A 72,089-nucleotide genomic window follows, 5' to 3' on the forward strand; every position below is an offset into this window, starting at 1 on the left:
ATCTATAATAATAACCTATATGTTTCCTGCAGCCGATTTTGATGATATACATAGTTATAAACAAATGAAGATAAAAAAACCGTAAATTTTCGCTGTTATCGTCTATAACCAAAAAGTTTAGTATTTTAAACAAATTTGAGAGTGATAAACTCATACATGGTATAAAAAACTTCAACATGGCGTTCATTGAATATGTCTATCCTTATTGCTTGCTTAGAAAATTGCAAAATAAATCATAAATTTTGAGTTTTTATAAATATTCATAACTTATGTAAAAATTAACTTAGAACGTTCTTGTTACACGAATTGCTGAGACTTGTGGTGCTTAAACTCTATTTTAAATTTCAAAGCAATCGGTCAAATAGTTTAAAAGTTATTTAATTTGTTTATCCCAAATTAATTTTTTTGCAACGCTATAAGTCAGAAAATGGTGAAATTACACTAATACTTTGGACAGTTTATGGAAGAAGAATATTTATACTATTTAAAAGAAAGTGACAATAAATAATTCTAAATACTGCAAAATTATTTTGCAAAAATATGTGCATTAAAAAAAGGGGCGGCTAATTTCGTCCCTAATTTTCCTAGGACAATTATTTTTCTTTCTAAATGTGTATAAAAATTCAGTCTTTCCAAATCTGAAAAAATAATTTTTCTACGGGTAACGGTTAAAAAGTTATTCTAATTGTTTTTAAGTAAGCAAAAAATCGACGTGTTCTTGCAAAATAATTTTACACTGTTTAAAATTAATTTTTGTCATTTTTTTTTAAATTAATTCAATAGTATAAATTTTCTTCTTCCATAAACTGTTCGAAGTCTTACTGTAATCTCATAATATTCTGACTTATAGTGTTGCAAAAAAAATGAATTTGGGATAAACAAATTAAATAACTTTTAAACTATTTGACCAATTCCTTTGAAATTTAAAATATAATTTGAGCATCACAAGTCTCAGCAATTCGTGTAATAAGAAGGTTCTAAGTTAATTTTTACATAAGTTATGAATATTTATAAAAACTCAAAATTTATGATTTATTTTGCAATTTTCTAAGCAACCAATAGGATAGACATATTCAGCGAATGCCATATTGAATTTTTTTAGACGATTTGTGAGTTTCTTACTCTCGAATTTGTTTAAAATGCTTAACTTTTTGGTTATAGACGAAAAAAGCGAAAATTTACCGTTTTTTGATTTTTATTTGTTTATAACTACGTATATCATCAAAATCGGCTGCAGGAGACATAATGGTTGTTAATATAGATGTTCATACTACTCAAAAAATTTGGTTTCAGCCTGGAGGTGGATGTGTCATGAGCAAAATTTTACTTCTCTGGACTATAAGCAAGCAAAAGTTCAACTACACCTCTAAGAACAGCTAATTTCCATATAACACCGAACTATGACATGGGTTGAAACATAAAATGTCACACTTTAGTTCATATATTACTAACTTAACTATATACTATATTTTCAGTTATAGTGGTATAAGTGCTGTTCTTGAGCCCTACTTTTAGCAAGGATGGTAAATCTTAGTTATATTGTATAAAAACAGCAAATTTAATTAGCTTTAAATATTCTACATTTTTTTGCAAAGTGTTCTTTAAGTACTGGTTTTCCTTTTCTTCTTTGTACGATAAGTCCATGATCTGTTTTTAGTGTTATGTTTAATAATATATGTTCTATTCCTATTTTCGGTTGGTTGTCTTTTTGGTCTCGTTCTTGCTGGACTTGCGTTTCTGCTAAACTTAAATATTCTGTCAGTCTGAATTCTAATTAGGTGATAGTTCGGGTTAGTCCACAGTTCTTTGTTAGAATACTCATGAACTCATAATTTTTCAAAATTATAAGTGACTGCTTTTACTAAAATGCTACGTGTTCTTCCATATGGAGTGAAGTTATGGACTTGAAACATCACTGAAGATACTGGAAACATTTGAAATGTTATGCTATAGACACATTTTGGTATTTTCTGAATAGACAAAATTATCAACAACAAAGTTAGACATATAATTGGTAAATAAGGCGCAGTAGTCATAACCAGAAAACGTCACAAACTGGAATACCTGGACCAAACATTATACGTACATTATACTTTGGACCATATTTGGAGGTGAAATGCACATAAAAGAGTTCCTGGAAGGAAAATTCACTTGAACATTACTGGACCTTTTAGGGTAGCAGTTAACAAAGTCGAAATATCGATGTAAGTGTCAAATATCCGTAACGGATTGGCACCATAACGTATGACAACGAACGGATAGGTACGATCCGTGACAATGGATTGAGTCCGAAGCCAAATCTATCTCTACACACACAGGCACCATAAAAAGAAGATTCGTATTAATCTTCCAAACTTATTTATTAACTTATTAATGACTCACATCTACAATACTGTTTGTTCAAAATTTATCTTGAACTACTTTGTATATACTGTTTTAGAATTGTTTTAGTTTACATTATGTACTTTTATTCTTCTTCTTATGTCCCTTCGAAACGTCCGAATAAGCATGTCCCTGATGCCTATAACATTGTGATACATTGATCAGGATTGTCGAAACGTATTATACATTTCGGGTATCGACGATTTACCTATATTAGTTATAAAAATATAATTTGAGTATTTTAACCGATTTATGCTTGACTGGAGATTCGAATATGTGTAAGTTTAACTCTACTATAAATTAAAATAAAACCTTATAGTCCATGGTGTGAGACCGCTCTAGTCTGAAAAAATTTCTGATTCGGTTTCTTTGTGGATTCATCTTCAAAAATATCTCCTTTAAATAAATCTGAAGGGTACCGGGCGGAATTTTTGGACAGAAATTGTTTAAACAAATTTTTTTAACAAATACAATACATCACCTTTTTTAACCCGAGGAATATTTTTTTAGGTTTTTTTTTTTGTAATTCTAAACAAGAAAGGTATCTTGTGATTTTTCTAAGAAAATTGATAGTTTTCGAGTTACAGGTGATTTAAAATCTGAAAAATGCGTAAATACGCATTTTCAAGGCTTAAAAACTCATATTTAAATTAGTATTTTTGAGGTTGTGAGGTACTTGAATTGTAGTTTAAATATTCAGTTTCAAGATTCTGCAGACTGATCTGGTTTAGCTTAAATTTACACCGTTGTTATTTAATTGTTAATTATGCGTGTCCATTCGATTTTTTTGCCGGTGCGGCGCGCACTATTTCCAAAATGCTCCTATTTTTTAGATTTTTCGGGACATTCTAAATAAAATAGGTTTTTTATTATTTTTGTCAAAAGTTAATAGTTTTAAAGTTATAAGCGATTTAAAGCGCATTTTTGGATTTTAAATCGCTTATAACTTTAAAATTATTAACTTTTAAGAAAAATGACAAGAATCCTATTTTATTTAAAATGTCCCAAAAAATCTAAAAAATATATTTTTCGGAGGAAGATAGGAGATTTTTGAAAAAAGTGCGCGTCGCACCGGCAAAAAAACGGATGGACACGCATAATTAACAATTAAATAACAACAGTGTAAATTGAAGTTAGACCCGATCAGTCTACAGAATCTTGAAAATGAATGCTTATACTACAATTCAAGTACTTGGCAACCTCAAAAATACTAATTTAAATACGAGTTTTTAAGCCTTAAAAATGAAGCCTTAAAAATGCGTATTTTCACATTTTTCAGATTTTAAATCGCTATAACTCGAGAACTATCAACTTTTGAGAAAAATCACAAGATACTTTTATTGTTTAGAATAACCCAAAAAACCTTATTATATTACAAAATATTCTTCGGGCCAAAAAATGTGATCTTTTGTATTTGTTTAAAAATACTGTTTAAACAATTTCTGCGCAAATATTACGCCCGGCACCCTTCAGATTTGGTAAAAGGAAACATTTTTGTATAGGAATCCACAAAGAAACCCAATCAGAAATTTTTTCAGACGGGAGCGGTCTCACCACATGGACTACTATACTACCGTTACATTTTCCATTATATTGTTTTTTATAAATTAGTAAAAAAAGTTATTTATTATGTATAAGGAGACACTGCATTTTATTTCACGGATAATAGTAAATTAAAACCAAATATTTGTATACTTAATATCAATATATATGTGTTGCAGGTGACATTGACTACATCGACTGACTGGATTTATCTGTTACAGGGACTGACCGCAGCGCCAACTCGCTGGCGATTAAGGCCGGTCCTGTCCTGCTCCCAAATGGTGGTTTTGTGGTACGTCGGCCTGGGCCCATCCCTGGGCCACTCCGCAACTCACTGTTTTCCTTTCTTCTGTTCTTCCCTTTTCTTTTACCTTTGTTTTAGGCCAGTCGTCAGAAATGTTCTGATTTTTATTAAACTTTAAATAATACTAATATATATGTATATGTTTCATACGATTTAAAATTCATAGAACAGTACAGAACATGGTAATTTTAATGGTAATGCGAAACATATGGTCTACTGGACCCGAAAAAAGAAAACTTAAATAAAACAAAAATAAACATAACTAAAGTATGTATTAAAAAAGGCAAAACATTGTAATATTTATAAGACATAAACAAGCAAAGAACAATGCATACTAATATATAACGAAAAATATATAATGAAACAAACAGAACATAGCATTGCTAATGATTAAGCATGAACATGCAGAGAAACTATAACTGTTAGTAGTAGAATAATAATTATTGAAGATACATAAAATCCAAGCAAAGTCATTATTTTAACTATAATTTGTGCTTCTCTAATTGGAGGTATTAGTCAAATCAAACATTTTTTCTTTCATTATAATAATTTTTGGATTTGTCTGATCATTTCCGTATTAATCAACAAAGAAATGTCTTAATAGTTAGGATAGAGTTAGGATGAGAGTTGCAACAACTCCTAAATTTTGAAGTTCGAAGAAAGAATTGTAATACATCATTCGATCCATCTTTTTGTTACCTTTTAAGAACGATGTTGTTCTTAAGCTATTTCATTGTGGCATTTTTGTAATCAACTATTCTAAATGTGAAATAAACCACAACAAGACTTTTAAAAGAGGCGCTCAGAGCAACAGTGGCCTAACCCCAAAAACGAAGTTTTGAGATAAACGCAATCTTTGTATTCGTATTTCCATCGTGCTTATGAGATGGCGTTATAAAATAGGTAGCGCCATTTAGCCAAATAAAGAGATAGGTTGTGTAGACCCTTGTTAACCAGAAGAGTTAATATTGCTGCTTTTATTGCCATATTAATCTAAATATGCCCAATTTTTAACCCACAAATTTCATCTAAAAATGCTAATTAATCTAAAGATGCTCAATTTGTGGGTTACAAATTGAGCATAATTAGATTAATATATCATTAAAAGCAGCAGCATTAAATCTTCGGATTAACAAGGGTCTACACAACCTAACTCTATATTTGGCTAAATGGCGCTACGTAATCTGTAGCGCCATCCCATAAGCACTCATTTTAAAGTCTTTTACTTTAAAATGTATAATATGTATGTCTAAATTGCCGATACAAATGAGCCAGATTAAGTTAAATTATTTGAAGAATTGTTTACTAAGCAACGACAATTTTGTTTAATTTATTAATATTTTATATTTTGACAGCGACTTCCGATGTGGACATCGAAACGGTAATAAAATCATTTTCTTAGTTAAATTGTGGTTTATTTCCCATTTAGAATAGTTGATTTTAAGAATGATGTTTTTTCAAATGTAGAAAAAAGCTAAGAGTAAAAAGAATACAAAAAATCTGTTTGACGAAATTGTTCGTAGTTCTGGGATATAAAACTGTAAGTAAGTCTTGGCTGTCTTTACTATTGTCCTCCACTATTGCCTGGCTTGTGCAGCAATCTCATACTTTTGGCCCACCATATTACGTAGATCACTCATTACTGCATCCTTTCGTCTTTTTCTTGTGCCGAGAACTGACCTTCTGTCATCGGGGCTTTCCCAGAAGCTTGTATTAGTAGTTTTTTATCATTAACTCTCAGTATATAGGTCAGTTCTAACCAACAGTCAAACTAGCCAGAAATCGTCAGCAAAGAGTTGACCAGTGCGAGAACATAATATAGTTATCAGTTCTATCCCCTCTACTCGTGCTGGTCGACTATCTTTACGAAGTATTTAAAAAACTCGACCCTCTCGACTATATTTTCACCTATTTTTGTTTCTGTAAGTCCGTTTATATCATCTTCTGCACTTATGAGAATTTTGTTTTATTAGGATTGATTATTACTTCTGTTCTTTTCATCTTTTGTCAACGCTAGAAGTCCCTCTAGCTTTTGAATTTGTCAAATTTTGATTAATTGTCTCTTTTAGCCCTGTGTGTGCGATTAGTCCTTTTAATATGATACTAAATTCTGGACTGAGACAGGGAGATTCGTTGTCCCCATTGTTGTTTAACCTGGTCTTAGAATATGTCATGCGAAAAATGTATCCAAAAATCAAACCAGACATAGTTGCCCGGGGAACAAAAATCGAGATGACGTAGACGCAGTGGCACAATAAATGTTAGAAATTAAGGATATTTTCTCGATCTTTGAAGAAGCTGCATTAAACATCGATATGAAATAAATGAAGAGAAAACAAAATACATGGTCGCCTTAAAACAACAGCGAGGGTGAGTAAGGCAAAACATTACTATAAACGATCATAACTTCGAAAAGGTTAAAGAATTTAAATATATAGGAGCAACAATCACAAATGACAACAAAATTGAGCGAGAAGTTGAAACGCGAGTAATGGCAGGAAACAGATCTTTCTTTTCAATGCAACATCTAATGAAGTCAAAACTTCTTTCACGAGGTGCAAAAATCCAGATATATAAGACCATAATACGACCAGCAGTCGCGTATGGAAGCGAAACATGGAAGCTAAAAAAAGAGAAGTAAATAAATTGCTGGTGTGGAAACGTAAAATCCTTTGAATGATATATGGCCCTTGCAGAGACAGCGTGACAAACGAATGGAGACGTAAATACAATAACGAGTTAGAGTCTCTATTCGGAAAGTAAAATCTAGTCCGATATATAAAGGCCAATAGACTGAGATTGACAAGGCATGTAATACGCAGTAACGACAATCGCCTTATAAACAATGTGTTCTGGGAAAGGCCAGATAAAAGAAGATCTGTAGGACGGCCTAGAAAAAGGTGGAAAGATGCAGTCAAACAAGATCTAGAGAAAATGGGAGTGCTACAATCGGAATTAGTCGCGGCAAAGACTCACGAAGAGTTGTAACGCCATTGATGATGATGATGATGATGTATGATATTAAATAGTGCCCTTGACATACTATGTCCTTGTCTTAAGCCACAGTCTATGTTGATGTCTTTTTATCTCATTCGGTTGTTTCAACTCTTGCTCATGAGTCTTTCATTGTCATTCTATTATTTCATTGTCAGTATTATTAACTTTGCTGATAGTTCCATCCTTTCCATTTCTTTTAATTGTTGTAAGTATATATTGTCTAAGGCCTGCTGGAAGTCGACTAACAACATATATGTATTCTATGTTATGTCCGTAGCTTTTTTCTATGGTTTGGATTAGTACGTGTTTTATATCTAGTCTTAATCTCCCTTTTATAAACTTCTATCTCTTTGTGACTATATCTCTAAAAATTGGTGGAATGTGTCCGTTTTCTATATTACAGGAACGTTTTCGTCCATCTAAATCATGACCATTGGTTGGTACATTCATTTCAGCACCTCCTTTCCCTCGTTATTGATAAGTTCGTTGTTAATTTCAACTGGCTCTAAGTTTTGTTCAGTTTTAGTTGCAGTTCGACATCTATGAATTTGAGATAGGTAATTGCATCTTCCTTTGCACCTCTGTTATCTATTACTTCTTTTGCATTTATCTCTTGGCTTATTTAACCTTCGGATGACCAAGCGGGGGAAATTTGGACCCCAGCGTATGTTTTTCTTTAATAAATTCAAAAGATTTTCAATTTTTAACTCATTATTTTTTTATTTGATTTTAATATCATTCTAGATATCCTCATATTTTGAAATAAAAAAAATTTCCTATATTTTACGAATAAAAAATATATTCTGAAGTTGATGTTTAGTAAAATACCGTCTATTATGTGTAATTTCAAGTAGTTTTACGCTAATGACGTCGACTTTACAAAGTAACAAAACACTTTCTTAACATACACACTACACTAATACTCATGTTGTAACTGGCTGAGTGAGATAAAGTCCATGCTATAAAAAAAAACTTTATTTTTTTGTTAATTGTCATTTTTGACATTTTTGACCTGGGGTCATTTTTTACCCCCCTTGGTCATCCATGTAACAAAAAAAGGTTGATCATCGGAAGGTTAATCCAGATCCGTAAAATGTTTTTCCAACCTGTTTTGTTTATTTTTATGGGTACCAGCAAATTATTGATTATAAAGGAATTTGATGATAGAAGGTTTTGTTTTACTATAGTCTCTTTCCATGGTTCAAGGTCAATTGCTCGAATGCAATTGCTCGAAAATCAATTGCTCGACATGAAAATTGCTCGAAATACAAATTGCTCGACTAAAATAAAATAAAATAAAATAAAATAAAATAAAAAAGATAAGTATATATCTAAAATATTTATTCACAATAATCCACAAAATATCCACAAAAATCCAATACATACCCAATAAAGGAACATTGGTAATGGGTAAGCATGTTAATGGGTATTTGATAATTTTAATCTTTCCCTAATACCTGGAAGTTATTATAATACCTAATTATCATAATGAGAGAAAATCAAAACCGTTATTTTTCTTATTTTAAAAGTTCAAAGATAGTTTAGATTTGTAATAAATACTTTTTCAGCATAAATTAATATACTATTATACAGGGTGTAACAAAAATACAGGTCATAAATTAAACCACATATTCTGGGACCAAAAATAGTTCGAATGAACCTAACTTACCTTAGTACAAATATGCACACAAAAGAAGTTACAGCCCTTTGAAGTTACAAAATGAAAATAAATTTTTTTGAATATATCGAAAACTGTTAAAGATTTTTTGTTGAAAATGGACACGTAGCTTTCTTATGGAAAGAACATCTTAAAGAAAAATTATAGTGAAATTTGTGCACCGCATAAAAATTTTATGGGGGTTTTGTTCTCTTAGACCCCCCCAAACTTTTGCGTACGTTTCAAATATATTATTATTGTGATGCCATTAGTTAAATTAAATATTTCTAAAACTTTTTTTGCCTCTTAGTATTTTTTCGATAAGGCAGTTTTTATCGAGTTGCGGCTTCTTTTTTAATATGTTTACATAAAAATTGTATGGGGGTTTTGTTCCTTTAAACCCCCAAATGTTTGTGTACGTTCCAATTAAACTATTACTGCGGTACCATTAGTTAAACACAGTGTTTTTAAAACTTTTTTGCCTTTTTGTATTTTTTTGATAAAGCATCTTTTATCGAGATGTGGCTTCTTTTTTAATATGGTTCAAAATATACTTAAAAATGTAAGTCATAAATAAATTTTCATTTTATTACTAAGTCTCCATAATCGTGCTTTACCATATACAAATATGTGGCGGATTTGACAAATATTGAACTATCTCGATAAAAACTGACTTTTGGAAAAAGTACTAAGAGACAGAAAAGTTTTTAAAAACTTGTGTTTAACTAACGGCGCTAAAATAATATTTAAATTGGAACGTACACAAAAGTTTGGGGGGGTTTAAAGAACCAAACCCCCATAAAATTTGTATGGGGTGTTCAAATTTCATTATAATTTTTTCTTAAAATACTACTGCCATAAGAATACCACATGTCCATTTTCAATAAAGAATCTCTAATAGTTTTCTATATATTGGAAAAATTCGATTTTCATTTTGTAACTTCAAAGGGCTGTAACTTTTTTTCCGTGCACATTTGTACTAAGGTAAGTTAGGTTCAATCGACCTATTTTTGGTCCCAAAATATGCGATTAAATTTATGACCTGTATTTTTGTTACACCCTGTATATGTGACATATCACATAATTTGTCCTAATTCAAGAATCTTTCTTATGTCTATATTTTGTATTATTTTGAATAAATATTTTAGTTATATAATTTTCTTTTTATTCGAGCAATTTGTATTTCAAGCAATTTTCATGTCGAGCAATTGATGTTCGAGCAATTGCATTCGAGCAATTGCATTCGAGCAATTGACCGGTTACCTCTTTCCGTACCTACAGAACAAAAAAATCTAATACTCATGCGTAGCAATTATTAGTAAACATATTGATTATAGGGCGCTTAACATTTTGAGGCTCTATTTCTTACCAAAAAATATTTTTAGAAAACAAATATCATACATATTGTAATTTAAATGACACCTAGGATATAAAAAATGTCAAAACAACGTAATTGACTACTTATTTTACTACTAATGTATTTAATTTTAACCCAATAAATGTTTCTTATTAAACTAAAGTCGTTAACTACAAACATAAAAGACATAAAGCCATTTATTGCAGAACAAAATAAAAAAAAAATCACTTTTATTTCAATCATGATTTCTGGGACTGGCCTATTTCTTGTTTAATTTTTTTTCATTATTTTCCTTGGTTCGTTTTTGGGTTTTACTTGTTTTTCTTTGATGTTCCACTAGCAATTAGTGTCCGTGAGTGATGTAGATTGATTTCCTGCCGATAAATCGACCACCGATATGTATTTAGTGAGGCAGAAACGACAAGTGCTAATAAAGAAACCATTGCAATTTAGTAAGCCTGTCAAAAGGCACAAAAAAGAAATATTGACGAGAAATTAATATGAAGCACAAATATTTGTTTACTTAGTCCAGTACTATTTTATCATTAAGAAAATAGGAACAAAATCTTGGTCCAATGCTATTTAAATGCATTCAATTTTTTCGAATCCTGAGAAAACTAAGGTATTTTTGAAAATTTTAAACGCAGAATGAAAGATTACATTATTGTCGAGGCGAGGGCCGAAAAATTGAAGTACGAGTTCCTGAAAACTTCTATAATGTTTATTTTAATAAGTTACAGGGGTAAAAAAAGAAAATTTAGTCTGATTTTTAATTTCAAATATTACAGGGGTAAAAAAAGAAAATTTAGTCTGATTTTTAATTTCAAATATTTCATTAAAAAAAAGGATTTTTGTTTATTCCAAGGAACTTTCGACCGTCGGTAATAATATAATCTGTCATTTTGCGTTTAAATTTTTGAAAAATATTTATTAGCTATCTAAGAAATCGAAAAAAATTAATGCATCTAAATAGCATTGGACCAATATTTTCGCCTACCTTCGTAAGTTAATTTGTAGGATTTCACTTAAAATACAGAGTTGTCAAATTTTGGGACAATATTTGTTATATCTGTCATTAAAAGAAAATACCAAAAAAGTTATTTACGAAAAGAAGGCGTAGCTGTCAGCTTTACTTTTTAATTGTAGTTACAAATATACAGAGTCTAATAGTATTTCTTATTCCTAACAGTTTGGGGTGTATCATTGCGTGTTGTTTTGTCTTTGGTTCTTTTGATTTATTTATTATTTTTGTTCAACACTTCTTTAGGAGGATACATCTTCCGTTTTATCAACCAATTTCTCAAGGGTTACTGCTTATCTTTTCTTTACTTTGATGGAAATGACAAATTAGTTTTACTGGCCAGTTTCTAATGGTGTCATTTGTAGGGCCGTTTACTTCTATTAAATTCCTTCTATGAATTTGTTCATTATTTATATAAAGGTTTTCATGTGTATTCTGATTGTTTCATCTGTTTTATCCGTTAGACTTGTTTTCTTTTTATTTTGGGAGGTTGGCCCATGTAACGTGTTTAGTTTATAATACAGGTAGTTTGCTGAAGGCTTTGTCCATCTTCGCAATTTGCACACTTTGCTTGTTTGGTCTTATCTGGACTCGGGAAGTTGTGCATTTTGTTGCTCTGTGGTTGACAGCGATTTTACGAAGTGAATGCATAACGTCTTCTACTCGTGTATGTTAAAGTGACTGGCAATTATTTAATTATTATAAATCTGAATATGTTTAGTTGGGCTTTTAAGGTTTTCAACTAACACCTGAGGGTGAAATAGTTTGTTCATTCATCTTATTGCGTCTTTTTTTTTAGCAATTATATAGTATGGATAGGGAAAGGCCGTTTGGCGTATATTTGTTTTTTCATATACAGGGTGTAACAAAAATGCAGGTCATAAATTAAACATATTTAGGGACCAAAAATCGTTCGATTAAACCTAACTTACCTCAGTACAAATGTGCATATAAAAAAGTTCCAGCCCTTTGAAGTTACAAAATAAAAATCCATTTTTTCCAATATATCAAAAAATATTAGAGATTTTTTATTTAAAATGGACATGTGGTATTCTTATGGTAGGAACATCTGAAAAAAATAATAACAGTGAAATTTGTACACCTCATTAAAATTTTATGGGGGTTTTGTTCCCTTAAACCCCCCCCCCCCAACTTTTGTGTACGTCCCAATTAAATTATTACTGCAGTACCATTAGTTAAACAAAATGTTTTTAAAACTTTTTTGCCTCTTAGTATTTCTTCGATAAGCCAGTTTTTATCGAGATTTGGCTTCTTTTTTGATATGTTTACATACAAATTTTATGGGGGTTTCGGTCCCTTAAACGCCCCAAATGTTTGTGTACGTTCCAATTAAATTATTATTGTGGTACCATTAGTTAAACACAATGTTTCTAAAACTTTTTTACCTCCTAGTATTTTTTCGATAAACGATTTTTTATCGAGATATTAATATATTTCAAAATATACCTAAAAAATGTAAATTCACAATAAATTTTCATATTATTAGCAGGTCTCTATAATCTTACTTATCATGTAAAAGTTTGTGTTGTATTTTACAACTCTTCAAAATATCTCGATAAAAACTGACTTATCGAAAAATTACAAAGAGACAAAAGAGTTTTAAAAATATTTTGTGTAACTAATGGTACCACAATGATAATTTAATTGGAACGTACACAAATATTTGGGGGCGTTTAAGGGAACAAAACCCCCATAAAATTTTTATGGGGCGTACAAATTTCAGTTTTATTTTTATTTAAAGATGCTATTGCTCTAATAATGCTACAGGTCCATTTTCAATAAAAAAATATAACTTTATATAACTTTTTTTATGTGCACATTTGTACTAAGGTAATAGATCTGGATCCCGCGTATGAAAAAAAAGTTGATTAATAGCAAACTGAAAATTTGTTAATAGCTTAAGGGTGTCTAGTCGGACAAACTTTGATATATGGGAACACTGGAAGAGGGGAAGTTTTAATTGTGGAACAGGTTAAAAATTTGGAACGGTCAGACCACGAAAACGGCACATGTATTTTGTCCGACAGAACAGACTTAAACTCTCCGAACAGAGATTAAACTCTCATGCAAAAATCAGACTGCTGTTTATTACCAAATGGGCGTTTTAATGAGTGGAACATGTAGAATATGTCAAATGACAGGAATTATGACAGGTAATAAATTGCAGTCTGATTTTTGCATGAGAGTTTAATCTCTGTTCAGAGAGTTTAAGTCTATTCTGTCGGACAAAATAAATGTGCCGTTTTCGTGGTCTGACCGTTCCAAATTTTTAACCTGTTCCACACTTAAAACTGCCTCTGTTCCAGTGTTCCCATATATTAAAGTTTGTCCGACTAGACACCCTTAAGCTATTAACAAATTTTCAGCTTGCTATTAATCAACTTTTTTTTCATACGCGGGATCCAGACCTATAAGTTAGGTTTAATCGAACTGTTTTTGTTACAAGCTGTATACTTGAACTGGTGGAATATCAAGGTTTTCTAGTACCGTCTTTTTTTTTTTTTTTTCTTTTATGGCTGAATGTCTGTTTTTTGCTAAGCAATATTTTATTACGACTTTTCCAAAGATTTTTAAATTTTCTTTTATTTTTATGTGGTTTGACTCTACTTTCACCTGGTCTTTTCACCAGTTTTTCCATGGCTTTGATGCTATACGAGCTGATCATATTTTGCAGCTTTTTTCCTTTTTCTGCATATATGAAGAATTTATGTAAATCGATGTGACAGGACTGAATGTTTCTGATATCTGTGGTGGTCTACGACGGAAGTTTGTGGAGTTCTGTCCTGGCTATATGTTTTTGACGTATTTGCATCTCTTTGTTTTGTGTATTCCTGTTGCAGTTAAGTTATGCAATCTTTTCCTTCATAATTATTATCATGACACGTAAGCTGACTATTGTCGTATGTTTTCTGAATGTATGTATACCGGTTAATTTTTCATTCCCTGCTAAAAAATGTTGCTGTCGTCTATGCTTTTGTTTTATTCTTATTTTCCTAATACAGTGTGGGCCAAAGAAAAAAGTCCACCTCGATATTTGGCAATATTTATTATAATTTAAGGAAATGAAGGAACAGGTCGATTTTTTATCTAAGGGGGACACATTTTTACGGTACATACATCTGTCATTTGTCAATCTCCTCCTCACCACTTCCCCCAACCCTTATTTTTAATTAGGGAATAGGGGTCCTCTGCTAGTTCATTTGAAAGGTTATTCAATTCTCTATTCAGTATTATTACCATTGATTTAAATATTTATACAGGGTGTCCAAGAAAAATTATTTTGAATTAAATTAATTGACACAAAAAAAAGAATATATGTAATTTATTTAACTCAAAATACATTCTATTACTGACAAATAACACAAAAAAATGTTTATTTTATGAATAAACATTGTTTGTTGCTTAAATTCAATATTCAACCTACCAAGAGGCAGATGGGTGGCACCTTGAATATTTAAATTAAGCGAAAAGCAATGTTTATTTATCCATTTTTTTCTGTTTTGTAACAACAGCGGAGTGTATTTTAAATTATATAAATTACATACATTCCCTCTTTTTGTGTCAATTAACTCAATTTAAAAAAAAATTGGACACCCTGTATAAATAATTATTTAAACGTTTATACTACTGAATATAGAATTCAATAACCTTTCAAGTGAGCTAGCACACGACCCCTATTCCCTATTTACAAAAGAGGAGTGGGGGAAGTGGAAGGGAGGGGGTTGACAAATGACAGATGCATGTACCGTAAAATTGTGTCCCCCTTAGATCAAAAATCGACCTGTTTCGTTATTTCCTTAAAATCTAATAAATACTGTCAAATATCGAGGTGGACTGTTTTCTTTGGCCCACCCTGTATTTTGTTTGCAATGGAGTAGACTTGAAATCATTTTTCTTATCTCTCAGTTTTTTTATCCGCTTTCTCTAAGGCCTCGTTCTCATGACAAGCACTTAACGCGTGTTTTGATAACGCGAGATTACAACTACATACATTTTACTTGAGACTGTTCACATAGCAACACGCGTTTTAATGACCTAAAACGCGCGATATCATGTGAACGGTTTCAAGTAAAATGTATGTAGTTATAATCGCCCGTTATCAAAACGCGCGTTAAGCGCCTGTCTACATACATTTTACTTGAGACCGTTCACATGCTAACGCGCGTTCTAGGTCATTAAAACGCGCGTTGGCATATGAACGGTCTTAAGTAAAATGTATATAGTTGTGATCGCGCGTTATGCGCCTGACTTGTGAACGGGGTATAAGAGTACATTATGAAGGTGTTCTTTACCTAATTTGATTTTTTACTTCCTTAATTTGTGCTCGTTCGTTTTTTCGTCACCTCTTTAGTATTTAATTCTGTTGTGTTCATAGTTTAGAAAATTTTTTTTTGTATTTTCCATGATATTTTTTCTAGAGTTGGTTGTAGTAGACCTTTTGCTGACTATTGTTTCCTATTTTTGTTTTCATCTTCAGCTAAACACTGCAAGACTGTCTTATTTATAAAATTTATTTCTTTAGCTCGGAAACGGTCTTGTCTATGCGAAAGTTCACATTACATATAAGAATTTCGACCGTGCCATGGTTAAAATCTACATAGTGGCTCGAGCAGGCATATGGAATCTTTCTCCCTTCACCGAATGATTCAAGCGGTGAAGGGAGAAAGATTCCAGATGATAGCTCGAGCCACTATGTAGATTTTAACCATCGCACGGTCGAAATTCTTATAATGTGAAACAACGCTTTATGTATTAGTTGTAAAAAGTCGATATTGCACATTTTGTGGTAATCAGGACCACGTTCTATTTACAATAAATATTGAGGTATTTTTATGTTTCGATTGTCCCTGAACATCCGTAGATGACTTATGGATGTACTGTACATGTCATATTTTTTAAAGAAATGTCATCTATATCAGCTTGAATAAATTAGTAGGTTTTATATACTTTCGTAGTTAATTTTAGTGTAAAAAAATAAATAAAGCTTGCCAAAGAAAGTTAAAAAACTCATACAGAAGTAAAAAGTTCAAGTTGTATACTGGTATAAAATTCAGAACAGAACATCTTCAGTACCTAGAATCAAGTATTTCCACGTTAGATTAAGGCAAAAAGGATAAAATTGTGACTGTTAATAAGAAAAACATGTGGAGAATACTTACATTCTGCTAAGTAATTTTAACTAGCACACTATTTAAAGTGGTAACTTCATAATATATGGTTTACATGTTATTACAAGATTAAATTAAGTACATGCTTAAAGGGCAACAAGCTTCCCTGCTCGAAAAAACTAGGTACTTGCCAGTTCAATGGGCACAGACCAACTGATAAAATAGGAAATCGACTTTCAATATGACAAATATTTTTTGTTGGTCTGTGCCCATTGAATTGGCAAGTACCTAGTTTTTTCGAGCAGGAAAGCATGTTGCCCTTTAAGCATGTACTTAATTTAATCTTGTAATAACATGTAAACGATATGTTATGAAGTTACCACTTTAAATCTAGTTACAATTACTTAGCAGAATGTAAGTATTCTCCACACGTTTTTCTTATTAACAGTCACAATTTTAACCTTTTTGCCTTCAACTAACGTGGAAATACTTCATTCGAGGCACTGAAGATGTTCTGAATTAGAACAAAAACGTTTTGCAAGACATTTTATGAAGTTTTTTAATAAAAAATTTTATACCAGTATACAACTTGAAGTTTTTACTTCTGTATGAGTTTTTTAAACTATGGTATACAGCCAATATTGGGATTTTCCCATTGATTTTAAAGTTAAAAAAGTTTAGCAACATACAGTAAACATTTTATTAAAAGTCCTAAATAATTGTTTAACGATACAAAAATATAAAATGCAGCATACTCACTCACGGTCGCTATACAGTTAATCCCTTTGTTGTTGTGGTTGTTGATTTTTTTTCTGTTTTTTTTTTGTTTGGTAAATTCACTGGTCACATTGATGTTGTCACTTCGATGTTGTCTGCATCACAGCACTATGTTGTTACTGCTATTTGTTTAACGGAATCGAAATTATGCTCTCTGATAATGATTAAAATGATTTTGACATATACCATATTAAAATAAATAAAGTAGTAGCAAAATGAAACTACTCTTTCGTATATTGCCGCTGTTTTTTTATTAAGGAAGAGTTAGCTGGAGGTTTAGATCGGATATATCGCTTTTTGATTATTGTTTGTTTACAATTAACTAACCTAGATAAATATTTTACATTTAGTTCAGAATTTATTTGCTGAAAAATTTAGTCTTTCACGTAACTGATAAGCACATAAACAGGTTGACATTTGAGAAATGAGAACTCTCCACTACAATTTCCAAGGCTTGCTATATAACTAATAATAATTTAACGTATAATACGAACATTTAATATACAGGGTGATTCATTTAGAAGCTCCAATCTCAGAGTTGTAGATTCTAGACCTCAAAATGTTATGATTTAACCCAAATCACTTAAATAAAATGTGGCTTGTTACTGAGTTACAGGTTGTTTTATTTAAAAATGTAATAACTATTTTTACCCAGTACTTAAAAATATTTGACAAATCCTTGTAATACTTTTCAAGTGTAGTTACCGTACACCCTATTAAATTATGTTAAATAATCGTTTCTGGCTACTACCAAAGGCGTACGACAGGGAAAAGTCACTGGTTGACCCTTCCCAAATTCTACGCCACTGATGTAATTGCTATTTTAGCATAATTTTTAGATTTTCCAATACTTTCTATGTAAATAATATACTTTACATTCGTAACGATAAAATCATTAGTTGTCGAGATATTTGAAGTTAAAATAAAAGAGCGCAATACATTAATCAAAATAGCTGTGTCGTTTCATATTTCAACTTCAAATATCTCGAAAACGAATGACTTAATCGTTACGAATAAAGAGCATATTATTTACATATAAAGTATTGGAGAATCGAAATATTGTACTAAAATAGCAATTTCCCCAGTGGCGTAGAATTTCGGAAGGGTAAACCATTCACTGTCCCTTGTCGTACGGCTCTGGTAGTAGCCAGAAACATTTATTTATCATAATTTCGTAGGGTGTGTGGTAACTACACTTTCTGCAAAGTATGACAATGATATGTCAAATAGTTTTAAAGTATTGGGTAAAAACAGTTATTACATTTTTAAATAAAACACCCTGCAACTCAGTAACTAGGCATATTTTATTTAAGTGATTTGGGTTAAATCTTAATATTTTGAGGTCTAGAATCAACAACGCAGAGATTGGACATTCTTAATGAATCACCCTGTATAAAGCTCAATATCTGGGTAACTGTGAAATATAGGTGGAGGAAGTAGTTAATGAAATTAAAGGCCAATTAAAGTTTGTTTCTAAAATCGTCATAGATAGAGTGATCTATTTAAGAGTGTTAGGAGATTTTTAAGTACGCCCTTTTAATCACCATGTACATTAAATAATATTTTATCTACAAAAGTTTCATCAAAATAGAAGGCACTAAAGAAAATTTGTTTAAATTTTTGCTATTATTTTTTATAAACATAGAGAGCGTAAAAACGGATACTGTATCAACATAAAATGGGTCATATCATATAAAACACTTGGTGTAAAGGAGCATAATCAGAAGTAGTATGCTGCTATAAATATTTTAAATCAATGAAGAATCTCTGAAAACCACCCATTCTAAATTTTCAACTAATTTTATTCTAACCGGAACTCTCAAAATATCACCCTATATGATTTGAAAACATGGAAAGAAAATAAGTAGCAATTTGGATGTAGTATGCAAGAAGGACTATAAATAATAATGATAGAGAAGGAGCTGGAAAAGTAGCATAATAATACCTCAAAAATTAAGGTGTTTGAGAGATATACGATGATTCCCAAATTAAAAAAATCTTGGAGCTTTTACCACGCTGAGCAGATGAGTTGTGAATTATTTAAAATTCTCTCATCTTAATTTCCGCGGCATCCTGTATAATTTATAAATTTTGAAAATCTCAGGAGGTGTAACCAAAAAAAAATATTCCACCTATTGTCAATCTGGTGGTATGGAGACGATATTTATTGTCGTTTTCTGTGCTACTTCGATTGATAACTTACTTTGTTTTTCGGTAGATGGCCCTAGTTCATCCGTGACATTCCTTTTTTTGCAATTCGGAAGGGCCCAAAGTGTGGTACGTGGAAGAATCTGAGAGAGGAGGATATGGGACTACTGATGAGGGGGAAGCAACCCCCGAAACCGGTATAGATTCTTCCTGCACTCTCAGATTTAACCATAGTATTATGCAGCTGCTGCATTTTCGTGTTGCAAAGAAATTGAGAATGTTTATACATTTTTAATTCATTTACTCTTTTGTTTGAGTATTAAGGAATCTTTATTGTTGGAGCTTTTACCACGCTGAGCAGATGAGTTGTGAATTATTTAAAATTCTCTCATCTTAATTTCCTCGGCATCCTGTATGATTTTTAAATTTTGAAAATCTCAGGAGGTGTAACCAAAGAAAGTATTCCACCTGTTGTCAATCTGGTGGTACGGAGGCGATATTTATTGTCGTTTTCTGCACTACTCCGATTGATAACTTAGTTTGTTAAAAAAATCTTATCTCTAACTCATATCAATACGAGAACTCAGCATTGCAAACTGAAAAAACACACAACAAACAAGAACGAATTCGACATGCAATGGAAATAATATATAATAACTGCTCAGTCCCACTTGACTAGTTTATTTGTAGGAGATTCTGACCAATAGAAAGCAACAGAAATAAAAATTAGAGCGATAATTTTTGATAAAATCCCGTCGTCAAACATTACGTCAGTTGCCCTTCGTTACTACGCAAAAATGAAGGTTCAGTGACATTAATGACAATTTTCAGGGGAAATTTCAGCAAATTTTCAGGCGAAATCAATAAATTATTAGTTAAAATGTTTTAAAAAGACAGTTTTATTTATAAAATAATAATCTCAGCGAATTACACTCGATCTCTAAAATTAGTAATGTGACACTTTGACATAATTTCACTCCCCTTCGGGTCGTGAAATTGTAACTGTCAAAGTGTCACTCGGGAAAAAATCGATAATTTTATAGCTCTCGTACAATTACTACTGAAAATATACTTGGCACCAAGAGATGAAATACTGCAGTAAGCTACTTTGAAAGTTTATAGTAAAGTAACGATATTATTAATTAAAGAGTTACAGCAGATCAAGGAAAAAAGAGGTACAATTATTATTTTGTTGTCTACAATAAAGTAAACAAATTCTAATAAGTAATGATATAATATAAAATTTAAATTTCAGATTATCTTCGTTGTTATCAGATCACCATCAGTGAAAAGGTCTTAATAGTAATTAAATCTAGCCACAGAGGAAGCTAACATACTGAGCCCTATTCGGAACAAGAACTTTAGTGTCCTGACGAAGATATCAGCCAAATCACTTCACCAAGTGCATTTTCCTATTAGTATAGAATATCTACTAAGTGGTCATAAAATGGAAATATTTAAATTACTTATAAACTACTTGTAAGAAACAAATATAGTCATTTAAGTGAAATAGGTATAAACATAACAAAACTAATAAATTGAGGTAAAAATAGAATAAAAATCTGTGGCTAACAAGCCATTTTTTCACACACACATATAAGGGTATTTTAAAACGTTTTTGGGTAACCGTTTCCCTAAGCTCAATAGTTTGAGTTGTGAGACTTCCCTTTTTGATATTAAAAAAAACTTGTCAACATTACTGCTTGTAAATAATTCTTATACTTAAACTTAAATTAGTAAGTTATTTTTATATGGAATTAAATCTTACAGCTAACTCTAACTCTGCGATGTATCGTATTCAATGTTGTGAAACAAAACTTGTGTTTTAGGCTACCTGTGAACTTGCGACGAAAATGGAGTTCTTTTAGTTTTTATCGTTAGCCTGCATGAGCAAGTATTCTGTGCATTTTTAAATTAGACTAGCAAACGTATTCCCATGTAAATTAGTGGAGTCACTGAAGGTTTTCACCTCCGATTTCGTTGCACCTTCATTGACTTTCATGAAAATTGGTGAGTAGTTAGAAGATACTTCAGGGAACAAAGGTAACATGATGCCAACTTGCGCTTTTACCCTGGGGGTGGATGCCACTCCTTCCCAGGGGTGAAATTTTTTTTAATAAAAATAATACGAGAAATCGATAGAGGGTCAACTTCTAAGCAAAATTTGTTATATAAAGTTATTAACATAAATCAATACTTTTTGAGATGTGAAATATCAAAGATTTTATTTTTTCTTAAAAACCATGCATGTTTTAAAGCTGTTTTTCACGTATTACTTAAAAACTATAAGCTTTTTTTCAAAAGTTATTATTACTAAAATTAAAGATAATAGAAAATTTAATACAATCCCCACTTAAAGAACTAAACTAAGTTATTAAATTAGTTAACTATATATTAAACTAAGAATTAAACTAAGTTATTTCAAAGTGAGTTATGGGTAATTGAATGTATATTTTTTTCGACGAGTACTCAAATCTAAGTATCCAAGCTTACATAACGGGAAAACGATGCATTATATAGAATATACTTCTTACGCACTTGTCAAAATACTTCAAAATGCCTATCAAATGAGCTCCAGTAGAAGTTAATAGCATCACAATTAAGCAAGTTATGATGAAAATAAGAGAACTCTTTCGATTTTTTTAGGAACGCGTGAAAAATAAAACATACGCCATTTCCACAAAAATTAAAATTTGTAGTAATCCTTAAAAGAATTTCTTTAGGTTAACACAGCTAATGATTTCAACAATTTTGACCGGTTTAGAATGCATATTTTTGAAAAAAAAAAGACAATTTAAAAAAATCAGAATTTTTAAAATTATCGTACTTTTCATTTTCTTTTGATAATAATTCCAAAAATACTCAATATACGTAAAAAATGATATATGACTAAATTTTAGTTTATTCTGTTCCAAACACTCTACCCATTTTACTATTTCCGTAGAGTAAAAAATAACCGAGATAGAAACGTTTAAAATTTTAATTTTGCTGCAAGAACCATGTAACCGGGGCCATTTAACGTATTATTTTTTAAAAAGTAAGAGGTATAAAAGACTAAATTTTCGTTTTTGAATATCTCTTGGAATCAACTTTCAACTAGTTTTTAGGTGAAACTGATATCTTTAAAATTAACGGAGTTATTTACAAGAAAAACAATATCATTTTTTGGAAAAAGTTTTAAAAGATAAATTAAAAAAAAATTTGGTGCATAAATTTTAATGCTATCAACTTGTTCGGGGGCTTATTTGATAGATATTTCTAAGAACTTTGACAAATGTTTAATAAGTTTATTTAATAAAATGCATCATTTTCCCGGTATTTAAGCTTGAATACTTAGATTTGGGTACTCGACGAAAGAAATATACATTCAATTACTTATAACTCACTTTTAGTTAACATTAAAAGGTTTTTCTAGCAAGGAGTTTATTTGATTTATTATTATCCTCAATTTTGATAATAATAACTTTTTTGTAAAAACTTATAGTTTTTGAGTTATTTATGAAAAATCGGTTGAAAACATGCATTTTTCTCACGAAAAATTAAAATTTTTGATCTTTAATAACTCAAAAAGTTTTGATTTATTTTAATAACTTTATACAACAAATTTTGCTTATAATTTGTCGCTCTATCGAATTGTGGGTTATTTTTAATAAAATAATTTTCACCCCGAGGAGGGGTGGCATCCACCCCCAGGGTAAAAGCGCAGGTTGGCACCATGTCATCTTTGTTCCTTGAGATATCCTCTAACCACTCACACCCATTTTCATGCAAATCGATGGATGTTCAACGAAATCGGAGGTAATAGCTCATATCCTCCTTAAGTGACTGCACTAAATGTAAAAATACATTTCTGCAGTTTTTTATATTTACAAAAAATAAATATTTTAAAAGAAATAAATAATATTATTATAAAGTGGTTTATATTTTGAATTTGTGTATTAAGCGATATAGATAATTGGGGTTATACAGGGTGTCCCAAAATGATTGGTCGTAAATTTTACCACAGATTCTGAGGTCAGAAATATGTTGATTGAACATCACTTACGTATATACAATAAAGCACACAAAAAAAGTTACAGCTCTTTGAAGATACAAAACGAAAATCGATTTTTTTTCATGTATCGAAAACTGTTAAAAATTTTTATTGAAAATGGACATGTAAAGTTCATTATGGCATGCACATCTTAAAAAAAATAACAGTGAAATTTGTACACCCCATAAAAATGTTATGGGGTTTTGTTCCCTTAAACTACCTCAAACTTTTGTGTACGTTCCAATTAAATTATTTGTGGTACCATTGGTTAAACACATTATTTCTTAAACTTTTTTGCCTCTTAGTATTTTTTCGATAAGACATTTTTTATCGAGATGCGGCTTCTTTTTTAATAAGTTTATATAAAACTTTTATGACGGTTTCGTTCCTTTAAACCCCCCAAATATTTGTGTACGTTCCAATTAAAGTATTATTGAGTTACCATTAGTTAAACACAGTGTTCTTAAAACTTTTTTGCCTCTTAAAATTTTTTCGAGATGAGACCTTTTATCGAGATGTGGCTTCTTTTTTAATATGTTTCAAAATATACCTAAGAATGTAAATTATAAATAAATGTTCACATTATTAAGAGGTCTCTATAATCATACTTACCCATATACAAATATGTGGTGGATTCGACAAAATATTCAAAATACTTCGATAAACACTGACTTATCGAAAAAGTACTAAGAGGCAAAAAGTTTTAAAAACATTAACTTAAAAAGGGGTAGTTCCCTGGGTTGGCTGTATACCTTATAGTTAAACAAACTGGAACATGAAGTAAAAACCACTTCTATGTAAAAGGTATATTTACTAAAAATTTTTTTAAAATCCCAATGGATTCAATAAAATGAGTTCATCAGAACGTTTTCAAACCTATCGGTCCATCATCAGTGAATCTAAAATCAAATAAGTAATCCCACTATTAAAATTGAAAAGATGGTTGAAATTGTGAACGTTAAAAAATGTGGTTATGATTACTTACTTGAATACTTGCAAAATAGCCCAAGAACCAAACAATGGTTGTGATTATAAATAGATCTACATTATGTTAAAATAAATTTAAAATGGCTAAACGCCGATGTTCAGGGATTAAACCTCTGGGAACAGAGGTTTTAAAAACATTGTGTTAGCTTTTTTTAAGATGCTCCTGCCATACGAATGCCACGTGTCCGTTTTCAATAAAAAATTTCTAATAGTTTTCGATATATTAGAAAAAATAGATTTTCATTTTGTAAATTCAAATAGCTGTAACTTTTTTTATGTGCACATTTGTACTAAGGTAAGTTAGGTTCCATCGACCTATTTTTGACCCCAGAATCTGTGGTATAATTTATGACCCATCTTTTCGGGACACCCTGTATATTGTATAGTTCTCAGCAACACAGTTTCGCAGTTACATTTTTTGTTATCTGGTCAAATTCTAAAAAACTTCGAAGTCAAGTAAATCAGGAACTAAAATTCGAAATTATTTCGCCACTGTGTTGTTCTGTATTTTTACAACTTTAAAAGCTCAAATAATAATTAATTTGGAATTTTGTTTCCTGACTCATTTGACTTTCGATTCATAGATGGCGCTAATAGCATCTTTGGTAATTATTTTTATAACTATACCGGAAAGATGAAAGGACTTTATTTCAATTCAGTGCCTCTACCCAGGTGCTCCGGTGAGGAAACGGTTATTCCGAAATACGTATAAGCACATAGTAAAGGCTCCGTAATGTAATTAAATCTGAACCGTATTTTCTTGTAGTCTATAAAACTTCGTGGATAAACCACATAAACACTTACACGTTGTTATATTGAAGGTATACAGCCAACTACAGGGTTTTCCCCCGTTTAAAAGTTCCATAAAACTTGTTCTGGGTATTTATCGAAAAAACGTTTCACAACTTTGGAGCCCCGTTCTGGCTAGTATAGGTCTAGTGATAGACCATACGTTTTTGGATTCAGTAATTTTCCAAAAAAAATTTTTGTCTGCAATCTAGTGCCTCACAGTTATCCAAGATATGACTAACTGTTTCAGGTTCTCTGCTACAGATTTTAGCAGAGAAAGCTACAATTTGCATCCACAAAACAGCAACATTATACGTTTAATAAAAGATACAATAGTACTTCTTTAGCAAAATTGTTAACTTTATCGTAACCAAAACATTGTTTATCATATCAAATGTCTGTTGATTGTTTAGGGTGAGTGGGTGTATCTTTATAACATTGAAATTGTCCAAGCGAATGAAACATTTTAAGACGTTACGGTATTTTTTATAATTTTTCATCATCAGTGAAACCATCATTACTATTTTGAAACTTGCCACATAATAAGATCTAACAACCCTTAGGTTACATATTAATTTTACAATATTAAAATTGCTATGACATAAGGTCAATGTTAAAAGATGTTACTTTAAGAAAACAAACATACTAGAAACAAGAACGTGTGTGTCCTGATAATGATACCAGCCAGCTCTTGACCTGTTCCGTTTGCTGCCTTCGTCTAGGTCTTAACAGCTCCAATAATTTTCTACAGCTTCCCGCTCTCTCCCGCTCTCTCCCGCCTAGATATTCCACACCACGTTTGCCAAACATCCATAGCAGTAAGTTGTCATATTCTGTCCATCTCGTAGTTTTGTTATATTTTGCCCATATCCAGGTTTCTGCATCATAAGATGCGTTATTTTTAATGAATTTATTTATTTAATCTTTTTTATTTTATTGATCTCTGTGATAGTGTGCCACTACCCACATAACAATTACGTTCGCATCATGTTCTAAGCATAGCCTACCAACATTCGTCGAAGTATATCCTTTTAAGTATATGTGTGGTACAAGCATAGCATGTACCATAAAAAACATTCTAAATTTCATGTTCTTTGCATGTGCTTCAAAGAATATTCTTGCACCGAATATACTGAGCACATTCGTGTACGTAGTATCTCGGAATGTTCGTAAAAGTTTATTCTTAGAATATACCTTAATCGAATATTCTTAGTATATGCGTAATTATATGCAAAAGTATATGCTTAACACATACTTGTAGATACTTTTAAAATATCTTAAAAAGAATATACTGTATGTACCTATAGGAAGAAGAATAATGTTAGCCTATAGATTATCAACTTCGCGTTAAGAATAATTAATAAAATTTAGGTATTTTGGTAGGTACTACTGAACTATCTAATTCATTTTTTTAAACCGTTTTAATTGTATGGTAAAAAAGTTAAAACTTAATTCTATTGAAGAAAAATGAGAAATTCTCGTTTCGTTTTCAATTGAAATGAATATACATACCATTTTGATTTGAGTTTATACCATAAGTATTTTTACCTACTTATAATTTTCGGGAATCCGGAAACGGCCATTCATTGTCATTCTGACCCTTGCATTGCATATTTTATACCTGCACAAGGGAAGGGGGTAGGTAACAAAAGGGCAAAATATGAAAATAGTTTCCAGTACAGTTAGGCATTTATGTCTACGCTGTTAGGACGAAGCGAAGACGAAGTATTTCTAGCTACAACGACTAAAACATTTTTAAGAACATAAAAAGCAGCTTGAAAATAATAAATTCATATTGGTACTTCAATATTTCCTAAATACCTAGTAAGTAAAAGTATATATAAAAGTACGTAAAGTGTATATAGATACCTATAAATTTTAGTAATTTACATACATATTATATATATTTGGCTATTATATAATTATATAAGCAGCATTTTTATTTTGATGTACACATAATAACTAAATATATTACTTATATTTTATATATAGGCTACTTACCAATATTTAGTATACATAGGTACCTATATAACTAACTAAAGTTTATATATTTTATACTTACTTTTTACGTAATATTGTAGAATGTAATAAATACATTCTCATATGCATTAGAATATGTAAATATAATATATTAGTAGAACCGTTGATTTAAATACCTCAATCAACGGTAGAACCTAGGATGAGATTGGGTGATGTTGAAAACATACTTCTGAGAAATACAGCACATCCTTGGAATATTCTTCCCATATACTAAAAATATGTGCGATAGTATATTCTAAGTATATGCATAGAAGGTATATAACACTTCCTTGGAATATTCTTCCCATATACTAAAAATGTGTGCGATAGTACATTCTAAGTATATAACTAGAAGGTATATAGCACTTCCTTGGAATATTCTTCCCATGTACTAAAAATATGTGCGAGAGTACATTCTAAGTATATAAATAGAAGGTTTATAGCACCTCCTTAGAATCTTCTAAAAAGTATGTTCTTGGTATATACTGAAATGAAGTGCGGTAGTACATTCTAAGTATATACATAGAACGTTTAAGTACTGTAATGTAGTATATACTCAGTATATGCTCTGCACATTCTCAATGGTAATTACGCATATTCTAAGTATATACTTTTTCTGAAAAGTATGTTCTATGAATCTACTAAGAACATGAAATTGTTATGTGGGTATTTACTATTTATTCTATTTACTACTTGTTTGCGCTACTCTTCCTTAATAAAGTGCCTGTCTTCGCAATCGGTAATTTGCTCATTCAAATCTTCGCCTAAAATTAGTATGTTTTTTCTTCGTCCGTTTACAAATATCTTGCCTTACTCATACTTATAGTTAGTTCTGCATTTTATTACTTCCTTTCCTCTTAATTTCCTTGGCATACCTATATTCTAAGTCACTTTTGTCCTGTGCCAGGATAATCTGATCGTCTGTAAATTGCAACGTATAAGTATATTTTTCTGTTACTGAGTGGAACCTGCATCCCATGACATTTTTTCTTTCAGTTTATTAGTGAATATTCCACATGTTCTAGTGATATAATATCCATAGTGAAATATTATTTTAAGAAAGAACTTAAAGTCCAGCCAGGGTAATAAGGATTTTCTCGGGACACTCAAAGATCCAGGTAGCTGACTACTTTTTTAGTTATTGTAGACCTATAGGAAGAAAACCTACCTGTTTCCTGCCTAGAGTTTGCGTCCGTTTTTAATTATTAACAATTTAGTGCAAAAATCGCGATTTTTTCGATTCTTTGCACTCCATTCAAAAACTAAATAGTTAACATAAAATTACAAAATTCAGTTTTATAGAACATTAAAAAAACTTCAAAATGCCGATTTTTGATAGTTAAAAAGTTAATTTGTGGCTACCCAAGCGGCAAAATAAGTGAAAATCGTTATTTCTTAATAACTTTTACTAAAACTACCTTAGAACTTTAGTGTTTCTCCCAAAGTTGGATAACTAGAGTACTCAACAAACCCTCGAAATTTGAGACTGATCCATTAATAAGTTTAAGAGTTATTCTATTTGTTTATCCCACAGACCTTTATTTTGCAATAAGATAAGACAGAAAATAATGAAGATAGAGCAATTCTGAGTATGCCAAATGAAAGTAGAAGAGTGATAGTATCAAAATGTATTAAAAAAAGATAAGAAAAATGAATAACATAGTCAAAAATCCTAATGCCAAATTTTTAAAATTTTGTAGTTTATAAACATTTAGAATAACTTAAAAAATGTCCGTAGAAACAATATTTTTATATATTCGAAAAGATAGTATTTTAACACGAATTTTCAAATAAAAAAATTTAGCCTGGGCTCGTTTGGGACAAAGTTAGCCATATGTTTTTTTTTTTAATTCACAGCTAATTTGTTTATACTAATTGAGGAATCTCATTAATGCTATTTTAAAGAAGGGGACTTGTATTTTTTCTTAAAAATTTAATCACAAACATTATTTCCTCAGAGCACCCTCTACGATTTTTCAAAAATGTGGTGCAAACGATTACTAGGGGGAACCTACAAATCCAGCGAGTTAAAATACCGAAAAAGCAATTTCAAACGAATATAATTTGCTTTATCTCCGGATCAACTCAATGGATTTTGATCTTTCTTTTTTTAGTTGGTATGTAATTTTTACGTACATTACAAATATGCAATTTGTTTATAAATTTATTAATTAATAAACAGTCTAATTTGTTTAAACAATTCTTGAAAAAATATTTTTTTACAAAATAGTTATTTTTCTACAACCACTATTCAAAGTGCACTTTTCTGCACGGTTTTATGTTAGCAAACTTGATATTTTCTCACAGTATAAGATATTTGACATTAGTGTGCAGAAAAGTGACGTTTCTGTGCCGCAAAGTGACGTTTCTGTGCCGCAAAGTTCTTTTCTGCACAGTTGACTACCTCATTCTGAGTAACGTTATATTCTGTTTACATCCGTAGACTACCGCATTCTGAGTAACGTTATATTCTGTTTACATCCGTGGTTAAACTTTAGACAAATATATAACCTATAAGACAATTATTATATTTAACTATAGCATAGAAACTAAATTATGGATGTTACAACTGTTTTATTTTACAATTTTATTCTTATTAAACATTTTATAATTATCAAATAACCAATAAGGATTTAGCAACCTGTGCAAGAGACGTCGAATGAAGTAGGTTTTGTGTAAATCCGTGACTGCGGATACAAATATAATGTGTAATAATTGTTTAAATTTAAACAAATTAAGGCAGTGCATTAATTTTTTAACTGATTTCTGTGCAATTTATTTAGGTATAAGGAATTTAAATTGATTAGTAGGTATTAATTAAATACAGTTTAAAATTTATCACATAGGTACCTATTATAATTAATCGTCGTTTGGAAATTGTGATTTTTATTTTTAGGAAAAACTGTGCTTGTAGAAAAAGTATAGTGTGAAACACGTGCAGAAAGGTAATTTCGCACTCGTTTGAATTGCGGCACTCGCTTGCGCTCGTACCGCAACTTTTCAAACTCGTGAGAAATTAGTACCTTTCTGCACTTGTTGCACAATATACTATTTCCACCTACCTCTACCGAAAGTATACTTTTCCGGACCTAATTGTAGGGAGCAAAGTTGTACTTTTCCTCCCTAGGGAGGAAAATATTTTTCCTCCCTAGGGAGGAAAAGTAAAAGTGACGTCATAATATTTCATTCATGAAATATAACTTATTGACGCCCTGTATAATATCTATTTTCTATTACGGAGTATCTATACATTTTAACGTTTATTTATAAAACATCCTGTATTTTGCAGAATGGTAAAAAACAGTAAATTGTTATTTTTATTTAACAATGTTTACATTAATAATTTGACTTATATTTGACAGCTGACAGTTATATTGTACCTACTTGTTGTTTTAGTTCTAATAAATTTTGTTGGTTAGTTACATAAATAAATTAAGTAAAAATGACAAAATGACTTGTTATTTGAGGAAGGTGGAAAAACCATATGTATAACATGGGAGTAAAGTGCCTTTTCCTCCCTTGAATGATTACTGCCCTCCGCTACGCGTCGGGCAGTAAACTTCATTCTCGGGAGGAAAAGTTACACTTTCCTCCCTTGTTATACAAATAGCTATTTCCTAACAAGTGCAGAAAGTTATTCTTTTCCGCACGCGACTGCAGTTTGCCGAACGACGCGAAGCGGGAGTTCGGCAAGCAGTCGAGTGCGGAAAAGAGACTTTCTGCAAGAGTTAGGAACAATATTTTTTCTAAGAGTCTTTAAAAAATTACCAAATGTTAATCAATTAATTTAATTAATATGAAAATACATACACAAATTAATTCTTTGACAAGGTTGTCAAAACCGAACTTTCAATATAATTAGTTAGCATGACGACGAACTTGGTTTTCATGACGATGATTCAAAACGACTGTTATTGTCTACCGATTTGACTTTCGAATATTATGTCAAAATAATTTTATTTCATCGAATTGTCGCATTAGTTTCATTAAAACAGGGACACAATAAGATATATTTGAAATAAATTAGTAAATAATATCTAAATATTAAATTCTTGCAAGTATTATAATTACTTTAAGGCCATATTAACATATCTAAATTAACACGCGCGCGGAAAAGTAAAAACCGCGTGCGGAAAAGTAACACGCGTGCGGAAAAGTAACACGCGTACGGAAAAGTGAAACTTTCTAAACTAAAATGCGTGCGTGAAAGTAGGCATTTTTGCACGCTCGTAGAAAAATCTATTTTTTAATCATAGTATCATCAATGATCACAGAGAAAGTTAAAGTACACTTTAATAAATAAATGATTTTTATTAGATAATTATTTATTGAAGATAATTTTATTTATTAAAGTATACTTTAAATTTTTTTATGATTAATAGGGATAGTATGATTAACCCTTATCCGGGCAACACATTTTACTTACGTAACCGGGCAACTCGGGTCTGTTGGGCCCACCACTGTTCTTGAATGTACTATTCATATTTACCCATATATTTCTGATATTTTTTTTAATTTTCTATTAAAGTTTAAATGCTCTATATTTAAAAAAATGTTACTACAGTATGCAGTCTACCTCGAGGGTGCGATCTACCTGAAGGATCTGCACAAAATAATTAAGTGCAAGAAAACTTTTGTAGGAAAAATATTTATTCACATAATAGTAAATAGTATTTCTGAAAGTTTTGGTTGACTTGATCCCACACTTCACGTATTACTGCTAATTTGTCGTTCCTTCTTCGTTCAGACCCCGTGTTCTTATCGTCAAATCGAACAAATTTCAGCAAACTTTTTAATCGTTTTAATCCCACGGTAGCTTTAAATATAGTAGGTCCATAAAACTTACTCCAAATTATATCTACATTATGGACGTTGGCACTCAGGTGCCCTGCAGTGAGTAGTAGTCCAATATAAAGGCATATAGCTCTGTAGAGTCGCAATATTTCCATTTCTCTATCCCCAGGACTTTTTCGGCTTTTTGGTTTGTACACTTCACTATTTTGTTCACAATTTTTTGGTCCACAAACAAACAAAATGAATCAACAGGATCATCTATACTTTGAACAGGGGCTAACATTACTTTGCGCACCTTGCTTTTTATTATGTCGCAGGATCGCATACGTCCTGTCGGTTGTGGTTAATTCTTCCAGTTAATTCCATCCTTAGTTTCAACAATTATACACTCTGAAATCTTGGAATTTGTAGCTGGGAATTCTTCTTCATTATCACTCAATACTACTTGCTGATCATCCTCTTCACTTGTTTCCGAAAGATGATCTTCAATTTCAGAGTCACTTTCAATTTCACCTACTTCAGGAGATCCTTCATCATCGGAATCCCATAAATTATTAGCAATATCTTGCAGTTCTGCAGCTGATAATGATTTTCGGGACATTTTATTCGCACTATCTACTTTCACTATAATTCAATATAATTTTAGGAGCTTAGTTGTCGACACTAACATCGATATCAAACGACTGATAGCAGATGCATTGTTTATTTCAAAATATGTATAGGTACCTACCTAACAATATTATTGCATATCAACAATGATTATCAGTTTTAAAATTCTTTTAGAATAGAGATATAACACCAATTGTAAGCATATCTTTAATGTTCATATCAAAGAGAGGTTTACATTGTTACACGTTTAGATTTTATTATTAGATTTCCGGAATCATAAAAGTCGTTTAGAGAATCCACAAAAACATTATCTGACTGCCAGATTAACTTCTGTAACAGAGATTCAGACTTAAGGTATAAATACAAATAGGGTCCGACGGACGCGTGTTGCCCCTTTACGTGACAACATTATTCGACGCAATAATTTCAAAAATGATAATGAATATTTTGAATAGCTCATGACTATGTTGAAGGAAACATACGTCGAAACAAATTCAGTGATGCATATAATTTAATAAATTTTTTTTATCAGTTTATGATAAAAGAATTGGCGTCTCGGGCCCGTTGGACCCACCTTGCCCGGATAAGGGTTAAAATCATGGATTTTTGGGAAAAAATTATTTTTTCAAAAATTGTTTAAACAAATTAGACTGTTTATTAATTAATTAATGTCTAGACAAACTACACATTTGTAATGTACAGAAAAATTACATACAAATTAAAAAAAGAACGATCAAAATATATTCAGTAGATCCCGAGATATAGAAAATGATAGTAGTTTTAAGTTGCTTTTTTAGTGTTTGAACTCGTGCATTTGTCGGCTCCGAGCTCCCCCTTCACTTACCACGACTAGTCACCAGTTAAACTTCGTTTTTAAAAATTCGTGTAAAATACCAGCTTTTGTAATATGTAAAATTACTTTTTTTACAGACAATATTTTTAAAGTTATTCTAAATGGTCTTAAACTACAAAATTTCACAAATTTGGCATTAGGATTTTTGAATATATTAGATAATCTTTTTATCGTTTTTTAGTACATTTTGATAGTATTAGTTTTCTACTTTCATTTGGCATACTCACAATTGCCCTATCTTCATTATTTTCTGTCTTATGTTATTGCAAAATAAAGGTCTCTGGGATAAACAATTAGAATAACTCTTAATCTAATTAATGGATCGTTCTTAAATTTTGAGAGTTTGTTAAATACCCCAATACCAAACTTTGGGTGAAACACTAAAGTTCTAAGGTAGTTTTAGTAAAAGTTATTAACAAGTAACGATTGTCACTTATTTTACAGTTTGCGTAGCAATAAATTAACTTGTTAACTTTCAAAAATCGGCATTTTGAAGGTTTTTTAATGTTCTAAAAAATTACATTTTGAAATTTTATATCAACTATTTAGCTTGTGAAAAGAGTGCAAAAAATCGAAAAAATCGCGATTTTTGCACTAAATTGTTAATAATTAAAAACGGACGCGAACTCTAGGCAGGAAACAGGTAGGTTTTCATCCTATAAGTATACAATAACTAAAAAAGTAGTCAGCTACCTGGATTTTTGAGTGTACCGAACATGGTCTATTTCTAGCTTATTACCCTGGTCTATTATAGCGATATTTCCATTGCTTTCCAGTTTTGTTACTCGCACACTATCATGCTTTTATTAGATCTATTAAGATTGGCTGGAGGCTGTACCTACTATGTTTTTTATATAATATTTGCTTTAAGGTGATACAGTAGCGATCAACAGGTGGCAACAAACGCGGTCCAATATTGCGAAAGTTCTGCGAACTTTCAAAAGTGGGGCAACAGTGCGTCGGTAATTCGACACTGACAGTGACGTTTATACTATCAAAATCAATCATTTTTATACACATAGGCGCGAAATGTTGCCAAGTCAGTGACGTTCGATTTCTTGTTATAAAAAAATCGATTTTTAGTAGTTCCAAGATTACACAAAACCTAGGCATTGGATAAAAAAGTTTATTTGAAGAAAGTGTATTTTTTTGTCTTTCTTAATGGCGGTGCAGGCTCCTTTTTTTAATATTTTATTTAGTTGTACAGTAATTTCCACATACTAAGATATTTCTGAAATTGGGCTCTGTACCGCCATTCTTTATTATATTACGAATATGTGTGCCAAATATCTCGACAAAATATTCAAAATTTGAGCCGCAATCTTGGAACGCGTTTGTTGCTACCTGTTGATCGCTACTGTTTCCTCTTAACGCAAATAAGCGATTTACACATAAACGTCCTGTTCGCAACCCACATTATTTCTCGGCTTTTTGTTGGTTGTTTTCAATCAAGTATTTGATATTTTTTGCATATAATCTGTTAAACGTTGATATAATTCCCCTGTTGTTATCGCAGACTGTTCGATCTTCCTTCTTATAAATAGATGTTAGAAAAATCCTTTTTTATGCTCATCTGGTATCTCTTTCTTCTTAATGCATTATGAAAGTGGTGTGCTATCATCCTCATCAACTTTTCAAATATTATTCTAACGAAAAATAAAGTGTGTGTTTTCCTTACAACCGAAACACATCGACGCTACTGCGAGAGTTTTAAACATCAAAGGACTTTTTGTTTGTATTAACTCGTTTAGAATCATGTTTGGGGGAAAAATACATTTTCTATGTTTCCTTTGATCTGCGCGTCCACAAAAATACGAAACCGAATTTACTTTAATTCAGCCCAATCGCATATGGAGTATCTGCAATTGTTTTTTTATGTGCTTCCCGTACGAAATCTATTTTTCTAATACAACAAACGTATTGGAATTCTTTTGGCAGCCAAAGCCTATTTTCTTTTCATTTACCTTTTCACCTTTTACACTTTGTATTCAAAAACCCGTTTTTTATATGGTCGGTTGATATTGGATTGTTAATACTTTTTTGGTTTATAAGAAAAAATATATAAATGTATATTTTTCAACGTAACAAAAGTAAAAGAAAAATCAGATATTACATGCAGATGTATAAACTACATACAGTGGAACCCCGATAAGTCGTCCCCCGATAACCCGGAAGTACGGACAACCCGGACCGATTTTCATCAGATAAATGTTTTGATTTTCAGTAATTTGTGTTTTGACAACGACACCCGATTTGGTTGTCGAAACGTTAATAAAATTATTTTTTAATTTAATTGTGGCTTATTTCCCATCAAAATAGTTAATTATCAGACAAACATTTCAACAATAAAAATGTATGTAATATAATATTTGAGAGATAATATGTATTTGTGTAATTTGAACTATACGATAGTAAAAATGACTCATGGCACACGCCGGCAGAAATAACAGGCACCTGTCTGTAGTATTCCTTTATTTATTTCAAACAGCATTGTTTAAAAAAACTAAAAGACTATTTAAATAATTCTTTTTTAAACAATGGTCTTTAGTTTTCACTGTTCTTTAATAACATAACATCGCTCCGATTGTGACTGTTGTGTGTAGTACAATCTTGTATTGGTCGCTTCCGTTTGCTTACGTTTGTGTTTGCGTGTTTTTAGTAATTTATATGTGTAGGTACTGCGAATATTTATACATTTCATGTTATTTCAATTCTAACGGAGTTTATCTGTAAGTATACCGTATTTTATTAATTTTTACCATATTCTCCGGCTGACGCGGATTTTCGATAACCCGGATCGCCGCGGTCCCGATTAATCCGAGTTATCGAGGTTCCACTGTACTTGCATATTCTTGTCTCGTCTATTCTTCGCATTAGAAGCTGACAGGATAGCCAGAGGAGGAACAGCAGTGCTCATTAGACACCAAATTAAACACTATGAGTTACCTAAGTTCAGAAAGAACTTTCTACAAGCAACCAGTATCGTAATTGAAGATTGGATAGGTCCATTAACAATATCTGCGGCATACTTCCCACCAAATTACCTACCAAATAAACAAGAGATGGAAGAATACTTCTTGTCTTTAGGTCACAGGTTCCTAGCAGGAGGTGGTTACAATGAGAAAAACATAGCATGGGGCTCAAGACTAACAGCGCCAGGTAGAGGTAGAATAAAATATAACATCATCCAAGAACTGCAGTTGAGTTACCTATCCACATACACTCCAACGTACTGGCCTAAGGATCCAGCTAAAATACCAGATCTACTTGATTTCTTTATAGTTAAAGGGGTAGGAGCCGGTTACCTAAATGTAGAATCAAATCTAGACCTCTATTCTGATCACACACCAATAATAGCACAAGTTAGTGCCGCAATTATAGAACAAGAACTTCCTGTAATGCTGTTCAACAAGAATACCAATTGGGAACAATATAAAAACCAAATTAATGCAGACATTGACTTAAAAATATCATTAAAAACAAAAACAGAAATTGAAACTGCAGTAAATCACTTAACAAACATCATCCACTCTGCTGCGAAAAATGCAACACCAGAAATATCAAATCACAAAAAAATAAACACTGCCCAGTAATAATAAAACAGAAAATAGCTGAAAAAAGAAAACTTCGACGGATTTGACAGCGTATTAGACACCCGACAAACAGGAGAAATTATGACAAAGCTTCTAGAGAATTGAAAGAGCTTATAAACAATATAAAGAATGCATCATGTAACGAATACTTAGAAAATCTGACAAGTACAGAAGATACACACTGTTCGTTATGGAACGCGGTTAGGAACTTAAAAAGACAAAATGAGCAAATTCCACCAATTCGTAAAAGAAACTGAACATGGGCACGCACTGATGAGGAAAAAGCAAATACCTTCCGAGAATATCTGGAGGAAGTCTTTCAACCTCTTCCATCGCAAAATACGCCTGAAATAGAAGCTAAAATCAAAGGAACTCTTGGAGCTTCACATTAAATGTCCCAAATTCCAAAACCCTTCAAAGTTAAAGAGGTACATGAGACAATCAGAAGAAACTTAAATCCAGATAAGGCTCCAGGGTTTGATCTGATCAAAGGCCGTCTTATTAAAGAGCTCTCAAGAAAAGGGATCGTGCTATTAACAATATTCAACGCAGTGCTACGATTAGGACACTTTCCTGCCCAGTGGAAAGTTGCCGAGCTTATACTTATTCCAAAACCTGGAAAACCAATAACTGAAGTAACTTCATACAGACCAATCAGCCTGCTGCCAGTTCTTGGTAAACTCCTAGAAAAGCTACTCATAACCCGACTGACTCCCATAATAGAAGAAAATCACCTGATTCCTGAACATCAATTCGGATTCAGAAAGGATCATAGCACAATTGAACAGATACACAGAGTAGTGGACGAAATAAGGTTTGGCATGATGGACTTTGATAAGGTTTGGCATGATGGACTACTGTTTAAATTTAAAAAATCACTCCCCCACACACTGTACATTATTATGGAATCCTACCTAGATATTTTACTGTAAGGTAAGGACAGACATCAGAAATCACATTGATAAAGGCAAGGGTACCACAGGGCAGTGTTCTTGGTCCACTTCTCTATCTTATGTACACAGCTGATATTCAAGTAAGCAACCAAACAATCACAGCTTCCTTTGCAGACGATAAAGCGATAATGGTTAAACACAAAGACCCAGTCACAGCCGCAAGAATTCTCCAACAACATCTAGTGAAAATTCAGGACTGGACAAGAAATTGGAGAATTAAAATCAAAGAAGTAAAATCAGTGCAGGTTACATTTACCAAATGCAGAGGCACAGTGCCATCTGTTACACTAAATGGACAAGATCTGCCTCAATCTGACAGCATCAAGTATTTAGGGGATGCACTTGGACAAAGAACTGACCTGGAGAAAGCACATTTTTAACAAAAGAAAACAACTTGGCTTGAAACTCAGCAAATACTACTGGCTATTGGGAAGACAGTCAAAACTTAGTTTAAAAAACAAATTATTGGTGTATAAAGTAGCCTTAAAACCAATATGCACATATGGTGTACAACTATGGGGTACGGCTGCAAACTCAAACATAGAGATATTGGAACGCTTCCAGTCGAAGGTACTACGGACCATAATAAATGCACCTTGATTTGTGCCAAACAGAGAAATCCGAGACGATCTCCAAGTAGCCACAGTTAAGGAGATAGTGAGTGAATACAGCAGCCGCTATTTGGTAAAATTAGAAAACCACCCAAATAATCTTGCACTGAACCTGCTAGATAACAGTGAGCAGACTCGGAAACTAAAGAGGCACAAACTATTGGAGCTACCATATAGGTTCTAAGCAGCAGTGAAGTGAAGTGTAGTGCAGTGCAGTGAAGTACTTAACTGTACAGGGTACAGTTCAATAATTTAAGAGACTAGTGGAGCCTTTATTTTCACTGGATAACAAATCCAAATTTATACATACACCCCTTTGAACAAACAACAAACATGCTTATAATTTTTATGTATTGATTGCATGTGGTAAATATCCTATAAAAAAATTCTTCGCATAATATGTCTATGCTAGAGTAATTTTCAATTTTTTATTTTGTCTTTTGTCCTCCTTCACATTAATTTAGTTCTCTAATTCGTGTATCATTCCCATTGCATTTATTTTGTTTTCCATTCTTTTATTTGTCACCTACCTATCTGAGCCATACAGTGAGCGGCTTTCTTATTGTAGCTTACCATTATTAGGTAAAGATTTTTTCATATAAAGATTTTTTTGTTGTTTTACTTCTGGTAATATCGTCGCTCCAAATAATCGAGTGTAATTTTCGGGTTATTGTCTTTCCTTTCTTTATTTTATTTACTATATCCATTTTATAGGATCCTTTATTTGTAAAATGTCACTTTCAAATATTTATATTCATTTGTCTATTTCATTGAGTTGTTATTTATCTGCAGGTCTTCTGTAGTGTTTCCAATAGCCATGAATTATGTTTTATCATAATAAATTTCTAAACCTCAGCTTCTGCATTCGTCTTTTAGCTTTTTTATCAGACGATAGGGTTTTTGCCGATGAACGTATGCATAATTGCATACGGATTGGAAAATCCGTAGAAGTATTTTAAACAATTAACTGTATTAATTCTTAAAACATAGAAAAATTATTAAGAGATCAACATCCACAATTATTTTTAGTTTGGCCAATATTAAAAGTATTACTGTAGACGTGGTTAATTTTTAGTATGACCAGTAACTTTTAACCAAAGAAGAATTTGGATTTTTCTTTCCCACTAGAAAAACCATTCCAATACTGTGTGTCACTTATGACAGTTGTTGTTTGCAAAGAGAAAAGAAAACAATACTGACAGTCATAATACGCGTTGCCCAGTTTAAACAACTTCGATACAAGCAATCAACAAATGACCAAAAACCAAAGACAAAACTAGGAAGGTCTCTATGGAAAAAAGAAGGAGCAGAGAATGTAAGCTCGTGGAGATGAAAAAAAAAACGGAAAACTGCATATCTCGGACATGCTATGCAACAATGGATACGATTTTCTATAGATCGTAATAGAGACTAAGATTTTGGGGAAAACGCGGACCAGGACAAAGATATTGCTCATGGTTTAGAATGGTATGAGATTGGACCGGTTTGGGCTCGAACGATTTGTTGAACAAGACCCAAAACAGTTTTCTCGTCATAGTAAATATTTTCCAGGCCTATATAAATATGAGAGCGTTCTCTTCTGCTGTCGTCATTCCCCTGAGTGCGACATTAAGCTTTCTGTTTACGTTTTTCCATTTAACGCATTGATATTTAGTTAATTTCCCCATCATCATCTTCATCGTCAATATATTTGGTTTTATCCCATACTAGGTCGGCTTCCCTAATAACAGTCATCCATAAATTTATATCCTGGTCGTATTAATGTCAATCCCCTTTATCGACATGTCCTGTTTAAGCGTCTCTCCAGGTCTTCTTTGGTTTTCTCTTCTCCTCTTTCAAGACCCTATAACTAACCAATTATTTGTATTGGGTGATTAATGTCTCGACCATATTAACTTATGCTCTTTCATTTTGGTATAATTTATGCCACCTTTAGACTTCCCCTAATATACACATTCTTAATTTTATCTTTTTTTTTGTCACTACAGTCATTTGTCTAAGTATTCTCACTTCCGCCACCTGGATTCTATGTTGTAGAATTTTCCCTTCAGCTCAGTGGAATTTTTCTGTCTTTCCAGTTAATTCACACAATCCTAATTTCTCTTCCCCATTACTATTAAAAACTATTATCTTTGACAATGATTTAACCATCCAAAAATATAATTTTATGTGTATTAACCCCATCATTAAAATGAACATTACAAATACAATGTTTTGTTCTACTAAGTCTTAAACCTTTTTCCTAAAGAGTTTATGTCCACTGTTTCAGTTTTTGTTTAAAGTCGCTTTCACTAGTTCTTACTAACACTACATCATCAGCATACAGTAAAGGCTCAGGTACACGACGCTAGTAACTCGTATGTACATAACTCGTAACATATCATATTATTATCGTATGACTAAGTAGTTTTATCAATGTCAAAAAAACGTCAAAAGTGAAAACCAATATTTTAAATTTCTCCGAAGAAAATATTAGTTTTTAGCGTTTTTTTTTTTTTCATTAAAGTTCTACTGTAGTTCACCTACGATTCAGACGTGTTTATCGGCAAGAGTAAAACCAAATTAAACAATATCCGGTTAAAATTGTGTCTTAAAATAGTTGTTTAAATTTGGTGGTATATAAGGAAGTTTGGATAGAGTGTTCAAAACCAATTAAATGGACCTGCAAGTCGGGGGGAAACCCCCTGACCCTGTACCCCCAGATATACCTCAAAAAAAGATAAGTTTAATTAAAGATGTAAGTATGGATATTTATCCAGTCGGACAGGTGACAACCTTTAATAAAAATAACATTTGTAATGAAAATAATCCGGTAAGTACTGATAATAATTTATTAATTAATCAAAATTCGTCAACAAATGATAAAATCGACAATATTATGTCAAAAGAAAGAGAGGAATTTGTGTATGTAAGTACTGATTTAGGGCCATACCATATTTATGTTGAAAATAATACAGCTGAATTCAAAGGCAAATTAAATGCTCTCAAAATTGGAGATATAATTCTCTCTAACTTCCCGCAAATAGATAACAAAATTATTAGTATTGATTCTATAGGTCGGAATAGGATTAGAATCAAGTTAAAAGATTATAAATCAGCGAATTTTCTAATAACTCATAAAAACGATAACATTTTTGTTAAAAATAACTTTGTATTGTACATTCCAAAATTTATTCTCCATAGACAGGGCGTCATTAGAGATATTGAACAAGACTTTTCGGATGAGTATATAAAAGGTAAAATAAAACCATTTGATCAACATTGCAATTTTGAAGTTTCTAACGTCAAAAGAATAAACCGTATAGTAGAAAAAATTACAGATGAAGGTAAGTCAATAGAATATGTTGCTACTAAGTCTTGCATTGTTACTTTTAAATCCCAAATTTTGCCAAAATATATTTCTATTAATAAGGTTATTAAGGAAGTAGAACCCTACAAACAAAAGGTATTATTATGTTATAACTGCCTCCGTTTCGGCCACCTAGGTAGTCAGTGTAGAAGTAGACCGAGATGTAGTAAATGTCAGGAATCCCACAACACAAAAGATTGTACTAGTACTGACTACCTACCACGTTGCTTTAGCTGTCAAGGAAATCACCTTACAACTAATTTATCTTCTTGTCCAGAATTTAAAAGGCAAAAAATTGTGAAGGAAACCATGAGCTCTTCCAATGTTAATTTCTTTGATGCAAATAAACAGGTCCCAAAAAATACATACGCCAACATAGTCGCTCTTAATACCTCTGCCATGGAAAATAGTGTAATTTCCTCGACAAATTATCCCCAACGGATTCAATCTGGACTTACCCCATCTAGCATAATACAGTCTCATTCTTCTCAACCACAATTCTCGCAGACCCAGAATTTACAACCCAAATCGTATAAAAATAATTTTACTAATTACATGTTTTCTTCTCCTACATCTTCAAGCCCAAACAAAAGGCACAGGCCAATTAGCCCTAATCCCATTGAAATTTCAAGACAAGAAATTCTTTCTCAACCAAACTCATCTTTTGTCTCGGGAGGAATTTTTAATAGTCAACATTATTTAAAAAACTCAGTTGGAGTAAAATCACAATCAGAGGAATTAAATTCAACAATAAGTTTAGTTTTAGAAGTAGTTCTCAATATTATAAATAATATAAAACAAACAAATAATTTTAATGTATCAGAGTCAGAAATAGTTCAATTAATTAGTAATCATGTAAACCAACCCTTGTCTTCAAATTCGCAGACATCACAAATATGAATATGCTGCAATGGAATTGTCGTTCAGCAGTAGCTAATAAAGTAAATTTAGAATATCTGCTATATCAAAATCAAATTTCCATAGCATTACTCTCAGAAACCTGGTTTAAATCAAAATACTATTATAATTTTAAAGGTTATAATTGCTTTAGATCAGATCGTGCAGACGGGTATGGTGGAACTGCCATTTTATTAAAATCAAACATAAGATGTGAAGAAATAAATCTTAAAAATAGACATCCTTTCACTCATAAATGTATTTCAGTTCAAATTTTTCGAAACAAAAATCCTATTACTATTGTCTCAGTATACATTGAACCAAAAACCCAGATATCTGAAAGACAATGGTTGGAATTCTTTACAGATATTCCTAAGCCTTTTATTATTGGTGGCGATTTTAATGCCCACAGTATCGCATGGGGCTGTGAAATTGAAGACAATTATGGTAAAAAACTTTTAGAAAGTATTGATCATTGTAATTTGATATGTCTGAATGATGGGTCGCCCACATTAGCAACTAGTAACAGTCCATCTGCTGTTGACTTAACATTTTGTACTCAAGATCTTTCAAATTTTTTAACGTGGAGTGTCTTACAAGATCCTCATGGATCCAATCATCTTCCGATTATCATAAACATGGAAACAGATAATACAACTTCATCTCCAACTGAAAACTTTCATAAGATCTGGAATCTTAACAAGGCCGATTGGGACTTATATACCTCTGTACTAGAAGCTGAAAATTCTCCCGGTAATTATCAACAGTTAATAGCAAACATCAATAAAGCAGCCAATTTAGCAATACCGAAGTTTTCATCTAACGTCATACATAAGAAACAAATCTCAAACCAATGGTGGTGCGAAAGTTGTAAAACTGCTGCTGATAACCGTAAAATTGCATACGGAAAATATAAACAAAACCCTACAAGGAATAATTTATTTGAATTTAAGAGACTTGATGCTGTCGCAAAAAAACTCTTCAAGCAAAAGAAAAAACAGAATTGGATAGAGTACTGCGAAAGCCTTAACTCCAAAACAAAAATCAGTGAAGTATGGAAGAAAGTAAACGCCTTTAAAAACCGCAAACAGTCCAACAAGTTTCCAATAAATCCAAATTCAAGCTGGCTAGATGAATTTCATAATAAAATATCTCCTCAGTGGGTACCTTCCCAATATTTTCCAGAATACAGCGAAACAGTTTCAAGGGATAAGTTTGGCTTAGAACAACCATTTAAATTGTGGGAGTTAGATCGAGTACTTAGTCAACAAAATAGCAGTGCTCCAGGTAAAGACAATATTTCATATTGCATGATATACCATATACCACTTCAATATAAAATATCATTATTACATATTTTTAATGAAATTTGGAATGACACGTCACAAATTCCAGAGAGTTGGAAGGAATATATTCTAATACCTATTAAAAAACCTGGAAAACCAGAAAATTCTTATAGTTCATATAGACCAATATCCCTAGCTTCTTGCTTCCTAAAGACGTTAGAAAGATTAATAAAAAATAGAATTGAACACTGGTTAGAGCAAGAAGATATTTTCCCAAAATCTCAATATGGATTTCGAAAATCAAAATCAACTCAAGATGCGATAACTTCCTTAGTCTCATCTATACTAATAAACTTTACTGATAATGCGTATACTATGGCTGCTTTTCTAGATGTCTCTTCTGCATTCGATACCGTTAATTTGGACATTATGTATAAAAAACTAGTAGACATTGGTTTTCCCATCAACTTAGCTAGATTTCTGAGGACACTGTACACTAATAGATGGACGGTTTTAAAAATCAACAATTCCATCTCCACTCCACGTCTTACAAATATAGGACTACCACAGGGTAGCATATTAAGTCCAATGTTATATATTTTATATAATATTGATTTAGAAAATTGTATTAATAGCACAACAAAGATTATTCAATATGCTGATGATGTAGTAGTTTACACATCCCACAAATCATTGGATATATGTAAAAATAATTTTAATGTCTCAATTAAGGCTGTTCTTAATCACTATCAAAATATTGGTTTAGCAATATCAGAATCTAAAACAGAAATTTGCATTTTCTCCAGAAATCGTCAAAATCCACAAGGTCATTTGGCAGTAGGTCAAATTCAATATCCTATTAAAAATTGTATAAAATATCTCGGTACTTATTTGGATAGAAAACTTCTATGGAAGGATCACATGCATCATATCATAAAAAAGTCTGAAAATGCAATGAATATTCTACGAGCCTTTTGTAGAACTAATTGGGGTGCCGATCCAAATATAGCACTTTTATTTTACCGTACTATGATTCGTCCTATTTTCGATTACAGTTGTCATCTGTATGGAACTGCTGCAAACACACATTTGAATAAATTAGAAATACAAAAAAATAAATGTCTTCGACTTTGTCTTGGATATTTGAAGTCTACACCCGTTAATATAATGGAAGTTGAGGCGATAGAACCACCCCTGGAATTTCGACGACAGTTTTTAAGTGATAAATTTATTACTAGAGCTATAGGAAAAAATACAAACTATCTGCAGGATATACATAAGTTATCAATTTTAGATCTAACTCATAAATATTGGACAAAGAAAAAATGTCCCCTTCTTGTAGATAGTTACTTGAAAATATCTCAATACCGAAGTACTTTCTATACTTATGAAAATCAAGTTTCACCTATGTATTCCCATGTATTAGAAGAAATTTTCTCAAAACAAATTAATACTTTTTTTATGGATATTAATTTAAATCCAGCCGTTTTTCAATCATTTATACTTCATAAATGGCCACATTATCAGTTTTACTATACAGATGGATCCAAAGTACAAAACAAAGTAGGATGTGCAATAATCAATATTCAAAGTGGATTTAAAAAATTATTCAAATTGCCTTGTGAATCATCGATATACACCGCTGAAATGATAGCGATACTTTTTGCTTTAAGACACATATTTAGTAACGAACCCTATAGCTGCATAATATTTACAGACAGTAAGAGTGTCGTTGATAGACTAACTAACGTACATAAGTACCAACAGCTCAATCATATAGAACTGGAAATTATGACTCTTTATAATAAAATTGCAAATTTAGGAAAAAAACATCATTATATCATGGATAAAGGGACACGCAGGCATTAGGGGTAACGAAATAGTAGACAGGCTAGCCAAATCCGCCCTAGAAATAGGCGAAGAACTTCCCATGAACTTACTACCCATTTCGGATATTGATATTATTAGTAGACGACACCAAAAAGAAAATTGGCAAAGGTATTATCGAAACACGAGAACTGGTAGTAATTACAAACAAATGCGACCTGAAATTCCCATTAAAAGATGGTTTCATTCTGTATCAAATCGCCATTTCATAAGAGTTATAAATAGATTGAGATGTAATCATGCTCTTACCCCCCTTCATATGTACAGTCTGGGTCTCACAGAGTCACCTAACTGTGAGTGTGGAAAAGAAGGTAATCTACTACATATTCTCCTCGAATGTTCACATCAATCAGTAAATATAAACAAATTTTATGATAATCTTAATATATTAAAAATTCCACTTCCCGTCTACCTGAAAAATTTGATTTTTTCTGAAGAGATTAATATATTAAAAACAATTTACGAACATATCAAAAATTGTAAATATAGATTGTAGCAATAAAATTTACCCTGTATTTAAGAAATTTTGTTAAAACAAAGCAGGCATGTTTGTTAAAACAAAACAAACATGTTTGTTTTGTTGTTATTTTGTTTTAAATCCTGTAGATTTAAGTAATTATTGTATATTATAATTGAAAAAAGAAAAGAACAAAAAAAAAGAGAAAAAGAAAAGAAAAAAAAAAAATAAAAAAAAATAAAATATGCAAAAAAAAAAAATAAATAAAAAATGCAAAAAAAAACTAAGAAGATGTAAACCTCCGCGAGGATGAATCGGGTTTACGTCTTAGCGTAGTAAAAAAAACAATTTATAAAAAATAACAATAAAAAAATTAATAAAAAAAACAAATTAACAATATAAAAAAAAATGCAAAAAAAAATAAAAAAAAAATAAAAATTTACAAAAAAAAAATGATATTTTAATTATTTATTATATATATTTTATTTATTATATATATTATTTTATTTTATTATATATATTATTTATTATTATTTTAATTATTTAGATAATAATTGTAGATAATAATGTTAGTTTGTTATGTATTTAGAGTTAGAAATACAGAAAAAATTCCTCTGATTGAAAAATCAAATTTGTTTGTTTTTAAAATAACAAAATGTCTGGCTAATTGGCTCGGCCAAGGCCATCAAATTCACTCAAAAAAAAAAAGTAGTTTTATGTCCCTGTAGTTTGTAGATTGTTGTATAGTAGGTATATTTTTTGGCTTTATCCAGCTTTCATAATTTTATTAAATAAACCTATTTGCCAGCTTGTTGCTCTCTCTTCTAATGCTTTGAACACTTTCCCAGGAAGTTCATGCGTTTCAACTACTTTTCCTTTCTTGATTTTTAAGATCCTTGAACCACCTCATTGTTTTTTATTTTGGTGACCATTGCTGCTACTCTCACTTTTTACTTAATTGGTTTTCTGTAAAATTCTTCATACTAAACCGACAAAGTACATTTTCCATCTCTATTTGACACTTTCACGAATTAGTATTTTATTTTATTAGTATTTTATTATTTTCGTCTCGGATACATCATAATAATATAATCTGATTAAAATCTTTTGATTGCTTTGCTCTATATTTGGGTATTATTATGACTTTTTTTCGCCTGTTGTTTAAATTTCTCAATACAACAATTATGTAATTCGCTGTAGAGGTGCGGTATTAGTGCATTGTCCTTTAAATTCAAAGATCCTAAATTAAATCTCCTATTTAGTTCCTTACTTAGAAAAACATATCGTGTATTGCGCAATCCAGTTACGCAAATTTTCCCTGCTGATTTTCCCAAATATGATTGCTGAATAGGCCCTTTACCTTCCATTATGTAGGTAATTGGACTATTATGAAAATGTTATGTGTTAAAATCGAAATTGAACACCCAAAAAGCCGTTTCCATATTCCCCATTTCCAAAAATAATTTTCACTTCACATTGGATATTATCAAAGGCTTAGAAGACAAACAAGGTTGATATTCTTATAAACACATTTTCCGAGAATCGTTCCCTCGTATTCACATCGACACCGATTCCAGGGTATTAGACCAGAAAAAGGGTTTATCTTGGCAGCAGAAGGGACCATTTCGGTAATATCGAAGGAGATTGAGAATTGGGGCACTGCTGGACAACACTCTAATCAAATAAAACCGGATAGAGCGGAATAGAACCGAGTGGTGAAGAGGTAGACCAGTCCCACAATATTTTAAATATATTTAAATTTTGGCAGTGTTTAACTGAAACTTAAATTAAGTATAAACTGTGTAGAACAAAAACAATGATTTTGATATTTTCACTAGAAATTATAAAACAGGCATTTCTGTTTAAATTTACCCGGTTAACCGATGTATTTTTGGTGGCTTAGAATGTAAAGCTTGCAACAACACTGATGATGCTCTCTTCTGTTATTGTTGCCCTTTTTTAGGGTTTTTTAAAAATAAATATACCTTTTATGCAGAAGATTTGTCTTCAAATTTTTATTAATTTTAATATTTCAATATATGTAAATTTCAAATTTGTACTAGTACCTTTATTTTATTGTCCTGCGACAGGGCTAGTTCTACAATTATCGTTGCACGATTCATACTGAAAATGCAAAATAAAATAATGCTATTATATAGAATAATGCTATAAAATAATGCTAAATAATAATATACACGGTAGTCGCGCGATGAGAGAATATCTTACGTGAAGCGCACTGACTTAAAAATGGAGCCATATTAAGTCAACTGTCAACTGGACCGACCACCATCTGAGCGGAGGAGTGTATTTGATTATAGAGAATGGATAATTAGGAGACTAGAAGAAACTACAGCATGTGTAATTTACCAGGGAAAAAGTTGTGTGCAATATGCTGAAACTGTGAGAGAAAATCTCATAATATAGCGACCAATGCCGGGTTAAGATACTTTTAGGAATTATACAAAACCGAGTATTCCTTCTGTGCGAAAGTAGGACGGGTAATAAGCAATTAGATTTTTGTGGAATCCAAAAAAAACGGGGGTTGTTATTTAAAATTTTAGATTTACCCCCACCTCACCTCCGGGGTGTGAGCTGTTTGGTGTCATTCGATAGCTTTTTGAAAAATATTAAATACGTAGTTTTTGGTTTTTCATCTGGAACTGCATTTCCCGAAATATTAGACCGTTTCTATAATTTAGCTAGGGTATCGCGATAAATCGTTTTTTCCGATATAGTGCCATCTATCCACAATTCGAAAAAATGTCTCGATTAAAAGTTAATTATTTTTACGTGGGGAATCCAAATCTGCAATAAAAAATGATGGTTCCTATTTAAGATTTTAAAGCTGCCCCCCACCCCACCTCCAGCGGTTGAAGTGGGGGGTCGTATTTAGTGTTATTCGATAGATTTTTAAAAAATATCGAATAAGTATTTTTTAATTTTTCGTTCCGATGATCATTTCGCGAAATATTCGACCGTTGCGCTAATTTTGGGACATCCGATATAAATCATGATCATGTACAAATCTAGTTATACATGGACCTATAAACACAGATGGACACAGCAATAAGATATCTTGTACAGTACACACACTGTTTTGAAGTTTCGATAGAATGTGATACTTCCTCAATGAGCATAAGCGTGTTTGAATTTTTACTCGTGGGGATAATTATTCAGACGTTAGTAATTGAAAGTAGTATCTAAGAATTTATAAAAACACATTCAGATTTAATTAAAAAAACGGAGTATAACAACTATGTCTACTTACAATTTAAAAATGTCTATACTAATTTAATGAACTAATATCTTGTTCAATAAATTAATATGCAGGAACCCAATGGTACGCCTATGAAAGACATATTTTAAAATGTAAACAGACTTCTTCATCTTCTATAATGTAATAGTAGGGAAGCGAAGTATGCTAAATGTGCAGTCACTCGAGCGCTTTGGGACCTATTGGGTTGTGAAGAGTAGGTCCTAAAACCAAAAAAAGTTAAGTAAACTTTTTCATTTTAGTGGGAACTTTCCATTTTTAATTTAATTTTCCATTTCCAACAATGGTTTTTTAAGATTATAGCGCCATCTATCCATAATTCGAAAATATGTACCGAATAAAAGTTGATTATTTTTACGTAAAGAATCCAAATCTGGTATAAAAATTTGGGGCTCCTATTTAAGATTTTAAAGTAACCCCCCATCTCACTTCCGTGGGGGATCGTGTTTGGCACCATTCGATAGATTTTTCAAAAATATTGATTAAGTGTATTTTGCACTTTTTCGATCTAATGTTTATTTTGCGAAATATCGCGGGATTTGTATTTAAAATTTTAAATTTACCCCCCACTCCTCTCCGTTCATTCGAGAATTTTTTTGTGAAAGTTTTTAACTCACCCGTTTCCTTACGCCCCGCTCAAATCGTCAGATTTTTAAAATATACACTTTTTCATGTCCTTAGCTTCCCTTATCTTAATCTGACAATTTCGAGTATTTTTAAGGATAGATTGTTTTCGGGTCCCCCTTAACGAACGCCCCTGTGTTAATAGCCAATATATGGTAGAGGTACATCTGCAGGGCACCAGGTTTCTCCCCATATGATAATTTGACGCGCTCGAGAAACTGCAAAAATCCCCGCTTGGGCTCCCCTGCCATAAATAAAGAGTACTTACAAATGAAATGAGATATCGGGATATAATTATTTTGTTTTTTTGCAAATTATTAATATGTTTTTTTCACTTTTCACAAATAGGTATCACTCAAAATAGAGTATGGTACGGATGCACATCAACAGAACTATTCAGAGCAGCAGCATCTAAGATCAGAATAGCCATGATGATTGTCAACCTCCGTCGCTGAGATGGCACGTGAATAAAAAGAAGAAAATGGAGCCAAAATAGCGAAAAACAACTCTTCCTCATGTTTTAAAAAGTAAACAAATATTCAATATTTGACATGAACGTTTGTTTAGACAGAGAAATGTAAACACCGTTGCCATTTATAAATAGCTTCAGTGCTTCTACATAATATACAATAATTGGTTGATATCTATTATTCAATGATGTGGATACTTGATATTTTAATTACAATTCAATGTTAGTGCAGTCACTGAAGGTTTTCACCTCCGATTTCTTTGAACCTCCAACGATTTTCATGAAAATTGGTGAGTAGTTAGAGGATACCTCAAGGAACAAAGGTGACATGATGCCAACTTGCGCTTTTACCCTGGTGGGGTGTTTACTTCTCGGGGATGAAAATTATTTCATTAAAAATAATACCATAAGCGATAGAGGGACAAATTCTAAGCAAAAATTTTTATATAAACTTATTAATATAAATCAATATTTTGTGAGTTATTAAAGATCAAAGATTTTGTTTTTTCGTAAAAAAAATGCATGTTTTAAAGCTGTTATTCACCTATAACTCATAAACTATAAGCTTTTACAAAAAAGGTTTTATTACCAAAATTAAAGATAATAAAAAACTGAAGACAATCCTCATTTAAAGAACTACACCAATGTTATTCAAAGTGAGTTATGGGTAATTAAAGGTATATTTTTTTCGACGAGTACGCAAATCTAAGTATTCAAGCTTAAATAAAGGAAAAACGATGCATTTTATAAAATATATCTACTAAGAGCTTGTCAAAGTAGGTCGGAATACCTATCAAATGAGCTTCAGAAGAAGTTAATAGCATCAAAATTAAGCAAATTATGATGAAAATAAGGGAATCCTTCCGAATTTTTTTGGAAAAAGTGAAAAATAAAACATACGCCATTTCCACAAGTAATAAAATTTGTAGAAATCCTTACCAGAATTTCTTTATATATTAGCATAAGTAATATTTTTGAAAAAAAAGATATAATTTTAAAAAATCAGAATTTTTCAAATTTTCGTAATTTTCTTTTAATAATAACTACAAAAATACTTAATATAAGAAAAAAATGATATATAACCAAATTTTAGTTTTTTGTGTACCAAATATTTTACCTTTTTTACTATTTCTGTAGGATACAAAATAACCGAGATAGAAACATTTAAATCTTAAATTTTGCAGCGAAAACCATGTAACCGGGGTCATTTAACCTTTTATTTTTAAAAAGGTAAGGGGTTTCGAAAATTAAGTTCAACGTGGTTTAAAAACCCTTACTTTTAGCTTTCAAACGATTTTTAGGTGAATCTGATATCTTAAAATTAACGGAGTTATTTAAAAAAACAACATTTTTTGGAAAAATTTTTAAAAGATTTTTTTTGGAAAAATTTTTGGAGCATAAATTTTAATGCTGTCAACTTGCTCGGGAGCTCATTAAATAGATATTGTTAAATACGTTGACAAATGTTTAATAAGTTTATGTTATAAAATGCATCATTTCCCTTTATTTACGCTTGAATACTTAGATTTGGGTGGTCGCCGAAAGAAATATACATTCAATTACCTATAACTCACTTTTAGTTAACACTAAAAGGTTTTTCTGCTAAGGAATCTATTTCGTTTTTTATTACTTTATTAGCTTCAATTTTGGTAATAATAACTTTTTTGTAAAAACTTATATTTTTTGAGTTATTTATAAAAAATCGATTAAAAACATGCATTTTTCTCGCGAAAAATTAAAATATTTAATCTTTAATAACTCAAAAAGTTTCAATAACTTCTATCTATCAAATTTTGCTTAGAGTTAGTCCCTCTATCGAATTGTGGGGTTATTTTTAATAAAATAATTGTCTCCCCCGAGTAGGGGTGGCATCTATCCCCAGGGTGAAAGCGCAAGTTGGCACCATGTCATCTTTGTTCCTTGAGATATCGTCTAACCACTCACCAATTTTCATGCAAGTAATAGCAAATCGGAGGTAATAGCTCATATCCACCTTCAGTGACTGCACTATATATGTAAATGAATATAACTGAAAAATTATTATTTTAGTTTGAGAGCATCTGTAGGGCATAAAATAAGGGGTAACATTTTCAGCGATACGCGAATAAGAAATTTTAATAAAAATACGTGACAACATGTGAAGGTGCTTAGATTGTGACCTCTTCAAATAATTTTGTCTTCACAATTTTATGTAAATAACTGAGTCCATCTGTGTTTATACGTCCATGTAATTATAATATTTAATAGAAAATATATTTTTGGTTAAATCGTATTTTTACCCCGACCGTTGGCCTCAATTTTACGCACCACCAATATTGTTACCGTACTACAGAGCTGAGAAAGCGGGTTTGTTGTCTTAGCGGAAGAGTCCCCTGTTCCCTGTTACCGCATGTTGTCTTTAACAAGGTTATTATTTGTCCAGGGTCCGTGAAGGCTGCCTAAATGGCTGAAGCGCCGGTAACACAGATTATTGGAGTAAGAGGGCCTTCTACAAATCGAGACCTAATACCTTAAGATAAATTGGGAGAGTTCTTGTAGGAATTGGCGATCCTGGCCGTCGACCGCTGGAACTGTGCGGTTTTGTATTGGATAATATTGACACGGTTTTGTAGAAGCTTGTCTTTAAACGTCAGATCTTGAAATGTAGATCTTGTTAACCCACGAATTAAACAGCAATTATTTTCTTGTTTCCTTTTAGAATATACCTATAGCTAGTAAAATACAGTATGGTGCAAATGTTTGGAATAAATTCGATATTTCGTAAGCCAGCAACTATAAGCAAAAATCCTGAAAAAGGTCCATTTTTATTTTTTAATTATGATTTTTTGACGTAGTATATATAGTACTAATGACGTCGTTTTGTCGTGTAATGGAAGTCGTATGCTAGCTCATTTGAAAGGTTATTTAATTATTTATTCAGTAATATGCACATTAACATATTTATTTATACAGGGTGTTGCAAAAAAATTGTTTTGAATTAAATTAATTGACATAAAACGAAGAATATATGTATTTTATTTTATTCAAAATACATTCTACTGCTGTCATAAAACAGAAAAATATGTTTATTTAACAAACAAACATTGCTCTTCCCTTAAATTCAATGTTCAAACTGTAACCCACTGCCTCTTGAAAGTTTGAACATTGGATTTAAGTAAAAAGTAACGTTTATTTTATTGAATAAATATTTTTTCTATTTTCTGACAGTAGTAGAATGTATTTTTAATCAAATGAACTACATACATTCTTGTTTTTGTGTAAATTTAATTATTTTTTTTATCCTTAATAGGTCTGGATCCGGCGTATGAAAAAAAAGTTGATTAATAGCAAGCTGAAAATTTGTTAATAGCTTAAGGGTGTCTGGTCGGATAAACTTTAATATATGGGAACACTGGAACAGGGGCAGTTTTAATTGTGGAACAGGTTAAAAATTTGGAACGGTCAGACCACGAAAACGGCACATTTATTTTGTCCGACAGAACAGACTTAAACTCTCCGAACAGAGACTAAACTCTCATGCAAAAATCAGACCGCTATTTATCACCTGTCATAATTCCTGTCATTTGACATATTCTACATGTTCCACTCATTAAAACGCCCATTTGGTGATAAATAGAAGTCTGATTTTTGCATGAGAGTTTAATCTCTATTCGGAGTTTTTAAGTCTGTTCTGTCGGACAAAATAAATGTGCCGTTTTTGTGGTCTGACCGTTCCAAATTTTCAACTTGTTTCACAATTAAAACTTCCTATGTTCCAATGTTCCCATATATCAAAGTTTGTCCGACTAGACACCCTTAAGCTATTAACAAATTTTCAGTTTGCTATTAATCAACTTTTTTTCATACGCGGGATCCAGACCTATAATCCTTACGATCCTGAATTAATTTAGTATTTATAAAATTTTGTTTTTTTTTTTTATTTTCATATATTCAAGAGGAGTTTTTAAAGCAAAATACGTCCATTTTTTTCTTAATTGCTTTTGTTTTTTTTTTAGAAAATTGCCGTTACATATATGTAACGATAGGAAGATAATATAGGAGCAATATTTAAAATATTTCCGATTATAAATTTCAAAATAACAAACAAATACAAAACTAGATAAATGAAAAATCATAATCAAGTTATTGTAGATAAAAATCTATGTTGCACTTGATGAACACTCCCACATTGCACTTGCAACCCATGGTACGCACATATGAGCTACAGCATTCATTTGCAAAACGTCTCCTTTTTTTATCAGGAATGATCAATCTTATCATATCTTATATCTACGACTACTTTGGATGAAGATGGCCTGCCTGCATCTTTTGGTTTGGTACCAAATATGTATCTATTATGTCCAGTTATGTCCAGCATCAATGTAAATAGACAGCACCATCATTTTTTGGAGCAAATTCCTACTTGGTATCTAGCTACATTCTGGTCCATAAGATCAACTTAAACTTTCCTTTCACTAGTTTTTTAGTTTTGCTGATGAACTGGAGGGTTGACCCTCGTCAATACCGTCATATATTTCGAAATCTCTTTCACTATTTTGTAAAACAAGTTCAACAGGTGCTCTTAGTATTCTCTCGGATAGCCTGTTAAAATCATTATATTCCATCACCAAACTCCTCGTCTGTAAGCACATTCAATTCTGGGGTTTCAGTACCTATATATTGCATCAAGGTCTAAAGTTTCAACGGCATCAATCATCTCCAGCGCTTCTTGAAGAGAAAACCCTTTTTTGAAACAAACAATACGTTACAATTCCAAAAGTTACGATTTTTTCTCCCATATGTTCCTAGTGTTATAGACCTGGATCCCGCGTACCAAAAAAAGTTGATTAATAGCAAGCTGAAAATTTGTTAATAGCTTAACGGTGTATAGTCGGACAAACTTTGATATACGGGAACACTGGAACAGGGGAAGTTTTAATTGTGGAACAATTGAATGTTCTGTCCGACAAAATACATGTTTCACAATTAAAACTTTCCCTGTTCCAGTGTTCCCGTACATCAAAGTTTGTCCGACTAGACACCGTTAAGCTAGTAACACATTTTCAGCTTGCTATTAATCAACTTTTTGAAGTTATACTTCTTTACGGGCGTAATGACGGTGAAATTTTATATGGGAAAACCTAGCGACCGGGCGCATGCGCATTATAACTTTGTTCTGATTGGATGTTCAAATGACATGACAAAAATTATCCAATATGGCAGCTGTGGCACAGCTGTGGGACTGCGTTTGGTTATAATGTATGCTTGTTGCGTTTTAAAATTTGTAGGAAGAGAAACAACAAACAAAAAGTTAGTTAATGGTTATACTGCCTTTTTAAATAGTTTTCATATTATATTTTTGGACTTATTTACATAGAAGAGATGATTGTTTCATGCCAATGTGAAAGCTCATCAAACTGTGCCTAGTATGAGTGCCGCAGATCTCGCTTATTCAAAGCTAAAGAATCTTTCACTGGTAAGTGTTTTATAGATAGTTGATCAAATTTTGTTATGATATTTGAACATAGCCACTTTGCACGACGCAAGTGATTGCGAAATTTATTAGTCGTTATACGGGCTCCGATACCTACCTTGAACCTACCAAAATACATAAGTAGTATGTAATACTTTTATTTACATAATTTATATTTATATTTACATAATATATTGTCTTCTTACTCTATGTTTTGTTGTATTTTTTCAATTCTAAATCATTTCAATTCAAAATCAAAATAATTTAATTTACATAAGTTAAAAATGTCAAAAGTTTAATCTGTTTAGTTAGACGATCTTCGCACATAATGACAAGCTGTCTCTGTGGCGCAGTTTTAATGCGAGAGAATCCCAATACAACGCAAATACCAGCCGCGTGGTAAGTTGGTTCGAATCCCAATAGAAACTTTTACTTTTTTTATTTTTTTTTATACATTTTATGATTGTAAGTATATTTATTATATAATTTTATTTTCAGAAAATACGTATTTAGTTAAAAATTTTTCCGACAATTAATGTTCAGAAATCATTTGTGGCATTTTTAGTGTGTTTGTGTGTGTTTTATTTTTTTATTATTTTAATTTTTGGCACTGTTTTAATAAAAATGTTTGAGAAGTAGTAAGTATAAATTAATTTAATATTTAAATAAAATATAAATAAAAAGTATATTAATTTCGTTTATAATCATATAATCATATAATAGAAGTATAACTTCTTACGTGCGTACAAAGTACACACACATTCTTTTTTTTTGGTAGGCGGGATCCAGATCTATAACATATATGTAACACCACAAATTAAAGGCATTTTTTACAAAACCAGGATAAAATTTGTGAAAATTTATATTATCAATAAGAAAAGACATTAATTTATTCTCAATTGAAAACCCTTTAAACAAAATAGAATAACAAAAGAAAAGTAAAAATATACTTACTCAAACTTGAGATCCATGTTTACCATAAATAATAAACATTACCATAAATAATAAACACCGTCACATAAAACACTCAACTAAATAAACAGGTTAGATCAAATCCTCGTACCAACTGCTGAAAACTAGTAAACAGTGTCCCTTGAAAGTCTTGAAAATTTTATGTGTATTTTTAATAAAGGTTCTGAGAAAAACATCTTGAAAAAATGCTTATTTTTAGTCTTCTAAAGTGTACTAGTACCTTAAAGTCAAATTGGTAGTTTGAAATTACTTTTTCCCTTCTATTGTTAGATTTATTCTTTTTAGTAAGAGTTCCTCAAAACGCTTCGACATCAATGGTAAAAATAATATTGGCCTATATGCGAAGACTTTATTTGGCGATTTCCCTAGTGGTAGGAGAGCCGAAGCGGGGATTTTTGAAGTTACTCGAGCATGTCAGATTATCACATGGGGAAAAACCTTGTACCCTGTAAATGTACCTCTACCATATATTGGCTCTTAATACAGGGGGTTCGTTAAGGGGGGTCCGAAAAAAAATCTATCCTTAAAAAAAATTCGAAATCGTCAGATTAAGATAAGTTAAGTTAAGTACATGCCAAACTGAGAGAAAAGAACAATGTACATTTAAAAAATCTGACGGTTTGAGCGGTGTGTAAGGAAATGGATGAGTCACAAAGTTTAACAAAAAAAGCGAAATGAACGTAAGATCGAAAAACTAATAAATATTCAATATTTTTGAAAAATCTGTCGAATGACATCAAACAAGACCCTCCACGTAGAGGGGGTGAGGGTTACTTTAAAATCTTAAATAGGAGCCCCCATTTTTTTATTGTAGATTTGGATTCCCTACGAAAAAATAAGTAACTTTCATTCGAGACATTTTTTCGAATTATGGATATATCACGCTATAATTGGAAAAAACCATTGTTGGAAATGAAAAATTAAATTAAAAAATGAAAACTCCTCCACTGTATGGAAAACTGAACATAACTTTTTTTGGTTTTGATACATACTCTTCACAACCCAATAGGTTTCAATAACGCTTGAGTAACTAACTGCAAAAGCTTACTTTCCACTTTCCTCTACAATAGGATTGGTATTATTATACACTCAACTATTTTTCGTAAATTTGTGACATATCTTAATCTAAATGCATCATTGATAATGTTGGTCAATTTTACTATGACTTTTCGGGGCAACTTTTTCAGTAATTCTCCAGTGATTAGATCATTATATTTATTATCTTGGTGCCATTTTCGGATTTATATTGTCTTACAGCATTTGATTACTAGTTTGTTAGTCATGCGGTTTTAAATACATTTTCTAAATATGTGGCCAATCTCTCTGCCTTTTGCTTATTGCTTCTAACCTAACTACTGTCTTCCAGTTTAATTGGCGAAGAAGGAGTTAAATGTATTTTTGAATTTTTTGTTGCTTTTTATAGAGAGTACCTAGTGATACTATCAACCATTAAGTTTCTCAGGTAAGAACTGATTCCTTCGTTTTCTATGTTTTGAATCTCTCTTTGAAGTTTTTGACTAGCATTGTTCTTTTCTCTTTAATTATCTTTTTAATTTCTTTCGGATATATGTTTGATCTGCTATCCGAAAAGTGCTTTCTCGCAATAATTTTTGCATGATAATAATTTTGAACACACAGATAATAAAATATAATTATCAATTGTACATCATTGAGCTGAGTAGCCTTCAAAATATAAAAAATATCTTTTACCACAATCAATATCGATCAATAAACTCTTAAAAGTAGAGGTTAAAAAAGTTTATTGAATTTTACAATTTTATCTAATTTTTAAAATATTAACAAAACTAGGGCATATTCTAGCTAAAAACTTGTCATTTTTCTAAATTATTTCTAGGAAAATTCAATAAATAAAGCTGATAACCTAAGCTTTGTTTACAAAAAAACTTCTCTATCCCGTTGTGCTTACGTTACTCTGTTAGAAAAACCGTATTTATCACGATAGTGGGTGGAATAAATTTCTCATTTGCTTTACTAGACAAAAACTACATAAACTGTTGGCTATGAGGAAAAATCCGTACTATCTACATTCTATTAAATATATTTTCCACCCTCTTCACGTGTCGCATATCTGCAAAAACCTCCAGACTCCACCCTGCTTCCTCCCATTCCATAAATTACCTTTTACCACTACAACACGAAGCCGCTGATAAACTCCGGGGGCAATTTGAATTTTTATATAGACAGCGTCCTATGAATCATTGGCGCACGTAGAGCAGGACATAAACTTGTCTATAAAAATATCTTGCTCGAAAAATTGTCATAACTTTCAGAAAAACTGAAAATAATACAAAGCTTCTCACATTCTTGCCTTGATATTATAAAAATATGCGACAAAAGATCCAAAAAGATATTTTAACAAAATATGCAGTAAAACTAATAACAAAAGTGTATATGTTATAGTCAAAGCCCGAATTTCAGGCACTCGTAGGTTTGACTAGGCAATCCTCAGGTCTGACTGACGGTCTTAGTCAAAGCCCGAAATAAATTAAAGTTTCGGCCTTTGACTAGTCAAACCTAGGAGAGACTAAGTTGGTCAGGCAAAGGTCGAAATTTAATTTTATGAAATCGGGGTTTGACTAGTCAAACGCCGATCAGCTATTAAAATGTCGTAATTTGTTAAATTAAGTTTAAGAGAACATAATTTTTTAATTTTATCGTTTATTTATTACTTTTATATTGTATTACTAAAAAAAATAGTGTTTATTCTCACATGTTGAGGCATTATGGCATTTAGAGTTGCACAATACGATAGACCTTCTACACTTACATAATTTTGAAGAGCATTTGTTGTTGCAGTAGCATTTTATAAAGCCTTGTCCTCCAAATTTAGAATCTTTTGTACTAATTTCTCTTATGCCCCCACTACACATCGGCAGATGCGTCTGCGGATGTATGTATATCACGTCGGCAGACGCATCTGCAGCACATCCGATACTTGTCGGTTTCTCCAGCACAGATCAAAGGATTTCAATGCCAAGACTGAACGACCCTTCAGATGTGTAGTCAGCGTGTTATGATACATCCGCGGACGCGTCTGCCGATGTGTAGAGGAGGCATTAGAGACAGCTTAACGTCTGGAACATCTTCGAAATTAAAAAAATTTCTTTGCATTCAAACTTGTGAGGTATTATAGTACTAAAAGGCTCTGAGTCGGTAGAATGCACCGTTTCTAAAAAAATCGATTTGAAAATTGTTCGTGTTTTAATTTGAAAAAAAAAATAAAAAAAACAACTCTTTAGAAAAACGAAAATTGGTACCTACGTTTATTTATCTTCCAGAGAAAAACCGATTTTATCAATTGCGAAATTCTAGTACAGGTCATATTATGCGCCAGTTTTGGGTAGGTCGACGATTATTTTATCGCACAACTTTTTGTCTCTAATTTTTAAACATTTTTGATACTTGATGTATAACTTATGAGGTATTCTAGTACTAATAGTTACTTTTGCATTAAGTCGGTAAAATACACCGAGTGTTTTTGAAAATTTTTTTCAAATTCAAAAAACTAAAAATTTTCAAATCGATTTTTCTAGAAAACGGTGTAACCTATCGACTTAAAGTAAGAGTACCTTTTAGTAACAGCATGCCTCATAATTTAATAATCCAGTGTCAAAAATGCTTAGAAGTTAAGACAAAAAAGTTATGCGATAAAATAACCGTTGCCCTACCCAAAACGGACGCCTATGACCGGTAATAGAAATTCGTAATTGATAGAATCGATTTATCTCTGATAAATAAACGTACCAGTTTTCGTTTTTTCTAAATAGAAGCGTTCTCTAGATATTTAAGAAAAATTAATTCCAAGGACGCCATCTTCAAAGAGCTCTAGCTCTCTTAGGAAGCATTTTTGGACTAGGTGAATTGGGTTAAATTGTCTTAAAATTATCTGAACAATCTCCGGTCTTCGTTTGTCGGGAGAGTTTCTGGACATCCTTTATGCAACATTGACGTTAACTTTTATTGAAACGTGAAGATTCCATGTTAACCATTTTATATTACCCAATAATTAATTTAAAATATGTAAAAATAAATAATGAATATTACCTACGTATTTAAGATGCATGTGTGCTCAATGTTTGATATTGAAAATACCCTCAAAGCTAGTTCAGCCTAAATCCACGATAATATGTCGTCATTGTGGACTTAAAATCGCCAATATAGTCGGTTCGCTAAACTCAGACACAACTGGCTAGCGATTTTAGTAATTATTTTTTTGTCAATTTAGTTACATTTTTACAGACTATACGTGGCTGGAAATTACTACACAACCAAACCCACGTGCCCAACATTAAAAGTAAACAAACATAAATTTTAAGCCAATAAATAATAATTTATTTACACCATAATATAATGGTATTGATAACAAATGAGAAAATTATTTATTGTACGAAATAAAAACATTTTGTGAAAAGAAATTCCACAAAACGTCACATTCCATTAACGTCACGAAACGTCATATAAAAACATTTTGAGAAAAGAATTTCCACAGAACGTCACATGTCACAAAAATGCTACTGCAATAAATAATGCTCTTCAAAATTATTTAAGTGTAAAAGGTCTAACGTATTGGGCAACTCTAAATGCCATAATGCCTCAACATGTAAGAATAAACATTTTTTTTAATTTTAATTACGACAATAAAAAAAATAAACATTAAAATTAAAGAATGACGTTTTATTAAACCTAATCTAACAAATTACGACATTTTAATAGCTGATCGGGGTTTGACCAGTCAAACCCCGATTTCATAGAATTAAATTTCGACCTTTGCCTGACCAACTTAATCTCTCCTAGGTTTGACTAATCAAAGGCCGAAACTGTAATTTATTTCGGGCTTTGACTAAGACCGTCAGTCAGACCTGAGAATTGACTAGTCGAACCTAGGAATGCTTGAAATTCGGGCTTTGACTATAACATATACACTGTGCGTCAGAGAAAACGGGCCCCTCATAAAATTTAAGAAATTGTTTATCTTTTTTTTTCCTATTTATATTAATTTAAATCTATTCTGTATTGATTTAGTTACTCTTGTAGCACCTAACTCGGCATCATCATTAGTAAGAAATTGAAAATAATATTACTTTCTTTCACGGTTTTTGCTGTAAATTGTAAAGAACCGCTTCGATTGACCAGAAATGAGGCCCACGCATAGCTAACATGTCAAAGAAAAAAAGCGATAGATGTGTGCTTTTGCCCTGGGGGTGAGTTTCACCCCATATCAGGGGTGAAAAAATATATGTCCAAGATAAGTCCCGAAATGGATAAACCGACTAATTTTAAGCAATTTTTGTTCTATAGAGTTTTTTCACCAAATCAATACTTTTCAAGTTATTTGCAAATGAATAGGTTAATTTTTTAACAAAATAACCACGTTTTTAGACGGTTTTTCGCAAATAACTCAAAACGTAAGCATTTTACGAAAACAATATTTTTAGCGAAACTATAGAATATAAAAAAGTGAAAAAAAAAACACTTTATATATTAGTCCTCTATACCTAGCAAAAACAGAGTTATAGCTAATGAAAAATAGGTTCATATTCGAAAAATTCCAAATAGAATATTTCAATGTAAAATATCCAAATAATGAAGCATTCTTGGGGACAACACATTACAACTTTTTTAAAGTGTTTGGAAAAAGCTTTATTTTCTTTTGTTTTGGCAAACAAAATTCAGGAAGATCATCCCCCAATTAGCAACTTAAATGAAATTAATCGTTACCGCTTTACAAACTACTTTACTTATGTTGTGTTTATATGATCTGTAAGGTTCAACGATTCAAAGTGCTTATTTTTGAAAAAATTTGGTTTTAAAGAAAAATATTTAAAAATTTTAATTTGGAAAAAAATGCTTTTTTTCAAAATAACTTAAAAACTGTTACAGATACCAAAAATCTTAAACGATAAAAAAAGTCGGCTTTACTTTTCTGAATATTTTGTTTTTTTTTGTAAGACAAAAATTGGTTAAGATTCGGTGTTTCCAAATTTGCATACACTCGTGATAAGTGACTCGTTCAAGCCCCTTTAACTACTGCTCTTTCAAAAATAGGGACTTTGAACCAATGGAACTTGCAGATCATATGATCAGTACATTCGAGAGTAAAAAACTTGTAAAGTGGTAACAATTAAGTTCATTTGAAATGCTAATTACGGGGTGATTTTCTCGATGTCTTAAAAAAAAGAGATCAACTTTATTTTGAGCGTAACTTGTTTACTTTTGATGCCAAAAAATTAAAAAAAAAAAAGGATTACACTTTAAAAAAGATAAAATGAGTTTTCCCCAAAAAAGTGCTTCGTTTTTTGGTTATGGCACATTAAAATATTCGATTGGCAATTTGGCGAATAAGAACCTATATTTCATTATTCATTAGCTATAACTCTGCTTCTACTAGGTATAGTGACCTAATATATACACCATGTTTTTCACTTTTTTACGTGCTATATTTTTGATAGGATTTTTTTCCACCAAATAAATACTAACTTTTTGAGTTATTTGCGAAAAACCGTGTTGAAAACGTGGTTATTTTGTAGAAAAATTAACATATTGACTCGCAAATAACTCGAAAAGTATTAACTTGGTGAAAAAACTTTATAGAACAAAAGTTGCTTTGAATTAGTCATTTTATCCATTTCCGGACTTATTTCGACCATATATTCTCACCTCCAAAAGGGGGTGAAACTCACCCCTAGGGCAAAAGCACACATCGGCACAATATCACTTTTTTTCTTTGACTTATTAGCTATGTGTGCCAAATTTCATGTCAGGGGGTTGTTTAAAATTTAGAGGTTTTGCAATATTTTACCTTTAACGAACGTACTATAAGGAAAATTTTGAGAAAATAATAAATATATTGAAAATTTCGATGTACCAGTACAGTTACAGTTATAACAGTAATAATATAGCGTCAAGAAAAGGTAAGTTTCAGTAACTTGTGTTCCATCATGGTTCTGGGTGACATTCATCATTCGATTTGGCATAGAACTGGTCACATTTTGGATGTCTTTTTGGGAAAAAGTGTTTTTTTCCTCAATGAGATCCATTCGAAGCTATTCCATTATTCTTGGAGCAGATATGTGACATCCTACTCGCTTTTTAAGAAGACCCCATATATGCTAAATAATATTATCTGAAATTTGAAAAAGCCAGTCCATTTTTAAAATACCATCATCTTTATGATACTGTGTTACAACCGTTGCCATGAGCGGTCTCGCATTATCTGGGACTAACATTGCAAAACTATTGCAAATAAACCCAGCATATGGCATCACATGATGTAGGATCTAGGTTATGTATCTCTGTGCTTTAATGCGCCCCTCTCAGTCACGACGAGATCTTTGTGTGCCTCAAAAAAATCCCTAGCAAAACCATTACTGAGCCACCACCAAAAGCAACCCGGTGTGACCAAGTGTAGCCAGCATAACGTTCTCCAGCCTTCTGTAGACCTTGTTTCGACTATCTTTACCATAAGTTGATATTCTACCTTTTCTTCTTCAGATGAAAATTCACTAAGGGATGTTATTGATCACATTTTACATTAACTCTCTGTGTCTTGCAATATGTATCAGAGATTGTGTCGTTAATCCCTGTCCATTGCGTGATGTTTCGGAGCCAGGACATTTTCTTGCGTCCCATTCCTCTGCTTTCTTCAATTTTACCCTCGATTATAAGTTGAAGGAACTGGTATTTCATGATGTGACCCAGATACGCTGTTTTCCTTTTCTTGATGGTTTCGAAAATTCGCGTTCCTCGTTGATTCTTTTGAACACTTTTACATCTACTTTTACATCTACATTTGTAACTTTCGCTGTCCATTGTAGCTTTAAGATACAGCGATATAGTCATATTTCTAAAGCTTCTAATCTGTTTATATCCCTCGTTTTGACTCTCCAGCCCTCTACTCCATATATCAGCATCGATCATACGTAGCACTTAGCATACCTTAGTCTCATTTGAAGACCGAACTCTGAACATGCCACTACCTTTCTGAATTTTACGAAAACTTGTCGAGCTTGCTTAATGCGACATTGTCCAAATTCCCAGGTATTTAAATTTACTCACTCTTTCAATTTCAGTGTTATGGTGGAGTTTTCAAGTGCATCCAAGTTTCTGGAGATGATCATGAATTTCGTAATTTTTGGTATTAATCTCTAACCCCATTCGCTTACTGTATTCGCGAAAAGGGCTTGATAAAAATGACATTAACACAGTGAGAAATCTCTATTTGAACCCACAGTCTGTGGTACCATTAGATGGAAATAGCATGAATGCGCAACGGATCAGCAGAGCAGTGACAAGGGACTGTGTAATTTCACCATTACTATTTAAGAGTCAACAGTAAGTGTGCGGAAAACACGGTCCAAGATTGCGGCTGTAATTTTAAATATTTTGTCGAGATATTTGGCAACCATATTCGTAATTTAATAAAGAATGGCGGTACAGAGCCCAATTTGAGAAATATGTTAGTATGTGGAAATTACTCTATAACTAAATAAAATATTGCAAAAAGGAGCCTGTATCGCTATTAAGAAGAACAAAAAATACACTTTCTTCAAATAAACTTTTTTATCCCATTCCTAGATTTTGTGTCGCATTGGATCTTCTAAAAATCGATTTTCTGTAAGAAATCGAACGAGACTGATTTCGCAACATTTAGCGCGTCTATGAGTATAAAATAATTATAGTTTTTTATATTGTCACTGTCACTGGTTAATTACCAACGCACTGTTGCCTCACTGTTGAAAGTTCGCAGAACTTTCGATAAACAAAAATATTGATGGTGCGCTACTGTTTACTCTTAATACATATTTGCACAAGCACTTAAAAACTATACAGAAGGGATCAAGATAAATGGTGAAAATATAAATAACATCCGTTATGTTGACTATAATATTAGCCGTTAGTGCTCAAAATAAGAAAGAGCTGCAGACGCTACTAAACACAATTTGTGTTGCTGGAGCTAGAGATTGCAATTGCTGGATACAGTATCCAGCAATCCAGCTGGATCCAGCGCTTTTTTATACATGCTGCTACAGCAAACCGTGTTGAAACCAGCAGCGCGGATCCGCAAACATGTCAAATTCGAAATAAAATTACTTAATGTCTTCATTTGCCTCTTTATTAAAAGCTGTAAGCCGGCAGTTTACCATTCTATCGCGCTAGCAGTAGTTTAGTATGCTGGAAAGTTTCTACAACCTAAAAGTGTGCATCGGTAAAGCGTTGATAGACATTGAAGAGATGAAAAATTTGTTGAGTCGTATAAATAAACTAGTGATTGTAGAACCAGTGCAAGAGGACATGGAAGAAGATGGGCCAACTAATCCGGAGCTCGTGATTTTACTTTGGAACAAGAACTTAAAGATTATATTGAAACGAGAAAGAAAAAAAGAATGTGTGTGTACTTTGTACACACGTAAGAAGTTATAATACTTCTATTACAGTTGAGTCCGCGAGTCTTTACCCGTGCGTCATTAATACCTGGCGAGATAAAATACATACTTTTTATCTAGCATCATTCTCTTCCACGCATGAAACTCATGACAAACCAGCTTCCGTTTGTTATTAAGTTAAAACACATGTTATTTTTGTGAACCATCTAGATTCAGTGCATTGAAAAGAGAAAGGTACAAAAAGAGATTCGGTATGTTTTCATATTTTAAGCACAATTTGTTTGACGTTTCTGCTTTTTTTACTTTTTGGGGCTGTCAGCCAGTTGATTTTTTTGCGGTTTTTGTCGAATTTTTGCGTTTTGAAGTTTCTTTATTATGCACAAACAGTTGTTTTCACAACTAATTTTATATTGTACTTTCAAATTTTAAGGTAAGTAATTATTGTATTTTGGCAATCAATATTTAAAACATACAAAGCTAACGTCATTCACACAGTAAAGAAGTGATTGTGTTTAGGTTTCCGTCAAAGTGAATAAAATGACAATTAATTAGTTAGTAGTTATAAAATATAATATTATTTCCTATAAAACTCTTTTAAAAAGTGTACTTTCATTTTATCAGTAGGTAAAATCCTTCTTGTCCTTAGTTAATGGCATTACTTTTGTTTATTTTTGACACTCAACATATTGCAAAATACTTTTAAATAAATAATAAAAAAACCTTGTTGTATATTTTATTTTATTTTTGATAAATTGTTTATTTATTAATCACTAATGATATTAAAAGAATTTATTAATGTACTTCAAATGTAGCTGCCATTCTGCCAAAAATTTTGAAGCAAAATTTACATTTGACATTTTGTTTATTTGATAACGTCAAATTTTTTAGTAAAACCCGTAATCGGAACAGTAGCCACTTTATGTCTTTTGTTGTTGCGTGAAATAGATTTCTGACTTATTTCGTATGCTTTAAATGATGACGTACGGGTAAAGACTCGCGGACTCAACTGTATATAATTTCAACGAAATAAATATACTGAACAGTTACAATACAAAAAAATTAACAATAATTACCAAAAATTAACAATGCCAAATATTACAAAAAAAAAAAAAGAAAAAAGTATGAATCGTCCGGGATTTGAACCCGCAACCTCGCGATTTCTCGATCTCTGGTCCAATACTCTACCAACAAGGCCATCAAAGTGGATGCTAGTGATGTTTCAGATATACATAATTACACATCACGGGACAAGTGAAATATAAAAATAGATGTTTTATTAAAAAAAAAATAAAAATACCAAGTTTCTTGTAAAAGGTATATATTAAAATACCCTAAATAAGGGTCACAATACAAAACGTTTTCGGATTAAGGAATCCATCATCAGTGTTTAAAAGCCCTAAAATTAAGTATAACCTAATTAAATGAGATAAAAGTTAAAATTGACAGAGGTTTTCAAGAACAACAGGTCATACTTACAAAATTTGCATGCCTGAGCCACCAAAATGTGTAGGGTAAAAACCCTTTAAATGTAAATGATAAAGATATTTTACATATTTATATAAAATTCATCGGATGTTATAGATAAACCTGGATGTTACCCAGGGCAACACAGGACTCTCCCCACGTGGTTGGAACTTTTTTTGGAGAAAACCTCACATATTGGATTTCAATGGCCAACTGACAAGTGAATTCAAGAGCAACCCGAAATGACATCAATAACTGTCAATGTAACCTAGTTGTAATATTACTTCAGCCACAACGTTAAAGATTAATTTAATTGTTTTGTATTGTGACCCTTATTTAGGGTATTTTAATATATACCTTTTACAAGAAACTTGGTATTTTTGTGATTTATGGTATACAGCCAGCTACAGGAAGTTTATTTTCCTCGTGGATTTTAGATGTTTTATTATTTTACGCCCAAGGAAGACAAATCCAAAGACACAAAATTATCATAAAAACCCTTTTAAACCACTTTTTTCAAATTGCGCAAGTTGTATTATTAATATTAATGTTAATAAATGAAATATAAATATTTTGACGTTTCACAATTTGACAATTCACTTTTAACTGCAGTGCGTTAAAATTTTTAAAGCACTAGTGTCTTAAAGTAGCATTTTTAACGCTCCTATGGAGTGCTAAAAATTGCATTTTTAACACGCTTTTAGAAAAATATGTTTAAAAACACTAATATATTCTTTCCACACCTTTTACATAAATTAAAACATTTAGTAACTAACTCCATACTGCCTGTGTGCGCATGCGCGCAGGTTAATAAAATTTCACCCTCAATGAAATCGCGCCTAAAGAAGTATAACTTCAAAAAATTTATAACCAAAAAAAAAACTGGTTACCAAAAAGATTATGAAAAGATTTTTGAAAAGGAAATAACCGTTTATGAAACCAAAGGAGTGGAAGGCGATCATTTGTCCATGGTCTATGACTATTTGATGACCTTAAAACCGACCAGCATAGAGGCTGAAAGGGCTTTCTCTGCAACCCGCTATATGTGCAGTTCTGTGCGAAGTAGGTTAGGCGATTAGACAATAGTTAAATATGTTTGTTAAGGTCTCGCTTCCAAAAAGCTAATTAATTCATATTTCTGTTGTTTAAAAATTTAGATTACAGCCAAAAAAAACATTAAAATCGTGTTTTTATTGTGATTCCACATTTTGCTGGATCCGCACTGGATCCAGCTGGATTTAGGCCAATCTTGTAAAAATCCAGCTGGACTGAAAATGCTGCTGGATTGCAATCCCTACTGGAGACAGTTTCGTTTAACAATAAACATAAAGAAAACAAAAACCATTAAAGAGGCAAGGTCATTACAAGTATCCAGAAAAAAATGAAGATATTGAGCAAGTGGACAAAACATAATACTTATGAGTCTGGATTACGGAAGATCTAAATCTGAAATCAGAATTTCGATCAAGAATAGAGCAATCAAGAGTAGCCTTTTTAAAGATGAGGAAATTTCTGATTAAGCAAAGACTCAATCTGCAAATCCGATATCGGATGGTAAAATGTTATATCAACTCTGTTCTTCTTTATGGTGTCGAAACCTTGACTCTTAATGTTGACTTAATGAGAAACATATGGCTTTTGAGATGTGCCTTTTTAGAAGAATTTTCAAAATATCATGGACCGATCATATTACGAAGGAAATGGTGTTGCACAGAAGGGGAAGAGACAGAGGACTTTTGACCACCATTAAAAGGCAGAATATTTGGGGCACATAGTTAGAAATGATGAATACGAGTTGTTGCAGCTGATTATGAAGGGTGATATCGAAGGAAAATGGGGTCCTGGTAGACAAAAAATAATATCCTGGCTGAAAAAAATTCTCGACTGTACCGGGTTAAACACACAGACGCTTTAACAAAATCTGAAGATAGCCTACGTCTGTTTATTTCCATCCTCCAAATTTCACTATTAGAGATGCATCAAGTCAAACTAGTTTGATTTTATACAAAAAACTTGACTTGACCTGAAAACCAAACTTTTTTTGTAAAAAAGTTTGATTTGACTTGATTTCGATATCTTTAGATTTATATACAGTGCTAGTCAAAAGTCCGTACCCCCCCTCGTATCTTTTGAACGGTTATACCTATAATAGTGAAATTTGGAGTGAGGAAATAAACGGACGTAAGCTTCTTAACTAGTTATGACAGGTGACGTAATAGTGACAGATGACGTTACAGAGCCACTGTGACCGATAATTTTAAATGGGACCTTATAGCAAGTGATACCTCGTTTGAAAGGTATTTAAAATACCTATTCAATCATACTAATTTTTTTGGGTTTAAGTTGATTTTGATTTTGGTGAATAAATTAAATAAATATAATATTGTAGTTTCGAATTTAATTAATAAAAATTCAAATGTCCGCCTATGGATTTTTTGTCAAAAAAGTTGACGTTTTTTAATTCTCTAGTAGTTTTTACGTCAACGTCAACCTGTTTGACAAGTAATCATAGGCGGAATTTTGAATTTTTATTAATTAAATGCGAAACTACAATTTTATATTTATTTCATTTATTCATCAAAATTTGCTTAAACCCAAACAAAATTAGTATGACTGAATAGGTATTTTAAATACCTTTCATAAGAGGTATCACTTGCCATAAGGTCCCATTTAAAATTATCGGTCACAGTGGCTCTGTAACGTCATCTGTCACTATGACGTCACCTGTCATAACTAGTTAAGAAGCTTACGTCCGTTTATTTTCTCCCTCCAAATTTCACTATTATAGGTATAACCGTTCAAAAGATACGAGGGGGGGTACGGACTTTTGACTAGCACTGTATATAATGTTCTTGAACTCCTAAGTGGAGCATAGAGCTTCAGTGAAAACGCGCCATCGGGTTCTATTTTGCGCTAGGGCCTTCACCTCATTCCAAGACTTTCCTTGACTTCTTATGTCGTCCATGATGGATCTTCTCCAAGTTTGTGCTGGGCGACCTCTTTTTCTTTTTCCTCGGGGATTCCACTCTAGGGCAGTTTTGTCAATACTGGAACTATCTTTTCGGATTGTGTGACGTATCCACCCCCACTTTCTGGATTTTATTTCATTTTCTACCCTATTTTGTTGGGTCAGGTGTAGCAGATCTTCGTTTCTGATGGTGTTATCTTTAGGTTTGACTTGAAATAAAACTTCTTCAAACAGTTTGAAGTTTGAATATCATACTGCGCAACGTGTTTATTTTCTATTCTAATTGAGAGCGTACCAACTTTTGTTTTGACTTATTTGGATAGGTCTGAATCTGAACCGGAATAATTTTCGGTTCAGAATAACGAACTGGTCAAATTGAGTCTTATTTTGAAGGTATTCCCTGTGCAAAAAGTGAAGAAAAAAATCTGTATTCCAAGCAGAATTAATTAAGAAAAATAAATATATGCACTGATTTATTTGATATTGCGGCAGGTGATTTCAAAACAATGAAAATTAAAAAGTGCATACTTGTATGATCTAAAATAAAGATGAGCGTTATAAAATGACAAATAGTGAACTAATTCCTTAAGACGACATTGCAAAGTCGCAAAAAATTCATTAAACTTACTCTATTAAAAATATAATATTTTTTTCTTCCTTCATAAATTTTTGTTGGGACCGTTCAATATTACGTAACGCAATTTTTAAAGATTTTTGACCCCTACTCCCCACTATGTAACGCACCCTAACTTTTTCTGTACTCCCTCCCTCTGCCTAAACATTACGTAACACCCAAGTGACCATTTGAACCTTAATTAAACAATTAGGTTGCGAAAAGTACGGTAAATTCAGTAAAATAATAACTTTTTCTATGGATACTATACAATATGCAACTTCTCTCACTACTTACCTACATTCAAAACGAACTATTCCTCACACAGTGAGAAAAGTCGGCCATTGCAGTGAGAAATATTTTTCTCACGGGTTCTCCTACAATATTCCATACTATGATCGCCGTTTCCATGGTAACA

The sequence above is a fragment of the Diabrotica virgifera genome, chromosome 4, assembly GCF_917563875.1.
Source record: "Diabrotica virgifera virgifera chromosome 4, PGI_DIABVI_V3a".
Lineage (NCBI taxonomy): Eukaryota > Metazoa > Arthropoda > Insecta > Coleoptera > Chrysomelidae > Diabrotica > Diabrotica virgifera.